The sequence below is a fragment of the Engystomops pustulosus genome, chromosome 2 (genome assembly GCF_040894005.1).
Source record: "Engystomops pustulosus chromosome 2, aEngPut4.maternal, whole genome shotgun sequence".
Lineage (NCBI taxonomy): Eukaryota > Metazoa > Chordata > Amphibia > Anura > Leptodactylidae > Engystomops > Engystomops pustulosus.
The window spans coordinates 20,723,688-20,795,776 of NC_092412.1; the positions used below are offsets into that span (position 1 = coordinate 20,723,688).

The following is a 72,089-nucleotide window of genomic DNA, read 5'->3' on the forward strand; positions in this document are numbered from 1 at the left end:
CTGGAGAGGGTTCAACTTAGAGCCACAAAAATGATAAGGGGAATGTAGGGTCTCAGTGAGAATAAATTAAAACAACTAGATTTATTTAGTCTGAAAAAGAGACGCCTACGAGGGGACATGATTCATTTATATAAATATATGAATGGACCATACAAAAAATATGGTGGTCAGTTGTTACTGGTTAAATCAAATCTAAAAACAAGGGGGCGCTTTCTGCATCTGAAGAAAACAAGGTTTAATCATCAGAGACGACAAGGCTTCTTTTTAATGTAAGAACTGTCAATGTGTGGAATAGCTGAGCTCAGGAGCAGAGGACAGCAGGGAGAGGAGAGAGCTCCAAGAAGAGTCTAGATTTCTTTTTACATCAAAATAACTTTGACAACTATGTGATAACATTTCCCTTACATCCCTTCCTCATCCAATCCCTTCCCTTTCTGGGTTGAACTTCATGGACAAATGTATTTTAATAACTGAACCAAACTCATACTTTATTCTTCCCCTTTCCTATCACCATCAGAGATGGATTGTGACCGCCATGGGCCCTGGGCTGTATGAATATTTTAGCCCCTACAAGTCTGGAATTACTTTCAACATATGGTACTGGGATCAAGCTTCATGGAGGATGAGTCACTTCTGTCTGCTTTCAATATGCGTTTTCAGGACCCTTGGAGGACCTTCAAAGGTCCTGAAATGGCTCTTGTGTTCATGTGTATTTAGACCAGGAACAGATGTACAAGGATTTCTTGGGTGAAGGTCTTTTTCAGTATCAAATGTTGGTGGTTTGAGTGGCACCGGCCCCCTATAAGGCTTGGACCCCGGGCTACCGTGCAAATCAACTATATTGTAATCCACTACTGTCACCAATTATAGGGGAGGGGAGTAGCGGTCCTTTTCTCACCATGAATGCAGTGACAGGTCAAGCATGGGTCCTGCTTCTTACACTAAGAGATACCAGAGTGTTGTGCTCAGCAAATTCCAACGCTGCCATAGTTTTTGGTGGACACACGCTCAACCTGCAGTTTCATCAATTAGTGAGAACAGGACCGTCGTCCTCCAGAACCGCTGCAGACCCCATTCCCATGAATGTCCCAGGAGTCAGACCCCAATGATCGGATGGTTATCCCCTATTCTGTTTATTACATTAATGTCTGATCGCTGAGACCCCTGGTGTTCAGTAGAAGGGGGACCCGTTCTGGAGAAAGATTCAATAGCCACAGGTTGTGATGGGAATGTATCAGTACACAGTGTTTTCAACTGAGGCTTGGAAGGCTGCCATTCTTTTTGCTTCGTACAGGTGGTCCCCAACTTACAGACAACCCCTAGTTACGAACGGACCTCTGGTAATTGGTAATTTACTATACTTCAGCCCTAGGCTATAATGATCAGCTGTAACAGTAATCAAATGTGTCTGCAATTAAGATTTATTGTTAATCCTGGTTCTTATCACAATCCAACATTTTTAAAGTCCAATAGTCACAGAGACCGAAAAAAATTTGGTTGGAGCTATAATGATAAAATATACAGTTCTGACTTACAAATTCAACTTAAGAACAAATCTACAGAACCTATCTTGTATGTAACCCGGGGACTGCCTGTATCCGAAACATTGCTCAGATGATGGAATAAAAGTCCAGCTGCACTTGGAGTTTTATTTGTGACCAGGCCTTGTCCAGCGTGTACCCACCAAACTGACAATATTTTGGGGTACTGTTCTGCTGCTCAAACTTTTTTTTTATCCATCTATCTATCTCACATCTATCTATCTCATATCTATCTATCTATCTCCTATCTATCTATCTATCTATCTCCTATCTATCTATCTATCTATCTATCTATATATCTCCTATCTATCTATCTATCTATCTATATATCTCCTATCTATCTATCTATCTATCTATCTATCTATCTATCTATCTCATATCTATCTATCTATCTATCTATCTCCTATCTATCTATCTCATATCTATCTATCTATCTATCTCCTATCTATCTATCTATCTCATATCTATCTATCTATCTATCTATCTATATATCTCCTATCTATCTATCTATATATCTATCTATCTATCTATCTATCTCATATCTATCTATCTATCTATCTCCTATCTATCTATCTATCTCCTATCTATCTATCTCCTATCTATCTATCTATCTCCTATCTATCTATCTCCTATCTATCTATCTATCTATCTATCTATCTCCTATCTATCTATCTATCTATCTATATATCTCCTATCTATCTATCTATCTATCTATCTATCTCCTATCTATCTATCTCCTATCTATCTATCTATCTATCTATCTATCTCCTATCTATCTATCTCCTATCTATCTATCTCCTATCTATCTATCTATCTATCTATCTATCTATCTCCTATCTATCTATCTATCTATCTATCTATCTATCTATCTATCTCATATCTATCTATCTCATATCTATCTATCTATCTATCTATCTCATATCTATCTATCTATCTATCTATCTATCTATCTATCTATCTCCTATCTATCTATCTATCTATCTATCTATCTATCTCATATCTATCTATCTATCTATCTCCTATCTATCTATCTATCTATCTATCTATCTCATATCTATCTATCTATCTCATATCTATCTCATATCTATCTCATATCTATCTATCTATCTCATATCTATCTATCTATCTCATATCTATCTCATATCTATATATCTGTCTATCTATCTGTCTATCTCATACCTCTCCCATTTATCAGTATAATTCTCTCATATCCATCTCATATCCATATCATATCTATCTCTCTGTCTAATTCTCACCCTTCTATTAGTGGGGTCAGCTTTTAGCATAGAAAACGTCCAGAGACCGTTTTGACAGCAGAAAATCGCTTTCCTTCCAGGTTTTTATTGGTTTTTATATAACAATACCCCCAGGGTCACATTTGTCATACCCGAGCACTAAGAGCGGCAGCGTACGATGGTGCCCGGCACCCGGCAGATGTATACAGAGGCTCCGGCCTCCATGAGCTGCGTTGTGGGGCACTTCTATGCCAAGTCAGACATAGCCTGCGCTTCAACGTCTGGAGGCTATAGGCAGCGCGCAAGCGGGGACAGGATTGTTCTGCACCAGAATTGCGACCAAATCACGCCAACCGGCGTACAGGCCGTGATAACCCCCCATAGTTCATACAGTGACTGATAATGCTCTTGGTTGGGTGCAGGTGTTGTAGTCTGTACGTTGCCGTCTCTCGCGCTGACATTGTCATATCCTGTAGGGTCGGGAAGATAATTGACAGCTGGTGCAGATGACATGGAGTTTGTTAACCCCTCCAGGGTAGGTTGGGAGTTCACACACCGCAGCAGAGGTATTGTGTCATTATAGGAATAGATGTGATGTCATTTCCCAGGAGGGCAGTCAACACATGTACATATTTCTCTTGTCCGAGATAAAGTTACTCTGTTTTGCCCTGTGCACAGTTACATCACGGCTCCTGACAGGTCATAACACAGCGCTAGGGCTGCCATTGGGGATTTCGGGTGCCTCTACTGTATTTAAGACTATGACGGGCCTGGACATTGTGTGTCCCCAGCGATCCAGAGTTTGTAGATGTTCTGACGTTTATTGGATGATAAGAGTAATATAACAAAATTTAATTTGTAGAAACTGTATCATAACTAAATAAATTACATGGAGACAGTACCAAAAGCAATCATATTACATAGATACAGCACAGGAACCAATCCTACCACATAGATACATTACAGAATCAAGATTACTACATAGATTTGCTATAAGAACTAAGCTTAATACAAGATTGGTTCAAGTTTAACAAACCGCTGCGGAACCAAGATTACTACACAGATAACAGAGTAGAACCAATATTACTACATAGATATGTTACCAAAATGAAGACTACTACATGGATACAGCACCAGAACAAAGCAAAAACTGTGTTAAAGGCGTTGTCCATTTTCAGCAAATAATTGATATTGTTTATGTAATGATACTTCCTGTATCAATTCCTCATGGTTCTCTAGATCTCTGCTTGCTGTCCTTCTATAGAAAGCTTTCATGTTTACTTCCACTGGATATAAATCTGTTAAAGGTCATGTGATGTCACACAGGTGCAGGAGTCATTAGTATCACACAGCTCTGACTTCTTTCTGTGATAATAACGGCTCCTGGACCTGCGTGTCAGTCACAGACCATGGAAGACCACCGGAAGTAAACGTAGAAGCTTTAAATAGAAGGACAGCAAGCAGAGCTCTAGAAAACCGCTAGGCGTGGATACAGAAAGTATAATGAAAAATTGTATAACTTTTCATTACACAAACATCAATTATTTTCTTAAATGGACAACCCCTTTAAATATTATGGAGCTACAGTATTCTAATTCTGGTTTGAATGCTGACTCAAGAGTTGATCAAACAACAACAGTGCTACAACGTGGTCCATGAGTGAATGTGATACTTATGTGATCTGAACCAGGGTCGGCTCCAGGTTTCAGTAGGCCACTGGGCGACAGAGCCTCAGTGGGCCCCTTTGCAGTAAACTCACATAGCGACATTAAAAATCCAAAATATTCCCTAGTTTATCATCCCAAACAGCCCCCTCATGTTTATTTTATATAAAGCCCCCCTCACCCTATGGATTCATTAGATACAGCCTCCCTCACCCCCATGGATTCCTTATGTACAGCCTTATTTGCCCCCCCCCCTCCCAGCAATTCTGGGCCTCGGCACTTGCCCAGTTATGCCCAGGGCTGGCACCGGCCCTTGTCTAAATGGTGAAAGGAAACATAAGGATGGCCGGAGTAACATATGGATGAAGATATAGGAAGAGCAACTGGAGAATATGAAACCCACTGAACTCGACCAGAACATAACCTCATGGACACGTGACTGATAAACTATGCAAGTATTTTGTATTCTCCAAACTGGATGATGGCAATAAATGTAACTTTTTATAAGAATTACCCGTAGTAATTTATTAAAGGACATGGAAAGGGATGATAATATTCTTTTTTTTTTTTTTTTTTTTTTTAAATTTTTATTATGAAAATAGCGATAAATTTACATAAATATCGTGGGTTACAAAGCATTATATATTGGAATTTTCATTTTACAGTCATAGAATAATGAAATAAAGAGCTTGCGACCCAATTGACCACCCCGAGATCCCCGCATCCATCCCCCCCACCCACCTACCCATCCCCCCTGCCGTGAGAAAAAAAGGAAGTGACATACTCTGATGTCCTTACACCTGAACTTTACTGTCTTACTGTCTTCCTCTAGTTCTCAGTCTCTATACACCAGATCTTTTTCCATTTCTCCAAACGTCCTCCCTTAACTGCCATCAATCTTTCGAATTTTTTGCACTTCTCCACTTCTCCTAAGAATTCTTCCAGGGACGGGGCAGTCGGACTCCCCCACTTTCGAGCAATAACCACTCTTGCCAACAGGAGAACCTTGTTAATTACCAACTTTTTCCCCCTTTCCCTATTACAAAGCTGGTGAAGGCTAAGCAGAGCAACCCGGACAGTGCGGGGTAATTTTACTTTAAACATTTCTTCTAGATACAAAAATACCCTAGACCAGTAGACATATACTTTATTACATAAAAAGGACACATGAACGAAATCCGCATTCTCCAGGTTGCACCGCAGACAGCACCCATTGTCTCTAAGTTTCATTCTTAATAAACTATACGGGGAATAATACAGTTGGTGTACGAAGTTAAATTGTATCATTCTATGATTCCAGGAGAGGGAGGACAACCCAATACTCCTATAGCATTTTTCCCAATCCGCCTCCGATAGAGCACCCACATGTACCTGCCACTTTCTTTTACAAGGATGAATAACTCCCTCTGCGAGTCCTTGAATCAAATATCTATACATATGTGCTACCACCTTATTCCCAGTGGAAGATCCCAATAAAAATTCTACCCCTGCATCTGTGCATACTTTAAACCTGTTTTTATCCTCAACCGAGTTATATGCGTGCTGTAGTTGAAAAAATCTTAAAAAACATATATCAACTCTTCTGTTTACTGTGCAAAAGTCTATTAAATTCCGTAAATTATCTAAATTCGTGCATTGTGTGAAAAATTTTACCCCCCTTATCATCCAATATCTGCTATCCGGAATGGACCTTAACTCTTCAAAATAATAATTCCCCCATATTGGTGTGAAATTAAATATCCCTCGAATACCTCTAAATTTCTTGTACGCAATCCAACTCTTATCCAACAATTTCCCCATATACGTGCCTCTATATCTATCGTGCCCAAGTTCCCCACTGTCCAAAAGACTAAAAATTGAATCCCTAGTAACCTCGCTTATTTGTAGTAATTTCGCAAAGGCGCTACACTCCCTCCTTGTAATCAAGAATGCAAGTTGAGCTGCGATAAAATACCCGAAAAAATATGGCACCCCCAGCCCCCCTTTTTCTGTTGGGCAATAGAGAGACGCCAACGCAATCCTGGGGCATTTTTTCCCCCAAATTAAATCCCTAATTAATCCTTCCATTAATCTGAAAAGTCTATTGGGTAACCAGACCGGGGAGACCGAGAGAAAGGGATGATAATATTCAACGACAATATTTAACAGTGAGACAGGCAGCCTTGTACTGCACCAGATTTATCACAGTGTCTGATGCAGCATCTGACGAAGTATGACGCTGTCTAGCCCAACTTTGCACCTCCTATTCGTTGTTTAAGTAACTGCTAGAAAATGTGCACAATTTTGTCACTCTTTTGACGCAACTAAGACAAACTCCCATTTGTCAGTAACAAAAGTGTCTAAAAATTATATTGCCAAAATCAGTACATAAATACAGCACCAGAACAAAGCTCAGTACATGAATACAGTACCAGAACAAAGCTAGTACATAAATACACTACCAGAACAAAGCTCAGTACATAAAATATAGTACCAGAACAAAGCTCATTACATAAATACAGTAGTAAAACAAAGCTCAGTACATAAATACAGTACCAGAACAAAGCTCAGTGCATAAATACAGCACCGGAACAAAGCTCATTACATAAATACAGTACCATAACAAAGCTCAGTACATAAATACAGTACCAGAACAAAGCTCAGTACATACATACAGCACCAGAACAAAGCTCATTACATAAAAACAGTACCATAACAAAGCTCAGTACATAAATACAGTACCAGAACAAAGCTCAGTACATACATACAGCATCAGAACAAAGCTCAGTGCATAAATTCAGCACCAGAACAAAGCTCATTACATAAAAACAGTGCCATAACAAAGCTCAGTACATAAATACAGTACCAGAACATACAAACAGCACCAGAACAAAGTAACGACACCCACTACAGTAACCAATATAGTCACAGTGTCCACAAAGTAGCCATTACTGTCCCTAGCTCCACATTAGCCAATATTATATCTGTTCCCCCACTGTAGTCAATATAGTCACAATGCCTCCAAAACAGCCAATAGTCACAGTGCCCTACAGTAGCCAATATACATAGTGTTACACAGTAGCCAATAGACATAGTGTTACACTGTAGCCAATACACATAGCGTTACACTGTAGCCAATATACATAGAGTTACACAGTAGCCAATAGACATAGTGCCCCACAACAACTGATTGTTAAAGTGGCCAAATAGTGGCCTATTTTCTGTAATTTGTCCTTTGTGGCAATAGATATCTGCGAAACATTACAGTATTACAAGGCCACGCATGACCTAACAGCAATAAAGGGCCAAGCATGACCCGATAGTACTCCAAAGACAATCATGACCCAATAGCACTAAAGGGGCAAGCATGACCCGATAGTTCTACAAGGACAAGCATTGCCCGATAGTTCTACAAGGCCAAGCATCACCGCATAGTTCTACAAGGCCAAGCATCACCCGATAGTTCTACAAGGCCAAGCATGACCCGATAGTTCTACAAGGCCAAGCATGACCCGATAGTTCTACAAGGACAAGCATGACCCGATAGTTCTACAAGGACAAGCATCACCCGATAGTTCTACAAGGCCAAGCATCACCCGATAGTTCTACAAGGCCAAGCATGACCCGATAGTTCTACAAGGACAAGCATCACCCGATAGTTCTACAAGGCCAAGCATCACCCGATAGTTCTACAAGGACAAGCATGACCCGATAGTTCTACAAGGACAAGCATCACCCGATAGTTCTACAAGGACAAGCATCACCCGATAGTTCTACAAGGACAAGCATGACCCGATAGTTCTACAAGGACAAGCATCACCCGATAGTTCTACAAGGACAAGCATCACCCGATAGTTCTACAAGGACAAGCATCACCCGATAGTTCTACAAGGACAAGCATGACCCGATAGTTCTACAAGGACAAGCATCACCCGATAGTTCTACAAGGACAAGCATCACCCGATAGTTCTACAAGGACAAGCATCACCCGATAGTTCTACAAGGACAAGCATCACCCGATAGTTCTACAAGGACAAGCATCACCCGATAGTTCTACAAGGACAAGCATCACCCGATAGTTCTACAAGGACAAGCATCACCCGATAGTGCTACCAGGCCAAGCATGACCCGATAGTTCTACAAGGCCAAGCATGACCCGATAGTTCTACAAGGCCAAGCATGACCCGATAGTTCTACAAGGCCAAGCATGACCCAATAGTTCTACAAGGACAAGCATGACCCGATAGTACTACAAGGACAAGCATGACCTGATAGTTCTACAAGGACAAGCATGACCCGATAGTTCTACAAGGCCAAGCATGACCCGATAGTACTACAAAGCCAAGCATCACCCAATAGTACTACAAGGACAAGCATGACCTAATAGTTCTACAAGGACAAGCATGACCCGATAGTTCTACAAGGCCAAGCATCACCCGATAGTTCTACAAGGCCAAGCATGACCCGATAGTTCTACAAGGCCAAGCATCACCCGATAGTTCTACAAGGCCAAGCATGAGAGCAAACATAAAGGAACAGTATAAAGGGGAAAGCAAATGGAACGTAGTGCAGGTGTAGGTATCTAAACCCCCACCTAAATGCCTAGTGGCACCCCTTAGGTATACGCATTTTTAAAGCGGTCAAAGCCTCGCAAACTTACTAAAGAACCAAAGATATTCCCCAAAGCGGGGAAAGAGAGGGAAGACACTAACAACAAATCATAAAAAAGTAGTAATTCTTTAATGAAAAAAATTAATATAAGACATACAAGAATGTGTGATGAGTGTAAAACATAAGATGCAGACAACTATACAGGATGATGAAACACAGACAGATTGCAATCGAAAAAAGCAGCATAGGGAACACAGTAGAAAATTCTACTAGGTATGGGTGTATACCAGGGCTGGATATGATGTGTAATCACAAGGATGTTAGTTAGAAGTACTAAGGTGCAGATAATTGCCAATTAGGCACATAGAGAAAATGATGAGACATCCAGGATAATGTAGATACCAGTCCTTACCAGTGGGTCAGGTATGGTGTTACCCGTGGCTGCGACGACTGCAACGCCCCGACGCGCGTTTCGGCTCCTGCTGAGCCTTCGTCTGGGGGTGAGGCCAAGCATGACCCGATAGTACTCCAAAGGCAATCATGACCCAATAGCACTAAAGGGGCAAGCATGACCCGATAGTTCTACAAGGCCAAGCATGACCCGATAGTTCTACAAGGACAAGCATGACCCGATTGTCTTGGTAGAACTATCATGACACAATAGTACTATAAGGACAAGCATGACCCGATAGTACTACAAGGCCAAGCATGACCCGATAGTACTACAAGGCCATGCATGACCCGATAGTACTACAAGGCCAAGCATGACCCGATAGTACTACAAGGCCAAGCATGACCCGATAGTACTACAAGGCCAAGCATGAACCCGATAGTACTACAAGGCCAAGCATGACCCGATAGTACTACAAGGACAAGCATGACCCGATTGTCTTGGTAGAACTATCATGACACAATAGTACTATAAGGACAAGCATGACCCGATAGTACTACAAGGCCAAGCATGACCCGATAGTACTACAAGGCCATGCATGACCCGATAGTACTACAAGGCCAAGCATAACCCGATAGTACTACAAGGACAAGCATGACCCGATAGTTCTACAAGGCCAAGCATGACCCGATAGTTCTACAAGGACAAGCATGACCCGATAGTTCTACAAGGACAAGCATGACCCGATAGTACTACAAGGCCAAGCATGACCCGATAGTTCTACAAGGACAAGCATGACCCGATAGTACTACAAGAACAAGCATGACCTGATAGTACTACAAGGCCAAGCATAACCCAATAGTACTACAAGAACAAGCATGACCCGATAGTACTACAAGGCCAAGCATAACCCAATAGTACTACAAGAACAAGCACGACCCGATAGTTCTACAAGGCCAAGCATGACCCGATAGTTCTACAAGGACAAGCATGACCCGATAGTACGACAAGGACAAGCATGACCCGATAGTATTGCATGACCTGATATAGAAAATATGCCCTCAGCCCTATTGTTTCATATGACTGTTTGTACTCTTTTTTTCACCTTTTATACTTGTATATATCCCCTATGATTTGTACAGAATATGATGGCGCCATATAAATATTATTATTATTATGCGGCCTAAACTCATTATTCGTTTCCTTTCAGTCCTCCAAAGCTGCAGTAGCACATAGGGGTCGCTGTAGCCGTTTCCTTGTATGTTCCTATCCGGCTTCCGTCAGCAGCCGATATCACGTCATACCCTCCTCCATCTGTCATACGCTCGCCTCATCTGTGAAACTATCCAATCAGATGAAGGGACTACAACTCCCGGCGTTCCTTGCGCATGCGCAATGTTACCGGCGCGCCATCTTGACAGCGGGAGCTGCAATCAAACCCAGTGGATCTGTGCTGGCAGAGCGCTCCGCGAGCCTCGTCTTGTTGCCGGGGGATATCCGCGGTGATAGGACTAGCCGGGGCCCTGTTGTGCGTGCCGGGGGTGTCCTGAGCGTGAGAGGGGCTGCAGGGAGTGATGCCTTCTAGTGTTCTCCCCATCAGGGCTGTGTGACTGCAGGCGGCAGGATGCCAGTGGTGTGGCCGACTCTCCTGGACTTCAGCCGAGATGAATGTAAACGGATCCTCCGGAAACTGGGTACATTTTCCTTCCGTTACTCCGTTATTCCGCTCCCATTGCCACTGCGCATGCGCCTCCTCCTGCTATTGTGTGTGAATAGACAGGGCACGCCCCCTCGGTGACGTCAACGCGCTGTCTGTCTGATTGTAAACAAATCACCAGCAGTGAGGGGGCGACACCGGCAGAGGGCGCTGGTGTACAGCCACAGAGGCGGATAAGCGGATCACTGAGATGCTGCTCCGCTACTGTGTAACAAGCTGAGGCGCTAGTGCTCTCTGGTGGCAGCCACGGCGTGTTACAAGGCGCTTTGCAGTAACCCGGAATATGACTGGAGTCCTGGCCATTGTGTTCTGTGTCAGAAAAGAGTCAAATTTACCTGAGATGAGTCAAGGTTCAAAGCTGCAGGGGTCGTGTCCCTTCAGATGTCATTATCTTCACTTTTATAGCACCTAGAAACACGGTGCTGGTGTCCTATTAAAGATATGAATCTCATCTTTCACACCGGAGATAGACAACTAAGGAAATGGCTAAAAAATGTGGTATAGATTCTCTTCCCGCCTGTTCCTGCAACTGTTATAGCTCTGGTTGTGTAGCTCAGATCTGAAAGATGAGATTCTTATCTTTAATATGACACAAGTATTATCTTTCTAGGTGCTGCAGGAGTGAAGAAAGTTGCGTCTGACGTGACGCTCCTCCTGCAGGCTCTAAACTTGACTCATCTCGGGTGAATATGACTCTTTTTTGTTTGTCACATGACTTTTAGAGGGGATTTCTGGCAGGGAGGTGGGGTAGAAGGGCCTAGGGGTTACTTAACATTCATTTACATAAAAGTAATTCTCTTTATGAGTAAGAGCTCCCTGTACACAAATATATTTCTGGGATCTACCGAGCAGTGTTAACAGTTAAAATACCACAAAGGAAGATGTAAATTTCCTCTAGATGTTGTAAAAAGACACTATGACCCTTTTTAGGTTTAGAAAAAAAAACACACATTGCGTTGCTTTGAGAACAGCGCCCCTCTTGTCTGTAGGTTGTGTGTGGTATTGCAGTAGCGACTGCTTTCTAGGACACCCATAGTGATGGTATAACTTGAGGATGAGATGAAAGTACTTTGATCGCCACTGTTCACACAGCGCCATGCATTGTATAGTGGCTGTGTATGGTATTACAGGACACATGACTGATAAATGTGTTAGTTCAGGCCTGGGGGGTGTAAGAGATGCCCCCGATTCAGGCAGCTAAATGGTCTTATCAGCCATGTCAGTCTGGGGAGAGAGCGGCTCTGTTAAAATGACTGCAGAAAGTGCGCCTCTAGTGGTGTAATTAACACATTACACTTCAGGACGGACCTGATGGATTAAGTGACCCCTGACCATTGTGTCTAATGACCTCATCATGATTCTGCTCATCACCGAGCTGCACTCACTGTTCTGCCGGCCTCAGCGCTGCCTTCTCTCCATGTCATTGATTCTCATAGTGGGCGGCGTCATCCTTACATCAGGTAATAACAGCTGGCAGAATTGTGAATGCAGCTCTGAAGCATTAGCCGGAGGAGATTTCTAGGGTCCAATATTTTGAGGGAACCATTGATTCTAGTGTGAGTGACTAAGCATGTAATGTACATTGGTTTTGGGAGGGGGAGTGTTGTGTCTGATGTCAAGGTATATAAGAGGGAGGGGCCCATAGGGAGGGGCCCATAGGGAGGGGCCCATAGGGAGGGGCCCATAGGGAGGGGCCCATAGGGAGGGGCCCGGGTCTGGAAGTATTTGAAATGATCAGACCTTCTTTATATGGTTGTGTTTGGTTCCATTCGGCACTGCAGGGGAGTCTGGGGGCCCCAGTTATTCTACACTGCTATGGAGGGGGGGGGGGGCGTGGATGGTTCCTCACGGCTCTGCAAGGGGGGGGGGGTCGCGGGTGGTTCCGCACGTGGGGGTGGGGTCGTCTCAAGTGATTCTGCATGGCTTTGCGGGAGGAGCATTGGCATGGGAGGTTCTGCGCGGCTCTGCTGAATGTAGACTTTACACAGCTCTGTGTGACGGTGGGGCACCCAGAGGCTGGGGTGGTGCGGTGCGGGTGGTTCCGTACGGCAAAAGCTGCTGTGGGTGTGTAACCAGCATTACTATGTAGTCGCAGTTGGACGTCCTGCGTTGCTGTATTCTCTGTGCTGCTGTTATCTGCTGTTCTTTTTGTACAGAGCTGGAAGCGTACGCGGGGGTCATCAGCGCCCTCCGTGCACAGGGCGACCTCAGTAAGGAGAAGAAGGACCTTCTCGGAGAGCTCTCTAAAGTCCTGAGGTAAGTGACTGTCTGAATGCCCTACAGCTTTTACTCAGAGCAAAGGCTGTGGCGCAGCTGCGTGCAGAGAGCTAAGGGCACAGCAGTGTGAATGCAGAGCCTATTCGTCTTGTGTTCACTTGCAGCATTTCCACGGAGCGACATCGCGCGGAGGTCCGCAGAGCGGTGAACGATGAGCGCCTTACTACTATTGCTCACAAGTGAGTGCACCAGAACTTACCTGTCAAGGTGTCTTCAGAGGGGGTGGTAATAGGCGAAGTGTTGTCCCTGATCTTCTGGGTGTCCGGCCCTTACATATTACCTCCACTAAACATAGAAACCCCTTTAAGGAAGTCCTCCAGAGCTGTACTCATAATTCTGCTTCTTCAACTGGAAAGTCAGCAGGTTCATCATCTCCGCTGCTGGCCGAAGCTCCGGTAATGCAGAATGTTCTGTCAGAACTATCGGGGAATGTCCTGGGAGTTCAACTCTGAAGTCTGTACAATTGTGAATGCAGCTCTGAAGGTTTATTGCAGACGAGACGTTTCTTCACATTCTCTTCCTATGACTCTTCCCTCAGTATGTCCGGTCCAAACAGCTCCTCGGAGTGGTCCATTGAAGGGCGGAGGCTGATCCCGCTTATGCCTCGCCTGGTTCCGCAGACGGCGTTCACTGCTGCAGCCAACGCCATCGCTAACTCGGCAGGACAGCACAATGCCTCGCTGCCGGACCCTGCCGAGACTGGGAACAAGGAAGGTGAGAACACAGACCGGGGGTCCCGGACCAGCACCATAGTCATCACTGACTTACATCCCCCTTATATCTTCTCTCCTAGTGGTGGTGTGTTACTCCTACACCAGTACAACATCCACACCCACATCCACACCCGTGCCCAGCGGGAGTGTAGCTACTGTCAAGTCACCTCGACCTGCCAGCCCTGCCTCCAACGTGGTGGTCCTACCCAGCGGCAGCACCGTGTATGTAAAAAGTAAGTAATCCTGTATTATACTCCAGAGCTGCACTCACTATTCTGCTGGTGGAGTCCTTGTGTACATCATAGATGAAATAATTCTTTCCCTCTCTCCCCTCAGGTGTGAACTGCTCAGATGATGATGAGAAGCCTCGGAAGCGGCGGCGCACTAATTCCAGCAGCTCCTCTCCAGTTGTCTTAAAGGATGTTCCCAAACCTTCTACTCCGGTCTCCAAGACTATTGCTGTGCCCGTCTCTGGCAGCCCGAAAAGCAACATGAGTAACATCATGCAGAGCATCGCTAACTCCTTGCCTCCGCACATGTCACCGGTCAAGATCACGTTTAGTAAGCCGACCACCCAGACCACCAACACCTCCACCCAGAAGGTCAGTGTCACCGCACTCTGGGGTTATGGGGGGACGGGGAAGGTAATTACTTGTATTTCCAGTCGGACTAGAGGGGAGCTTACAGATATTCATACAACTTTAAAATGAAGGGTTTTTCTAGAGTCATCATACTCTTAAAGGAAATCTACCATCAAAATCCATAAACCAGGGACATTACTCATAGATCCAGGCACCGTGACTGTGGTATCTTCTTATATGTGTTATTCATGGACTCCTTCCTTCTAAAATCAACTTTTAAAATTAGCCTGAAGGGCTTTAGGGGGTGTTACCAGAGGTCCTAGGTGCTGAAGCTTCTCAGTTTGTAACACTGTGTCCCGCTCCCTCTGCTTGCTGTATCTCACCCAGTGGGAGGAGATGTGCACCTGCACAGTGTAACAGCTTATGAAGCGACAGCACGGATTGGCTCTTGTATGATACTGGAGACCACATAGCAGCATAAAATTACTGATGCTGGAGACCCTCAGGAGCAGTACAGTACAGCTGCAAATTCTTACCACTTCTGGGTCCTCTCTGGGCGCTTCTCTCTGTCTTTACCCCAATGCATACAACTATTGTCAGTAGTCAGGACGTGGAGCGGCAGGAGAGGACCCGGTAACAGTGAGCACGTCTCGGCTGCACTCACCATTACCCGGCCTCCTGCACCGATGATCAGTTATGTTACATCATGGAAGTTCTCATTCCAACTCGTGGCTTGACGGGCTGCATGAAGTCTGTCAGTGCGGGTTTTGCACCCCGATCGCTGCATATTGTGTACATGCTCAGTGGGGAAGCTCCTCTGTTGTAGATTAGAGTTGGAGTCTGTTCTTTGGCTTCAAGACCTGACACATTGGTTGAGACGGCCGAGCTGCATCTGTGTGTGTGTGTGTATAATATACATATAGCACTAAACCTGGAGTCTGTGCATCTCTCGTTTCTACTCGCCTTTTAAAGGAGTTGTCCAGGATTGGTGTAGTGGCCTCGCTCCATCACTCAGCAGCTGTGGATAGTTGTGTCATTGAAGAAATCAACCGTGATACTTGTAACCCTGTGCAAACCCTTTTGTACACATGTAAACAGTGCACCTACGGGTGTGTACTACATCAGTGAGCCAGGAGAGGGCAGTAGTGAGCGCCTTAGACTGATAAAGCTCCAGACTGTCTGTAATTGTAACAACCCCTCAGCTGTGAGCAGTGCGCTTGTCGTGTTAACCATTTATTTACATCCTGACTTGTTTCTTTTCTTCTTCTTCACCCCCCTGACAGGTCATCATCGTCACCACCTCTCCCAGCTCCACCTTTGTCCCCAACATTTTATCCAAGTCCCACAACTACGCGGCGGTCACCAAACTGGTCCCCACATCGGTCATCACCTCCACCACCCAGAAGGCGCCAGCGGTGGCCACCTCTGCCCAGTCCTGCGCTGTCACTGCCAGCAGCACCAGTGCCACTCCGGTGTCCACAGGAAGCATCGCCGTCACCACCGTGGTGTCCTCCACCCCATCCCTGGTCATGTCCACAGTGGCACAAAGTAAGACATTGTACCAGCTCTGCAGCTCTCCATGTTATCACCCGTCACCACACAGATCAATCACAACTGTTTGTTGTCAGTGAGTGGAAATATCTATGGATACCTGTTGTGATAACGGTACAATTCCGTTACAATGTGTCAGCTGGACTTTCTGCTATGTCTCCAGAATATGATCAGAGCAGAATTTCGGTCCATGGATGATAACAGAAATGTTCCTGCTCGCTGACAGCAAGCAGAGCAGTGGACCTGGCGTGTACATTTCTCGCTAATACGTTTTTGTTTTTGGCTTAGGTGTCTCCACGTCAACAGTGAAAGCCTCTTCCAATAGACTCCCCTCGCCCAAGAGTCTGGTGGCTTCTCCCGGCCAAATCCTTGCGCAGTTTCCCAAGCAGTACCAACAATCGCCAAAGCACCAGATCCATCAGATCTCCCAGCAGGCGCCTCCTCTGGCACAATCAACCGCCTTGTCCCACACTGCCCCCACCCCACAGCAACAGATGCCCCCAGGGATCAAACCCACCATACAGATCAAGCAGGAGTCTGGTGAGTACACCAATCAAGTGGGTAAGGGGAGAGGAGGGGGATGCAGCTGAAGGTTTGTTATGTTTTAGTAAGTGTTCAGATTAGAGCACAAGCTCTGACTTCACACCAGTAAGAACACGCCCACTTGGCAATCAAAATCTATTTTATTCTTACTGTGTTACAGGTGTCAAAATAATCACACAGCAAGTACAGCCAAGTAAGATCCTCCCGAAACCGGTGTCTGCATCTCTGCCGAACAGCAGCAACTCCCCAATCATGGTGGTCAGCAGTAATGGGGCCATAATGACCACCAAACTGGTCACCACCCCCAGCGGTAAGTTTTATAATGTAAGACGTCACTCATCACAGGATAAGTAATGTCATGTATGTACACAGTGACTGCACCAGCAGCAGAATAGTGAGTGCAGCTCTGGGGTATAATACAGGATGTAACTCAGGATCAGTACAGGATAAGTAATGTCATGTATGTACACAGTGACTGCAACAGCAGCAGAATAGTGAGTGCAGCTCTGGGGTATAATACAGGATGTAACTCAGGATCAGTACAGGATAAGCAGAGGTCGCATTAACGCCTCACCAAGCGTCATAGACGCATGCTGAGGCGCCATTACCCCCCAAAATAATTGCCATGCGTCAAAGTACGCATGGCAATTATTTTCTGTAGCGCTCTGGCTGAGTGGTTCTGCGCTGCAAAGGAGGGAAATATCGATAGCAGGATCGCAGCGAGCGCCGGGCCGCTCCGCAGGACACGTGACGCAGTGATCTGTGTCAGCGGCACGTTGGAGAGACCCGGAGCGACAGCGCAGTCCTCGGGGGAGACATGCGGGCTGCTGCTCCAGCTCCCCCTGCAGGCTCGTGTGTCAGTGTTTATGTGATTCTATCGGGACCGGAGAGCAGGGCCAAGTGAGTGCAAACCCCGACCACACTGTACTCACTGCACTCTGTGTACTGTGTATAGTGTGTAGTGGGTATGCTGTGTGTAGTGAGAGTGTGCCCTATGTGTAGTGGGTATGCTGTGTGTAGTATGTGTGTGCCCTATGTGTAGTGGGTATGCTGTGTGTAGTATGTGTGTGTGCCCTATGTGTAGTGGGTATGCTGTGTGTAGTATGTGTGTGCCCTATGTGTACTGGGTATGCTGTGTGCCCTATGTGTACTGGGTATGCTGTGTGTAGTGAGTGTGCCAGGTGCTGCGCTGTGTGTGTGTGTGCGCGCTGCGTGTAGTGAGTGTGCCCTATGTGTACTGGGTATGCTGTGTGTAGCGAGTGTGCCAGGTGCTGCGCTGTGTGTGTGTTGCGTGTAGTGAGTGTGCCCTATGTGTAGTGGGTATGCTGTGTGCGTGCGTGTGCTGCGCTGTGTGTGGTACTATGTATAGTTAGTGAGTGTGCCGGGTGCTGCGCTGAGTGTGTGTGTGTGCTATGTGTAGTGAGTGTGCCCTATGTGTAGTGTGTGTTCCACTCTGCAGGTCTCTGTATATTTATCACTGATAACAGTGTAAAAAATTTGTAATTAAAAAAAAGAAAAAAACGTTAAGTAAAAAATAAGCAAACAGTGTTAAAAGAAAAAGCGTAACGCCCTCAAACCCCCAAAAATAAATGTAGAAGTGTCAGCCCCGGCCTGTTCTGTTGGGGGGGTCTCCAGCCGGCCCCAGCCCACTCTATAAGGGGGGGGTGTCTTCGGGGGCTGGTGTCAACCCTCCTCTGTAGGTTAAGACAATGGAAAAGTTGTGCACCACTTGTGGCAAAAAAAAAAACCTTGGGCGTTAATGATTTTCTTGTATTAATAAATGTTTATTAGATCGTTAATAGACATTAATAGATATATATACGACTAGGAGTTATATATTTGTATTACTGAATATTTCATACTCCTCCTCGGCTAAAAATACTCCTCAAAAATGGTGAGAGGAGTATTATTACCCTTCCAGAAAAATGTCAGTGCGACCTCTGAGGATAAGTAATGTCATGTATGTACACAGTGACTGCACCAGCAGCAGAATAGTGAGTGCAGCTCTGGGGTATAATACAGGATGTAACTCAGGATCAGTACTGGATAAGTAATGTCATGTATGTACACAGTGACTGCACCAGCAGCAGAATAGTGAGTGCAGCTCTGGGGTATAATACAGGAGGTAACTCAGGATCAGTACAGGATAAGTAATGTCATGTATGTACACAGCGACTGCACCAGCAGCAGAATAGTGAGTGCAGCTCTGGAGTATAATACAGGATGTAACTCAGGATCAGTACAGGATAAGTAATGTCATGTATGTACACAGCGACTGCACCAGCAGCAGAATAGTGAGTGCAGCTCTGGGGTATAATACAGGATGTAACTCAGGATCAGTACAGGATATGTAATGTCATGTATGTACACAGTGACTGCACCAGCAGCAGAATAGTGAGTGCAGCTCTGGGGTATAATACAGGATGTAAATCAGGATCAGTACAGGAGAAGTAATGTCATGTATATACACAGTGACTGCACCAGCAGCAGAATAGTGAGTGCAGCTCTGGTGTATAATACAGGATGTAACTCAGGATCAGTACAGGATAAGTAATGTCATGTATGTACACAGTGACTGCACCAGCAGCAGAATAGTGAGTGCAGCTCTGGGGTATAATACAGGATGTAACTCAGGATCAGTACTGGATAAGTAATGTCATGTATGTACACAGCGACTGCACCAGCAGCAGAATAGTGAGTGCAGCTCTGTAGTATAATACAGGATGTAACTCAGGATCAGTACAGGATAAGTAATGTCATGTATGTACACAGTGACTGCACCAGCAGCAGAATAGTGAGTGCAGCTCTGGAGTATAATACAGGATGTAACTCAGGATCAGTACAGGATAAGTAATGTCATGTATGTACACAGTGACTGCACCAGCAGCAGAATAGTGAGTGCAGCTCTGGTGTATAATACAGGATGTAACTCAGGATCAGTACAGGATAAGTAATGTCATGTATGTACACAGCGACTGCACCAGCAGCAGAATAGTGAGTGCAGCTCTGGGGTATAATACAGGATGTAACTCAGGATCAGTACAGGATATGTAATGTCATGTATGTACACAGTGACTGCACCAGCAGCAGAATAGTGAGTGCAGCTCTGGGGTATAATACAGGATGTAAATCAGGATCAGTACAGGAGAAGTAATGTCATGTATGTACACAGTGACTGCACCAGCAGCAGAATAGTGAGTGCAGCTCTGGTGTATAATACAGGATGTAACTCAGGATCAGTACAGGATATGTAATGTCATGTATGTACACAGTGACTGCACCAGCAGCAGAATAGTGAGTGCAGCTCTGGGGTATAATACAGGATGTAAATCAGGATCAGTACAGGAGAAGTAATGTCATGTATGTACACAGTGACTGCACCAGCAGCAGAATAGTGAGTGCAGCTCTGGTGTATAATACAGGATGTAACTCAGGATCAGTACAGGATAAGTAATGTCATGTATGTACACAGTGACTGCACCAGCAGCAGAATAGTGAGTGCAGCTCTGGAGCATAATACAGGATGTAACTCAGGATCAGTACAGGATAAGTAATGTCGTGTATGTACACAGTGACTGCACCAGCAGAATAGTGAGTGCAGCTCTGGGGTATAATACAGGATGTAACTCAGGATCAGTACAGGATAAGTAATGTCATGTATGTACACAGTGACTGCACCAGCAGCAGAATAGTGAGTGCAGCTCTGGAGTATAATACAGGATGTAACTCAGGATCAGTACAGGATAAGTAATGTCATGTATGTACACAGTGACTGCACCAGCAGCAGAATAGTGAGTGCAGCTCTGGGGTATACTACAGGATGTAGCTCAGGATCAGTACAGGATAAGTAATGTCATGTATGTACACAGTGACTGCACCAGCAGCAGAATAGTGAGTACAGCTCTGGAGTATAATACAGGATGTAACTCAGGATCAGTACAGGATAAGTAATGTCATGTATGCACACAGTGACTGCACCAGCAGCAGAATAGTGGCTGCAGCTCTGGAGTATAAAACAGGATGTAACTCAGGATCAGTACAGGATAAGTAATGTCATGTATGTACACAGTGACTGCACCAGCAGCAGAATAGTGAGTGCAGCTCTGGAGTATAATACAGGATGTAACTCAGGATCAGTACAGGATAAGTAATGTCATGTATGTACACAGTGACTGCACCAGCAGCAGAATAGTGAGTGCAGCTCTGGTGTATAATACAGGGTGTAACTCAGGATCAGTACAGGATAAGTAATGTCATGTATGTACACAGTGACTGCACCAGCAGCAGAATAGTGAGTGCAGCTCTGGGGTATAATACAGGGTGTAACTCAGGATCAGTACAGGATAAGTAATGTCATGTATGTACACAGTGACTGCACCAGCAGCAGAATAGTGAGTGCAGCTCTGGGGTATAATACAGAATGTAACTCAGGATCAGTACAGGATAAGTAATGTCATGTATGTACACAGTGACTGCACCAGCAGCAGAATAGTGAGTGCAGCTCTGGGATATTATACAGGGTGTAACTCAGGATCAGTACAGGATAAGTAATGTCATGTATGTACACAGTGACTGCACCAGCAGCAGAATAGTGAGTGCAGTATAATACGGGAGTGGTTTGGGGAGACGATTGTTATCACTCAGGACATTGTTGGTTATTGAGAAGTTTTCTCAGTCTGTTACTTTTTCTTTCTTTCTTTTCCTTCAGGGACCCAAGCGTCTTACACGCGTCCGGCTGTCAGCTCAGCACTTGGGGCCCGCATGGCGGCTACTCCAGGGGCCACGTATGTGAAGACCACCAGTGGAAGTATTATCACTGTTGTGCCAAAGTCTCTGGCTACACTGGGAGGCAAGATCATCAGTAGTAACATTGTGTCCGGTAAGCAGAATAATGGGCAGCTCCTGCTCACAGCTGAGGGTTTGTTGCAGTTGGATAAATTGGGGTGACTCCCGGGGAGATTTGCTCTGGGGGTGACTCCGGTTCTTCCTCTTTATCACAGTGTATAGTTAACAGAAGATGAGGGATTTTCCGTATTTTTCTGTGGGATTACCTCTGGCGGGGATCGTCTGTCTTACAAGGTGTCGGAGGAGCCGCTGGCTCCAGACGGTTTTGCAGGACACATTACGGGGGCCCAGTAAACGCTGCGCAGCTCTTTATAGGGTGTGAGTGACGTGTCCTGCACAGGATCAGGCCCAGGCTGTGTGACAGGTTGTAGTAATACAATACACAGTGCCGGGTGCTGCATACCTGCCATGTGCCCGGCCCTCCGTGCCCAGCCGAGCCTTGTATAAAGTATCCTGGCTTGTAGACAGGAGGGGGGGCTCCTGCCTGGCAGTGCCTTGTAGATGGGGGGGGGGGGGGATATCCTGGTTGGTAGCGCCTTGTACTAAGGGAGGGGGGCATCCTGGCTGGCAGCGCATTGTAGATGGAGAGGGGGGGTTGTCCTGGTTGGTAGCACCTTGTAGTACGGGAGGGGGGCTCCTGCCTGGCAGTGCCTTGTAGATGGGGGGGGGGGGGGGATATCCTGGTTGGTAGCGCCTTGTAGTAAGGGAGGGGGGCATCCTGGCTGGCAGCGCATTGTAGATGGAGAGGGGGGTTGTCCTGGTTGGTAGCACCTTGTAGATGGGCAGGGTGCACATCCTGCCCTGCAGCGCCATGTAGATAGGGAGGGGTGGGGGGACATCCTGCCTGGCAGTATAACACATCACTCCATTTACTGTGTTTGTTAATGCAATCTATTGTTCCCTTTTATCAGCCAGACTGGAGTGATGCTTACTATTTTTTTTGTGAGTGGTCGCAGTATACAAACCTCACTTCCCCGGTGATGACCACTTTATATGTCCAGCGCTGAGACTCTTGTGCCTCGCTGTTATCAGCCACTCCTCCTATAATGCTCTTGTACTATAATACGATGTGATGGATATTGACCACTAAAACTCTCCATCTTATAGGACATTTGTGGGTGCAGCACCCCAGTAACTTGTCTCTTTACCTTTTTATAGGTACAACCACAAAGATCACCACCATTCCCATGACTTCTAAGCCCAACGTCATTGTGGTGCAGAAAACAACGGGCAAAGGTACAACCATCCAGGGGATCCCAGGGAAGAACGTGGTCACCACCCTGCTGAACGCCGGGGTAAGTGCAGCGGGGGCAGGATAGAGGCAAGGCCTAAGCATTGGGGCAATTGTACTCGTGTCATGTCTCTAATATGGGATTTATTCCAGGGTGATAAAGCTCTGCAAGCCATGCCAGCCGGCACCAAGCCCGCCATCATCACCGCCACCCGGCCCATCACCAAGATGATCGTCACCCAGCCCAAGGGCATAGGGTCAGCAGTGCAGCCAGCAACCAAGATCATACCCACCAAAATAGTGTATGGGCAGCAGGGGAAAACCCAGGTATGTGTGCTGTGCTGTGCTGCTGGTTACATATCTTGTACTGATCCTGAGTTACATCCTGTATTATACGCCAGAGCTGCACTCACTATTCTGCTGCTGGTGCAGTCACTGTGTACATACATGACATTACTTATCCTGTACTGATCCTGAGTTACATCCTGTATTATACTCCAGAGCTGCACTTACTATTCTGCTGCTGGTGCAGTCACTGTGTACATACATGACATTACTTATCCTGTACTGATCCTGAGTTACATCCTGTATTATACTCCAGAGCTGCACTCACTATTCTGCTGCTGGTGCAGTCACTGTGTACATACATGACATTACTTATCCTGTACTGATCCTGAGTTACATCCTGTATTATATCCCAGAGCTGCCCTCACTATTCTGCTGCTGGTGCAGTCACTGTGTACATACATGACATTACTTATCCTGTACTGATCCTGAGTTACATCCTGTATTATACCCCAGAGCTGCACTCACTATTCTGCTGCTGGTGCAGTCACTGTGTACATACATGACATTACTTATCCTGTACTGATCCTGAGTTACATCCTGTATTATACTCCAGAGCTGCACTCACTATTCTGCTGCTGGTGCAGTCACTGTGTACATACATGACATTACTTATCCTGTACTGATCCTCTTTTGTTTTCTCCTCTATCAGGTCCTCATAAAACCTAAGCCGGTTACATTCCAGGCGACGGTCATGAGTGAGCAGACTCGGCAGCTGGTTACTGAGACATTACAGCAGGCCTCTCGGGTGGTGGAAACCACCAGCGCCACCATTCAAGAAGTTAAAGAGGACACAGAGAGCAGCTCATCATCTACCGAGTCCTCCCAGAGCTCCCAAGGTGCCAATGTCTACATGTCAAGTTAAGCAAAGAAACAAACTACACGTGTTCTCCCCTTCTATGGTCTCAGTCCAGTGACCTGAGTTATCTGAGACAAATTTTTTGTTAGGTTGAGCCAGAAAAAGTATCCATAACCCCCTCCCACTCTCAATTTTATATTCAACCCTGCCCAATGATCCGCTGATCGCTTCTGATCCCGGCGATCGGCTCGGCACTAGCTGCAGCTTTTCCCTATAGCGGCCACTACAGGAGAAATCTTGTATTACATGCTATCTATGCTTTTTCAGTATGATACTTGAAGGGGACATGGGGATTGTAATTTGGCTAGTTTCCCCTGCCCTAGGGCGCCATCTTGTATGTCCTACTCCCCTTTGTAAGTAGGATCAGTGAATAGGTCGTCAATGTTGCTCTTTAACAAATATTACAATTTCTTGCAACCTTTCAGATTCTCAGCCGGTGGTCCACGTCATTGCATCCCGTGGTCAAGACTGGTCGGAGCATGAAATAGCCATGGACACCACCCCCACCATCATCTACCAGGACATCGCCGGAGAGTCCCAGTCTGCAACGTCCACCATCAAAGCCCTGATGGAGCTGCAGCAAACCAGTGGTGAGTCCAGAGATGTGGTGGGAAGATGCAAGTCCTCATCGAACCGAAATCTTGTACTGATCTGACACACTTGATTCACTTTATTCCTTGTGCTCTAGTTACATCGAGAGCTGCATCAAAAAATTCAGCTGACTTCTTCATTTTGGCTAATTTCCTTCTTTATTGATCCAGTTCTTCTTCTCTACTTGTTCTGCTGCTTTTGCATTCAGGGACTTGCAGTCTTTATACTGAGCACTTTGTCATTGTTGGTGCCCGCGCTACGATAGTCATTTTGGATTTCTTACTACATGCCTGTAAAAATAATTCTTATTACTGGAGTGGTCATCTATGCCCTCCACCTGCAAGCACTAAAGGGTCTTATCTGCAGCTAGGACCCCAACCAGTCACATGATAGAGAGTTAAGACACCCTAAAAGTTGCAAAAAGTGACCTCAACAGTGATACCATAGCAAGCGAGGGTTCTGATCTCCTCTGTATTAGGGTAAGTATCTGATTTGGGCCTAACTGTTGTGACCCCTTCACCCGCATGGGGGTCCTGTTTGTACCCTATGAACAGAGCAGCAGTCACATGTTCATATTACACCTCCTTTCGCCTCTAGTGGTTTGACCCCTGTTAAAAGGTTTGTACCAATAGGGGATAACAAGATGATTGGTGAGAGTCTGACTGCTGGGACCCCCATTCATCACAAATACAAGACCCCCATCAATCCAAAGAACCGAGGTCTGATGCTCCCGTACTCTTGAGAGGAGCAGCAGGACACCTGTTCCATCTATTCGTGACCCCCATTCTGCAGCAATGAAACCTTCGCCTAAACGCTTTTTATCCACAGTATAAGTTGATAGAACCCCTTTAAAGGAAACCTACCATTTAGAATGGCAGGGGTAAGCTGTAAGTACCGGGCACCAGCTCAGGGTGAGCTGGTGCTGGTGCTTACTTTCGTTAGTGTTATAAACCGCAGTATCGCGGTTTTAACACTTTTTAAAGCAGAAGAGGCTTCGGCGCTGCGTGCGCACGATCGTGCGCACGCCTACATAGGAAATAGCGGAGATGTTGTGCGCACACGGTCACGCGCAGCGCCGAAGCCCCTTCTGCTCTAAAGTTTAAAAAGTGTTAAAACCGCGATACCGCAGTTTATAACACTAACGAAAGTAAGTACCGGCACCAGCTCACCCTGAGCTCACCCTGAGCTGGTGCTCGGTACTTACAGCTTACCCCTACCATTCTAACTGGTAGGTTTCCTTTAAGCAATGCGAGAGAGGCTACATTCAAACCCCTAATATTGTGATCGGTAGGGGGCTAACTGTGAGGACCCCCACTGTTTGCACAATTATCTGCTCTCTAGTGCAGCAACTGCTTTAACTCTGATACCTTCTCTCTTACAAAATATGGACATTTAAGGGGTTACGGAGGGGAAACTGGTCTGACTACTTCATCTCCTCACAGGTTGAGTGGGTTTGGACCAGCACACGTCCAGATTGGTAGGAACCTATAGCAATTCTTACGCTGGAGCAAGCTGTGTCTTTTGCAGTTCTATGCAGCTTTGGATCTGACTAGAGACTAATATATATATATATATATATCCCTGTACATGGTATATTGGAAGTGCTTGTTACTTCAGCGTATCTCCATCCTATTGATTGGACGTTGCTGATGTGACCCATGGACATGGCATCACAAACTGAATGGTGGGTGTCCAGCAGCCAGCACCCCTGTTAATCGGATTCTTAGAGTAGGTGATCCATGGGGGGCGGTAGGACCTTGTTCAGCTTCTTTGACAATATCCTTCTGGGGCGGTAGAACTGGGATCAGCTTCATATAGTATCCTTTTGGGTGGCGGCGGTAGGACCAGGATTCCTTTCCTAGATCATTTCCATTTTGGAGGGGATTGGACCAGGATCGGCTTCTTTGTGGTATCCCTCTGGGGGTAGGATCTGGATGGTCTTGTTAGGCAGTATATCCCCCGCGGAGGGTGTAACAAGGATTGGTTTCCCAGGAAGTCCTCCCCCTCATGGAGGGTATACCCGGGGTCCCTCATTACATGACATTCATAATTGCCCTTTTATTCTTCAGCGAAGGAGAAGGCGGACTGTAAGCCCCGCCAGCCGACTATTGACCTCAGTCAGATGGCTGTTCCAATCCAGATGGCCCCTGATAAACATCAGGCTGAAAGCTCATCCATTGCTGTGGTGGAGTCAGAATTGCTTGCAGAATACATATCTACAGGTAGGGGGCGTAGTCATTGATTGTAAGATCCTATAATGAGGTGACCCGTCCCGTGACCACTGCTGTGATTGTCAGGTACAAGCGCTAAAAACCCGCCTCTAGGAAGTAGTTGTGATGTTTTGGCTGCATAGAAGACAACTACTCCTATCATGCCATACCACTGGACATGACTAGAAAAAAATCCTATTATATTCTATACATAGATGATTACGACCCCCATCATAAGCGACCACTGGATGTGTCCATAATACAATAATACACAGAATACTGCTACCTGAACACTGGACATGACCCAACATTATTCTATTATGCTCTACACATAGGGGACTACAACCCCCATCGTGACTGACCACTGGACGTGACCATAATACATTCTGTTATACTCTACACATGGAGCATTACAACCCCCATTATGACCTAAACAGACATGGATGTATCCTGTCCATAGTATATAGGAGCCATCGTTGCCAAGTCTGTTTTCATCATTACACACTACGACGCGTCCATGTGTCTGTGTCATCCACTTTAACATTTCTGTAACTCCAAGTTTTCTGAGGGATCAGAGGAAGACAAAAATTTGAACCTCTTAACAATAGAGACCCATCATATACCAGCAGGAGTCCTGGTTATACCAATCATAAGCAGGTCCTGATGTGGAGAACCCAGTGATTATCCCTGATCTGGAAGGAAGTGTCTGTACACAGTGCACCACAAGCAGAATAGTGAGAATAATAATAATCTGGGGAATAATACAGGATGTAACTCAGGATCAGTACAGGATAAGTAATGTCATGTATGTACACAGTGACTGAACCAGCAGCAGAATAGTGAGTGCAGCTCTGGTGTATAATACAGGATGTAACTCAGGATCAGTGCAGGATAAGTAATGTCATGTATGTACACAGTGACTGCACCAGCAGCAGAATAGTGAGTGCAGCTCTGGGGTATAATACAGGATGTAACTCAGGATCAGTACAGGATAAGTAATGTCATGTATGTACACAGTGACTGCACCAGCAGCAGAATAGTGAGTGCAGCTCTGGAGTATAATACAGGATAGGTTCTGTAGGTGGATGAGAGCACTCGGCAGTGTAGGTGCTTGTATATTTTGTACATATGTTGGTGCAGGGATGTGTGTGGATTAGGTCAGAGTCTTTATATAAACCACAAAAAGTTCTCCTGTGATTGATCCCCAGGGACAATCTATAATGAAGTTATAACCTCTGTTTTGCTATGTACATATGTGGTGATGACGTCTTCTCCTAGATCCGTCCTCTTCCAGTAATCCTGTGGTTGTGTGACCCTGGGCCCATTCCTGTGGTCGCCCCTCCCCAGGTGCATGTACATCCTCATACCATATTATTCCCATGTAACGGGTTACCAGGAAATGTGTGTGTTACATATGGGAATAGATTGAGGTTCCTGTGTTACAGGAAGAAGTCCTTAAAGGGGTAAACCATATTCTCCTAAGTTAGTCAACTAAGTTAGTCAACTCTGAGATAGTGGAGGTTAGGAGCTTCGTCTGCATTGATGTCAGTGGTACAGACCGCTCTCTACATTGTAGACCCTGTACACCCCTTGTTTTCTGTGGTACAGGCCAGTCTATACATTGTAGACCCTATTCAACCCCTGTAGTATGTAGTGGTACAGGCCGCTCTCTACATTGTAGACCATCTTCACCCCCTGTACTAGGTGGTACAGGCCAATCCATACTTTGTATACCCCATGCACCCCCTGTAGTCAGTGGTACAGGCCTCTCTCTAAACCCCCTGTAGTCAGTGGTACAGGCCAGTCTATACATTGTAAGCCCTGTACACCAAGTGGTCCTCAACCTTTTTGTATCCAGGGACCCGCTGAACCTGCAAATAGTCCTTATCTAACCACATCCCATATAATGCCCCTTTTCCTGCAGCCCCTTCTTTTTTTTCTGTTGTCTGTCTTTATAATAAGGGAACCACATGAAGGAACATTGTAATACCTCTTTTTATATAGCCCCCGCACATGCTTATATTATCTTTGGCCTTTCCACTGTGAGGAAAACAATAGCTATTGATTGGAATATAAGACTAGGGTAGTAAATGCAGCTGCTACTCAATAATGAAATGTCTGGCAGCCTCCCCCTTCACTGACGGGATGTCCCCGCCTCAGCCTCCCCCCTCACTGACGGGATGTCCCCGCCGCAGCCTCCCCCTTCACTGACGGGATGTCCGCATGGCATTATAGTGTCTGCGTGGACAGAACATATAGATGTCCTTCTGCCGCCTTACAGTCAGGTACCGCCTCAAAGAGGAGACGAGAAGAAGATTCCTTCTGCCTCTGGGGAGCGGGGAAAGGTGAGTATTGGAATTATTTCTTTTGTTTTACATAGTTCTTTGGCCCAGGACCGGCTGCTCCACGGACTGGTTTAAGGCAGTAATCCGGCATTTGTGGCCCTTTTCTCTACACCCCCTGCAATAAGAGTTGTTGAAATTCAGAGAAATTTTAACATTTTAAACCTACTTTTTCCCGTCTCATCCCTACAGGTAAAACGCGGCCTGTGGCTTCTACCACCACAGTCAGTTCTGGAGATGTCCCCCTCACGTCTCTCCTGCAGGTCAGCCACCCGTCCCAGCACCACCAGCTGCAGACATCGCAGTCTTCCCGCACTCTGCTGCAGCACGTCTCGCAGTCCCAGAGCGCGGCACAGACATCCGTGGTGGTAAAGTCGCTCCCCACCTCCTCTAGCGGAGCCATCACACACATCATGCATCAGGTATGTTCAGCAGATTTCTGCTCCTCTCTGGTGCAGCGTGGCAGGTGGGGCGGCGGGGGCCTGTGGCAGGTGGGGCGGCGGGGGCCTGTGGCAGGTGGGGCGGCGGGGGCCTGTGGCAGGTGGGGCGGCGGGGGCCTGTGGCAGGTGGGGCGGCGGGGGCCTGTGGCAGGTGGGGCGGCGGGGGCCTGTGGCAGGTGGGGCGGCGGGGGCCTGTGGCAGGTGGGGCGGCGGGGCCTGTGGCAGGTGGGGCGGCGGGGCCTGTGGCAGGTGGGGCGGCGGGGCGTGGGGCGGCGGGGCCTGTGGCAGGTGGGGCGGCGGGGCAGGTGGAGCGGCAGGGCCCCGGGCAATTTATAGAAATAAAACTAAACTAAAAGCTAAATTATAAAAAAATTCTTTTATTTTGTTCCCACGATCCCGCATAACCTACTGCAGGCGCTGAGCAGCCACACTGCGTTCAAGAGGACCGAAGAGACTGTGACTGAGGAGGGGGAGGTGGAGGAGATGGACACGCTGGACCCTCAGACCGGTCTCTTCTACAGATCTGCCCTGGCTCAAAGGCAGCAAAAGCAGATCCACCTGCACCAGGAGGGGGCGCACCTCCAAGTGAAGACTGTGCAGTCCCTGCAGACCAAGCAGAAGCAGATCATCCAGCTTCAGCCGGAGCAGATCCAGCACAAGATCCAGCAGACTGCACAGCTGTCCATCAGGCAGCAGAAGATCACCCCGCTGCAGCAGGAGCACATCCAGCAGCACACGCAGCGCCACATGCTGGTGAAGGAGAGGCACATCCCGTCCCTAGTGTCTCAGCCACAACAGACTGTAGTGCAGGTTCTGGCTGTGAAAACCACCCAGCAGCTGCCGAAACTACAGCAGGTTCCTGGTGGCCAGAAGATCTACATGCAGTCCCAGCTCTCCCAGACCCCAATGCAGATTCCAGTGTCATCAGAAAAGGTGACTGTCAGTCAGGTAACCATACTGCAGGGTTATATTATCATACTATGTAGATTCCTTATAGATTCATCAGCAGAATAGTAATAATACAGGATGTAACTCGGTACAGGATAAGTAATGTCATGTATATAGACAGTGACTGCACCGGCAGCAGAATAGTGAGTGCAGCTCTGGAGTATAATACAGGATGTAACTCGGTACAGGATAAGTAATGTCATGTATATAGACAGTGACTGCACCGGCAGCAGAATAGTGAGTGCAGCTCTGGGGTATAATACAGGATGTAACTCAGTACAGGATAAGTAATGTCATGTATGTACACAGTGACTGCACCAGCAGCAGAATAGTGAGTGCAGCTCTGGAGTATAATACAGGATGTAACTCAGGATCAGTGCAGGATAAGTAATGTCATGTATATAGACAGTGACTGCACCGGCAGCAGAATAGTGAGTGCAGCTCTGGAGTATAATACAGGATGTAACTCAGTACAGGATAAGTAATGTCATGTATGTACACAATGACTGCACCAGCAGAATAGTGAGTGCAGCTCTGGAGTATAATACAGGATGTAACTCAGGATCAGTACAGGATAAGTAATGTCATGTATGTACACAGTGAGTGCAGCTCTGGAGTATAATACAGGATGTAACTCAGGATCAGTACAGGGTACATTTTTATGTAGGGTTTTTGTGGGTTTATTGTCTTCTTTTTATTTCATACATGATGCATGATCTTTTTAATATATATTTTTTTTGGCCTTTGCATACAGCCAATTGTATCACAGGGTTCTGCGGTGACCAAGATCACTTTTGAGGGACACCAGCCCCCCACGGTTTCTAAAGCATCACTTAGTGAATGTCTGCCGAAACTCACCCCTGCCGTGGCCAGTATCCTCCCCAGTGTGTCAATGGCGGACAAAGCCTCCGTTGCGGATATTCTGAAGATGTCCATGATGGAAGCTGAAATAGACCCAAATGTGGAGCCTATGATTGTGGATCCTCCTTGTAAAGTTACTCCTATTATTAAACCTATGCCAGTGTTGACAGAAGCGGCCATACCTCCACAAGTACAGAGGTTATCTTCACAAAGTGCAGTGACCACCAGCGTACCACCTCCTCCCAAATGCTTCCCAGCTCCCATCATTACTGCAACCTCCTCCACAGCGCTGCCAGTACCACTGCCACCTCCGCCTCCACTTACCAGGAAAGTAGATGTCCCTGTCGCCAGTCAGATTATTCAGATCCAGAATGTTTCGCAGATTCCAAAGAGGACGGAGGAAATGCCTTCTGAAATTATTATACAGGTAACACTCTGATCAGGCTGCAATGTAAGATATCTATTTTCCTGGGTATCATGTCATCAGGAGCTGATATATATAGTTTTTATATAGCATAGTAACTTGAAGGTAAAAATTTTTTATTTTTATAACAAGTTTCACATTGCTGTTAATGCTATACTATTAGCATTTCCCCTATGTACGAATGTAACAAATACTTCCCCATATATACAAGAATATAACTACTATAATACTGCCCCCTATGTACAAGAATATAACTACTATAATACTGCCCTGTATGTACAAGAATATAACTACTATAATACTGCCCCCTATGTACAACAATATAACTACTATAATACTGCCCCTATGTACAAGAATTTAACTACTATAATACTGCCCCCTATGTACAAGAATATAACTACTATAATACTGCCCCCTATGTACAAGAATATAACTACTATAATACTGCCCACTGTGTACAGGAATATAACTGCTATAATACTGCACCCTATGTCCAGGAATGTAACTGCTATAATACTGCCCCCTATGTAATATTAGATTTGCGGTACTCAAAGACATGTATGTTAGGATTTGTCCACAGTCTATGGCACTACTGTCCCTTCTTTTCTTTTCAGACGATCCCTCAGTATCCCATCCCCTGTCACTCCAGCTCCAATGTGGTGGTAGAGCCCAGCGGATTACTAGAGATGAATAACTTCACCAGTCAGCGGCTCGGTGACGACGACACGGTGATCATCCATGATGGAGACATAAACACAGATGAAAGGACACAGTGTAAATCCATTAATATAGATCACGCATAGCAGCCGTGGAACATGCGCCCGGACTGACCTCCGTGGAGGACGCTACAGACGGAGAGCCTGCACCACACAGTGTAATTGCGCTGCCTACACTAACAACTCCCCAATGAGCACAGTATTTTTTTTTGTTTTTTTAGATTAGGATTATGGCCGACAAATCATGGATCTGCACATTTCAGAGGAATCCAGTTACATTTTTTTTTTTAAATAATATATTTATATATATATGTATGTAAACTAGAACAAAAAACACAAAATGGTTGCACCCGCTCTTCGCAGTTGTTGCACCCTATAGATGTGGCGTGAATGACAAAGGACCGCACATGTTACGTTCTGTGCTGACTTCTATGTCCTACCAAAATATGAAGGTAAAATTCCTTTAATTCGGCATTTTTGTCCTCGTGGGCTTTACTGATTATCTACGGATTTTACCGTAATGTAAATTTTCTATTCTTCTAATGTGATTTCTAACAAGACTGAACAGGTGGTGTTCATTAACCCCTTTTGAGTCAGATTTAAGACCTTCTGATAATCCAGATTATTTAATAATCCAGAGTTGTTCCCATCCCATGGAGGTTAAAGGAATTTCCCAATTTTTCTATGTATAGGAAGAGGCATATATGTATTATATGATTGGTGAAATTCTTTTAACTCGGGTGATGGAGTACCTAATGTCCTGACAAGATTTTTGAGGAAAACTGCAAATTTTGTTTAAAAATGGGTCTGTTCACACATCCCATTATACTATTCCATGTCTTAACAGTTCGGTGTTGAGTATCAGTGTTGTCTGGATGACTGGATGCCAGATTTAAGGAATTTTACCCTAAATATTAGATCTAAACATGTAGCAGAGTGTATTTTGTCCTAAAACCCTGTGATATATATATATTTTTTTTTTAAGCAGGGCATTGGTGAATCCTCCACTGATATGTGACTACAACACTCAGCATGCTCTGACATTAGATGCAGGGAGTTGTAATTCCACAACAACTATAGATGGTTGAACACTGTATTATATAAATGTTATTTCAATTCCAAATCATATATTTATACAGGAAAACAAAATGGCTGCCCTTCCTATGTTAAAAAAAAAAAAAAAAACCTGCTTGGGCCTGATATGTGACTACTCTCAGCGTGTCTTATTAGATGCAGGGAGTTGTAGTTACACAACAGTTATAGAGCAAAGGATTGCTGAACATCGCAACATTGATCTATTCATAGAAACTGAGGTATTTTATAGTTTTATTCCACTCATATATTTGTGTGTGAAACCAAAATGCTTGCCCCCATATCTAAACCAAGCAGCTTTGGGCCTAATGGTACCAGAATTTCTTTATAGCTACAGCCTTTTAATGAACCAATCATAGCTCAGCTTTCATCCTTCCACTGCTGCTTTTTACATGAAAGCTGTGTTCTGATTTGTTGCTATGGACAACAAGGCTTCAGATTCCTACTTGAGGCCTAGTTGATGGCTTTAAGACCGAGAAAATACCATAAACTGGCAAAAATTTCAGAACACGTCATGTGATTGTGGTTTTCCAATACTAGGAGTTAGTTTTACTAGCAATAATAACCTGTCCCATGCCCAAAAAAATACCACTATCGATTTAAAGGGGTTTTCCCACAAACAAAAGTTAAGTGGGCGTTTCAGTGCTGAGAACCCCACCGATCACGAAAATGAGGGGTCCGATGGGGTCCTACATACCTCCGTCAGACCGATCGTTGCTCCTTCAGAGTAATGGAGCAGACGGCCGCTCATGACTGTTCTGCTCCATTAATCCCTATGGAACTCCACACTCGGCAATCTCTGTCTGCTCCATTAATCTGGCGGAGCGACGAGGGGTCCGAAAGTCCTCGTTTTCGTGATCCCTGGGGGTCTCGGCACTGAGCCCCCCACTGATCTGCAAGTTAGGCCCTATCTCTATGTTAAGAGCCAATATGTTCTTAAAATGTCCGTCAAATGTACTACAAGTCACAGTAACACCTTAAAAGTGAAACCGATAAAGTTTTATTGAAAGCGACTTGGAACGTGCTCAGACTTTGTTAATACGTTGCATGTCTATGTTTGTAGGCGGAGCCATTAGCGCGGCCATGTTTGTTTACATGGAGAATGCGCCTGAACTTATTGTCAATGTCGCAACGTTGGCAGTTTTACGGCTTGTGGCACAAATATCGCGAGAGCGTCCATTGATCGTTTCAATTAACTTTATTGTCAAACTTTAAATCCGTTCAGCCATTTATTAAAATTCTGAAGTAGTCTAGAAACAGCGCCACATTAGGTTTTTCTGGGTATTGCAGCTGTGTTAGTGTAAAAGGTGCTAAGCTGCAATATCACACACAACTCTTAGGACAATTTTTTTTTTTTTTCCTCCATTCAATTCCAGACTTTATATAAGATTGACCAATGCAGATTTACCAACTTTTTTGCTAAAATTACAATCAATAACTTTTTTTTTTTTCCCCCAAACCCCCTCCCCACACCGTTTGATTACTTTTGGTTCTGTGTTCCTTCAGCAGTTACTTTTGATTGCTGGTGATTCCTTGTGGTCCAATTTACGGTGTTATGCAGGAATTGAAACACATGGCTGTTTTCATTGTGCAACAGCTCCACCGATGGTTGCAGGTTGTGTCTGGTACTGCATCTTGATGCTATTTTTTTCTTTTTTTAAAGGTATAGTAGTTGCTAAACCAGACTGACCCTGAATATGCCTATGCTTTCTCTGAAGACCAACACCATGTATTGTTTTTAAAATTCTGTAGAACACCAAAGATCCTGAGGTTTTTCCAAAATAGATTGTGTAATCCCTAGTCACCCAGCTTTCTGACAGCCTAAAAGAATACCCTTCATTTAATGAGTCACAAGGCATTTCAACACTTTCTCTTAGCTTCATTGTGATCTAGAAAAAGGCAGACTTTGAGTACAATAGGTACTGGTACTCATCAGCTCGGACCCAACTTTCCTAGGTGTCAAAGCGACATTCTTGCTAATAGTAGTCACCCAGCTCTTTACTGACTTGAACTGTCTCCCTCCTTTGTGATGGGGTCTACAAGCAATGCAGCTTTTTACAGTTTTGGAAAAGCTGAGTGACTTACCTGATTGTATAAGGACGTTGGACAGCTTTCCCCTTCCGGTCACTAAGAAAGCTGGATGACTACGAAAACAAATCGTTTACCCCATAGTGGTAGCATTGAAGACTGATGTGTCCTTCAGGGCTCTAACAGAGTAAATGGTTTTAAAAACCAATAGATTGCTCTGTGGCTGTCACCCAGCTTTCCTGAAAGTGTCAGGATATTGGACAGCTTTGCGTAGGAAATAAAAATGGGATAAAATCAGATCTGTCATTCAGGGATCTAGGAAAGCTGGGTGCTAACAGTAAGCTGCAGGACAGCTTTGTGTTTTATGTCCCTAAGAAAGCTGGGTGACTAAGAAATTAAAATGACCCAATGGCCATTACCCAGCCTTACTAAAAGTAGTGAATAGGAAGAGTTATCTGCCAGTCAGGGGTCTTGGAAAGCTATGTGATTATAATAACAAGCAGCTAACTCAAGGATGCTGTCTTAAATTACAAATCTAATCTTCCTACTGTTTAGAAACCTATGGGTAGCTTAATGGTTGTTACCCAGCTTTCCTCATAGTTATTGGAAGGAAAACAGATCTGCCCTTCAGGGCACAAGGTAAGATGAGTGAGAAAACAAATGTGTAACTCAATGGTTGTCATTCAGCTTTTCTGGTTTCATGGAGGAAATGTGGTATTATTATTGACTGAAATCAGGACTAAATAATGATTTGCCATTCAGGAGCTTAGGAAAGCTTGGTGATCAGTCTTGTTAGCTGTATTGGAGTAACTAGATAAAAATATACACTCTGATAATTAGACATATGATGAACTGGGGTTAGAGGAAACTCTTGCTAATCTGACTTGGCTGGATTTGGTTGCGTCTATAGTCGGCATCGTGTCGTTACAATGTATCAGTACAGAACCCTGCAGCGAGGAGGCACATGGATCCAATTGTTCACAAGGTCATTCAGTTCAAGGCAACAGTCACACAGTTCAAGGACTTGGAGAAGTTTCTTATTGGCTGCAGAAAATTCTCTGAACTTTGAGACATTTTAAAAGCAAGCGAAGAAAATAAAACGAAATAGGAGGAAGAAGGCGCAACTATTTAAGTGGGTTTTTAGCGTGCGCGTGTGTATATAATATATATATATAGAAGGACTGCGGTTTTTGCAGCTGGTTTTGTACAGAAATTATAAATAACCAATTCCTGACTACTTGGCTTTGTATTTATTTGTTCAGATGTTGGGCCCCGCCCCCTGACCTTTGCTTCTCCCTTATACAAAGTGGGAATAAACTAGTCCCACCCCTGAGGATCAGCGGAATATAAAGTCATGGTAAGATTTTCCTGTAGAGATGGAAATTATATCCTGGACATGGACCTGAAGCTGCATCTGGTGTGGAACTGACAGATTATTAAAGAATTTGTATGAAAAGGCAATTTTTTAAAATATGTATTATGAAAGGAATCAATTTCAAGATCTCTGCTTGCTTACATTGTAAAGGAATGACAAAACTGGATACGTTTTTAGCAGCTGTGGAATGTAATATATTATAATGGGTTTTAACTATCCACAGGGTACGGGATAACTTAGTGTTTGAACCTCCACCAATCACCAAGACTTTAAGTGGTCATAATAAGACTCCAGTTTTCATCTTAAAGGGAGCCCGACAACTAAACAAACCCACACTAACTAAACATATTTTTGAAAATATTTATCATAGAGCAGTACAACTATCCCTATATTGTTCCTCCACATCCTTGTAAAGTTCCAAACCCGTTAACTCCCCGTCTATGCATATTAGAGCACGCCTCCAACTTCCTGATTGACAAGACAACTCCTCCTTCAGCTGAGTGAAGTTGGCTCTACTACATGGATTCACCCCTCCCCCAGGAATGAGAGAAAAAGTGGCTGTGTGAGTGACTGATTCGCTTAAGATAAATTAAGCTTCCTCGTTCACTCCTCCCACAGGAATTCTCTTCAGTGAGCTACACATTCAATGTCTTCCTCATTCCTGAGGGAGGGGGGAAAATGAGCAGGAAGGACATGAATATGCTAGACTCGGCTCAAAAGACAATGATCGGAGCCACATGTGTCAACTGTATGAATGAACTGTGGAACTTTTCAAGCATGGGGAATAACAATATAGGGATAGTTGTACTGTCGTATAATAGCAGTTTACAGAGATCTGTTAAGTCAGTAAAGGTTATTTTATCTGACAGATTTCCTTTAATTCATTAACTATTAGACTGTCTATAAGGTTCAAGGCTGTCCCATACACAGTGAACACTGTCTGTCACTCCATTCATTGAGAAGAACTGTATCTCCATAGAGAAGATCATTCAGGTTTTCAAGTGGAATTATGACAAGTTTAAAACTCGAGCCTACCCCTTGAGGTTTTTTCGATTTAGGGAACAATGCCTATGTGTTACAGCAGCTGTCTTGACAACTTTGAGTAACTGAAAATTTACTTCTTTTAGAATGGAAAGGGGGAGATTATACTAGTCCCGCCCCTGAGGATCAGCAGAATCAAAAAGGATTGAGAAAGGTTACAATATGATGCAGCAATTGTCCAAGTATTCTGGTTCATGAGACTCCATTAGTTAAAAGGTTTAGATTTCCTTCTCCATTACAACTTGCATACATTTTATGCCTCTATGGCAACAGACTACAAACAAACCCTGTGTAGTCTGATCGTGTATCCACACTCTGGTTTATACAGAATATCCTCATCTTTGATTTATGTTAAACTGAAACGTTTAGCATTTTTCGGGTGCTCAAGTTTAACTGGTTAACGACATAGGACAATGTAGATCGTCCTAATTAGCTGGACATTGGCGCATTAGGACAATCTATATCGTCCTGCTGATCACACTGTTAGTGTTTCAGCGTGATCTGCAGCAGGAGAGTGGCTGTTACATACAGTGTGGTCCCTGCTGCGTCTGTCCAGCAGGGAGATCTCTCCTTGCTGGGCGAATTAACCCCCACCAGGGGTGATAACATGTTTCGGATGCTGAAAATTGAGACTCCCTATTCCAGATCATCTAATGCATCATATTTAGAGCTTTGTGTCTCCATAGTAACAGACTGCAAATAAACTCTTGTAGTCATACCTGTTCCCACTGCAGATCGGGGAGGGGGATGGGGTTCACCATTATGTATAGCCCCTTCCCTATGGCTCCCCATGTAATATAATGACTACACACAAGGAATGCTTTGCTGCTATTTATTACTGCCGCTGCTCATCCACAACCAGAAGTCCCATGTAAAGATCAGGAATCCATCATGTCCGGCTCCTCATTGGCTGGCTCAGGTCCTGACTGGTTGCCTGCAGCGGTTTCAGAGCGTCTACCCCAGGACTCTATAATAATAATAAAAACGCTGGCGTCTCGCTGCAACCAATAAGAGAAGGACATGTGATAGATGTAGCAGAGTTGGATTTGTCATTTACCAGTAAATTACCCTATAGAAAGTTTAGAGCAGTCCTATGTAAAAGTGTCCGATGCAATGTGGGGGAGTAGTGGGTGTAATATGTCTATCCATAGGGTCAGGGGTCATGTAATAATATAATAATAATCTTTATTAAAATAGCGCCATCATATTACAAATCATGTATGTGACACATATGACCCCAGCATAGGTTACACACCAGCCATGAGACCAACAACCATCTATAGTCACCTCCAGACACTGACATATGGCGGCACCTATAGGAATAGCCCCAAAAGTGACAAACACTACTGAAGACTCCCTATAGAAGGGGACGGTGGGGGTTGTAGTAGATAAATCACAGTACAGTCTGCTAATACAGTTTGGGTTATTGGAGCTTCTATGGATCTTGCAGATGATCTCTGATCTTAGACTATAATATCAGGAAATAAGCGGCTAAATGAAGTTACCTCTAGGGGGCGCTCTGTGTCCCCTTCTCCGCCTTCTGGTTATTGGTCTCCTCCTGGGGGTACGACGTCTATCTCTGCGAGCCATTGTATTGATGAGCCTGAAAAACTTGGGGGGCAGCGGTGACAAGTGATTGGTGGGGTCCCAGTCCAGACTAATAGACTCCTATGTGTCTGTGATGTCACTGTATGACATCATCCGTGTTCTACATTCCGTCATCTCTCATGTACTGATACAAAACCAATAGAAACCACCAATCATTAGTCACTGCCGCCCCCAGTATGGCTCACAGAGCAACACGTCGTGCCCCCAAAAGGAGACCCCCAGCTGGAGGAGGTGTAGAGCGCCCCCCCAGAAGTAACTACATTTAGCTGCTTATCTCCTGATATTTTGGAGAATCTACAAGATCCATGGAGACTCAAATATCCTGAACTGTGGGAATGGATTGTAGTGTCATCCATCTACTACAACCCGCATCATCCCCTTCTACAGGAATCCTATAGGAGTATACCCTACGTTTATAAGGGTGACCATACATGACCCCTGACCCTGTAGACTGGCATGTGACGTCCATTACTCCGCACATTGCATCAGACACTTGGGGTAGTCCGTTTTACATAGGACTGCACTAAACCTTCTATAGGGTAATACAATGGTAAATCCAGCTCTGCTACATCTATCACATGACCTTTTCTTACTGTTTGCAGTGAGACTCCAACATTTCTACATTTTGTACAGAGGTTAGCGATAGACGCTTTGAACCCACTGCCAGCAACCACTGGCTACCAGTCAGGACCTGAGCCAGCCAATGAGGAGCTGGACACAATGCGTTCCTGATCTTTACATGGGACTTCTGGAAGTGGATATATAATAAATAGCAGCAGAGCCTTCCCTGTGTGTAATCATTGTATTACATGTGAGATATGATGGATCACACAATTTGCTATTTCTTCCATGTCCTGTCTGTGTGGGGTCCCTGATGACTCGTCTCTTCCCCTGGTGTGTCAGGTGCGCGGCTCAGTTACTGGAAGCATGACCTCAGCGGCGCCCCCCAGTGACATCATAACCGGTCAGCAGTGATTTCCTTCAAAGACAGGAATCAACTCGTGAACTCAATTAAAGATTTCTATCTTGTGCGGCCAAAGAATTGTTATGCGCTCCCCTGGTGCGCTCTGAATTTTTCTGATCGTGTGAGAATGTGAAACCCTAAATAGTACAAAATTAGAGAGAAAAAATATTTGAGGGTGGATGTAGCCTGCAGTGTAAAGGATGGAGGACAGACCGCTGTCACATAGCCTGTACTAGGGGGGAGATAGCGTGAGAGCTTAGTACAGCCTTGCAAAAGTATTCACCTCCCTTGAACTTTTCTACCTTTTGCCACATTTCAGACTTCAAACATAAAGATTAGAGATGAGCGAACACTAAAATGCTCGGGTACTCGTTATTCGAGACGAACTTTTCCCGATGCTCGAGTGCTCGTCTCGAATAACGAACCCCATTGAAGTCAATGGGAGACTCGAGCATTTTTCAAGGGGACCAAGGCTCTGCACAGGGAAGCTTGGCCAAACACCTGGGAACCTCAGAAAAGGATGGAAACACCACGGAAATGGACAGGAAACAGCAGGGGCAGCATGCATGGATGCCTCTGAGGCTGCTTAAACCATTATGCCAAAATTATGGGCAACAGCATGGCCATGACAGAGTGACAGAATGAAGCTAGATAGTATCTAAAACATGCAATAATTGACCCTGACACTATAGGGGACGGCATGCAGAGGCAGCGGCAGCAGGCTAGAGAGTGTCATGGCGACATACCCTAAATGGACTCAGGCTTCAAACCAATGGGTGGCAGAGAGGAACCAAAGGAGGTGAGCAAGAAGTGCTCAAATAATATCGGTACATGATAAAAGTTTGCCAGTATATTTTGTGGATTACACAGCAGGGTGGCGACAAAGTTAACATGGAAGCCATGAAAACAACCCAAAATTCTGCCTGACACAGCTCGTTTGATAAGGGGACCATGTATGGAGGCAGTGAACTAGTAGTAGATTAAAGGTGCTGCAGTTAAAACTATGTTAGTTGGATCTTGGCATGGAGCTGGCGCTCCGCTGCCAGACGAGCTTTCGCCAATCCAAGCCCCTGTCTCTAGGCTACTCCCCAAACAGCACTTTTGTATAAGATCAAGTGTAGTAGCGTTCTTATAAGTTTAGGATATGCCGGGTGAGGGGAATGTAAATAGATGCGCAAGAAGCGCATGATGCGCATGGAGCTGGCGCTCCGCTGCCAGGCGAGCTTTCGCAAATCCAAGCCCCTGTCTCTAGGCTACTCCCCAAACAGCACTTTTGTATAAGATCAAGTGTAGTAGCGTTCTTATAAGTTTAGGATATGGCGGGTGAGGGGAATGTAAACAGATGCGCAAGAAGCGCTGAAATAATATCCCTAAATGGTAAAAGTTTGCCAGTATATTTTGTGGATTACACAGCAGGGTGGCGACAAAGTTAACAACTTTGATGTGGAATGCCCTGTAATAGCTCTTGGGCGGTGTGCCTTTTATCGCCTAGGCTCAGCAGTTTCAGCACCGCCTGCTGTCGCTTAGCGACGGCACTGCTGCTGTGCCTAGAGCTACCGACTGATGGCGCCATGCCCACGGATGGTAATTCGGAGGAGGAGGAGGTGGAGGAGGGGTGGGAGGAGGTATAGTAGGCCTTTGAGACCTGGACCGAGGTAGGCCCCGCAATTCTCTGCGTCGGCAGTATATGACCAGCCCCAGGGTCAGACTCGGTCCCAGCCTGCACCAAGTTAAGTGTAGTAGCGTTCTTATAAGTTTGGGATATGGCGGGTGAGGGGAATGTAAACAGATGCGCAAGAAGCGCATGATGCGCATGGAGCTGGCGCTCCGCTGCCAGGCGAGCTTTCGCCAATCCAAGCCCCTGTCTCTAGGCTACTCCCCAAACAGCACTTCTAAGAACCTTTTGTATAAGATCAAGTGTAGTAGCGTTCTTATAAGTTTAGGATATGCCGGGTGAGGGGAATGTAAACAGATGCGCAAGAAGCGCTGAAATAATATCCCTAAATGGTAAAAGTTTGCCAGTATATTTTGTGGATAACACAGCAGGGTGGCGACAAAGTTAACAACTTTGATGTGGAATCCATGAAAACAACCCAAATTTCTGCCTGACACACCTCGTTTGATAAAGGGACGATGTATGGAGGCAGCTATATGGACGACTTTTGGAGGTAGCAATGGAGACAACGTGTGGAGGCTGCTATGGAGACAATTTAATTTGGATAGTGCCTGTATGTGGCAGTCCCAAACATTTTTCAAACCAGAGGAGCAGGTAGGTGGCCCTCCAGTAAAATGGAATAGATTGAGTGCCTGTATGTGGCAGTCCCAAAAATTCTTCAAACCAGAGGAGCAGGTAGGTGGCCCTCCAGTAAAATGGAATAGATTGAGTGCCTGTATGTGGCAGTCCCAAAAATTCTTCAAACCAGAGGAGCAGGTAGGTGGCCCTCCAGTAAAATGGAATAGATTGAGTGCCTGTATGTGGCAGTCCCAAAAATTGTTCAAACCAGAGGAGCAGGTAGGTGGCCCTCCAGTAAAATGGAATAGATTGAGTGCCTGTATGTGGCAGTCCCAAAAATTGTTCAAACCAGAGGAGCAGGTAGGTGGCCCTCCAGTAAAATGGAATAGATTGAGTGCCTGTATGTGGCAGTCCCAAAAATTCTTCAAACCAGAGGAGCAGGTAGGTGGCCCTCCAGTAAAATGGAATAGATTGAGTGCCTGTATGTGGCAGTCCCAAAAATTGTTCAAACCAGAGGAGCAGGTAGGTGGCCCTCCAGTAAAATGGAATAGATTGAGTGCCTGTATGTGGCAGTCCCAAAAATTGTTCAAACCAGAGGAGCAGGTAGGTGGCCCTCCAGTAAAATGGAATAGATTGAGTGCCTGTATGTGGCAGTCCCAAAAATTGTTCAAACCAGAGGAGCAGGTAGGTGGCCCTCCAGTAAAATGGAATAGATTGAGTGCCTGTATGTGGCAGTCCCAAAAATTGTTCAAACCAGAGGACCGGGTAGGTGGCCCTCCAGAAAAATGGAATAGATTGAGTGCCTGTATGTGGCACTCACAAAAATTGTTTCAAACAGAGGACCGGGTAGGTGGCCCTCCAGAAAAATTAAATGCATGAACTATAGCTAGAGCCAGTGGGCCCTGTCAAAAAATAGCCATTTTCCTCTGCTTTACTGTACAAAGAGGAGGAGAAGGAGGAAAATGAGGAGGAGGAGGAGGAGTGGATCAATTATTCAGGTTGAGCTTCCTTCACCTGGTGGAGATTGGAAATTCTGAGAAATCCAGCCTTTATTCATTTTAATAAGCGTCAGCCTGTCAGTCGACAGGCATGTACGCTTATCGGTGATGATGCCACCAGCTGCACTGAAAACCCGCTCGGACAAGACGCTAGCGGCAGGGCAGGCAAGAACCTCCAAGGCGTACAGCGCCAGTTCGTGCCACATGTCCAGCTTTGAAACCCAGTAGTTGTAGGGAGCTGTGTGATCATTTAGGACGATGGTATGGTCAGCTACGTACTCCCTCACCATCTTTCTGTAAAGATCAGCCCTACTCTGCCGAGACTGGGGACAGGTGACAGTGTCTTGCTGGGGTGACATAAAGCTGGCAAAAGCCTTGTAAAGCGTACCCTTGCCAGTGCTGGACAAGCTGCCTGCTCGCCTACTCTCCCTCGCTACTTGTCCCGCAGAACTACGCACTCTGCCGCTAGCGCTGTCAGAAGGGAAATACTGTTTCAGCTTGTGCACCAGGGCCTGCTGGTATTCATGCATTCTCACACTCCTTTCCTCTGCAGGGATGAGAGTGGCAAGATTTTGCTTGTACCGTGGGTCCAGGAGAGTGAACACCCAGTAATCGGTGCTGGAATAAATTCTTTGAACGCGAGGGTCACGGGATAGGCAGCCTAGCATGAAATCTGCCATATGCGCCAGAGTACCAACGCGTAAGAATTCACTCCCCTCACTGGCCTGACTGTCCATTTCCTCCTCCTCCAACTCCTCCAACTCCTCTTCTTCTGCCCATACACGCTGAACAGTGAAGGACTCAACAATGGTCCCCTCTTGTGTCTCGCCAACATTCTCCTCCTCTTCCTCCTCATCCTCCTCCACCTCCACCTCCTCCGATATGCGCTGAGAAACAGACCTCAGGGTGCTTTGGCTATCAACAAGGGAATATTCTTCCCCCGTCTCTTGTGACGAGCGCAAAGCTTCCGACTTCATGCTGACCAGAGAGTTTTTCAACAGGCCAAGCAGCGGGATGGTGAGGCTGATGATGGCGGCATCGCCACTGACCATCTGTGTTGACTCCTCAAAGTTACTCAGCACCTGACAGATATCAGACATCCACGTCCACTCCTCATTGTAGACTTGAGGAAGCTGACTGACCTGACTACCAGTTCTGGTGGAAGTTGACATCTGGCAGTCTACAATCGCTCTGCGCTGCTGGTAAACTCTGGATAACATGGTCAGTGTTGAATTCCACCTCGTGGGCACGTCGCACAACAGTCGGTGAGCGGGCAGTTGGAGGCGGCGCTGCGCTGCCCTGAGAGTGGCAGCATCTGGGCTGGACTTCCTGAAATGCGCACAGATGCGGCGCACCTTCGTGAGCAAATCAGACAGATTGGGGTATGTCTTGAGGAAACGCTGCACTATCAGATTTAACACATGGGCCAGGCATGGCACATGTGTCAGTCTGCCGAGTTGCAGAGCCGCCACCAGGTTACGGCCGTTGTCACACACAACCATTCCCGGCTTGAGGTTCAGCGGTGCCAGCCACAGATCAGTCTGCGCCGTGATGCCCTGTAATAGCTCTTGGGCGGTGTGCCTTTTGTCGCCTAGGCTCAGCAGTTTGAGCACCGCCTGCTGTCGCTTAGCGACGGCACTGCTGCTGTGCCTAGAGCTACCGACTGATGGCGCCGTGCCCACGGATGGTAGTTCGGAGGAGGAGGTGGAGGAGGGGTGGGAGGAGGAGGAGGCATAGTAGGCCTGAAACACCTGGACCGAGGTAGGCCCCGCAATCCTCGGCGTCGGCAGTATATGAGCAGCCCCAGGGTCAGTCTCGGTCCCAGCCTCCACCAAGTTAACCCAATGTGCCGTCAGCGATATATAGTGGCCCTGCCCGGCAGCACTCGTCCACGTGTCCGTGGTCAGGTGGACCTTGTCAGAAACGGCGTAGGTCAGGGCACGGATGATGTTGTCTGACACGTGCTGGTGCAGGGCTGGGACGGCACATCGGGAAAAGTAGTGGCGGCTGGGGACCGAATACCGAGGGGCGGCCGCCGCCATGAGGTTGCGAAAGGCCTCGGTCTCTACTAGCCTATAGGGCAGCATCTCCAGGCTAAGCAATCTGGAGATGTGCACATTAAGGGCTTGGGCGTGCGGGTGGGTTGCACTATATTTGCGTTTCCGCTCCAGCGTCTGGGGTATGGAGAGCTGAACGCTGGTGGATGCTGTGGAGGATCGTGGAGGCGACGATGGGGTTTTTGTGGCAGGGTCCTGGGCAGGGGGCTGACTAGCAGCTGACACAGGGGAAGGAGCAGTGGTGTGCACGGCCGGAGGTGAACGGGCTTGTTGCCACTGAGTGGGGTGCTTAGCATTCATATGCCTGCGCATACTGGTGGTAGTTAAGCTAGTAGTGGTGGAACCCCTGCTGAGCCTGGTTTGGCAAATGTTGCACACCACAGTCCGTCGGTCATCCGGTGTTTCCTTAAAGAACCTCCACACTTCTGAAGATCTAGCCCTCGCCGCAAGAGCCCTCACCACGGGAGCTTCACTAGTTGACAGTGGCGCTGATGCACCAGCTCTGGCCCTGCCTCTCCGTCTGGCCCCACCACTGCCTCTTCCAACCTGTTCAGGTCGAGGACTCTCCTCCGTCTCAGAAGCACTGTGTTCACCCGGCCTCTCAACCCAGCTTGGGTCTGTCACCTCATCATCCTCCGATCCCTCAGTCTGCTCCCCCCTCGGACTTCCTGCCCTGACAACAACTTCCCCACTGTCTGACAACCGTGTCTCCTCATCGTCGGACACCTCTTTACACACTTCCACTACGTCAAGAAGGTCATCATCACCCACAGACTGTGACTGGTGGAAAACCTGGGCATCGGAAAATTGCTCAGCAGCAACCGGACAAGTGGTTTGTGACTGTGGGAAGGGTCCAGAAAACAGTTCCTCAGAGTATGCCGGTTCAAATGGCAAATTTTCCTGGGAGGGGGCAGACTGGGGGGGAGGAGGCTGAGGTGCAGGAGCTGGAGGAGTGGGGATTTCGGTGACATGGGTGGACTGCGTGGAAGACTGACTGGTGGTGGACAAATTGCTCGAAGCATTGTCAGCAATCCACGACATCACCTGTTCGCACTGTTCTGGCCTCAACAGTGCTCTACCACGAGTCCCAGTAACTTCAGACATGAACCTAGGGAGTGTAGCTCTGCGGCGTTCCCCTGCTCCCTCATCAGCAGGTGGTGTCTCACCCCGCCCAGGACCACGGCCTCTGACCCCTGCAGTAGTTGGACGCCCACGTCCCCGCCCTCGTCCTCTACCCCTAGCCCTGGGGTTAAACATTTTTAAAATGAGAGTTATAACTTTTTTTTTTTTTTTTACTTTTTTTTTTTTTTTTTGTGTGTTTTTTTGTGTTTTTTGTTTTTTTTTGTGTTTTTTGTTTTTTTTTGAGTTTTTAGAACCAAACAATCCTATCCTATTGCTATGGCTATTTTCTAGCCAAGTATCAAAGGAAGCACACTACTATGCCAGATGAGATGACACTGAGTTAGTGCCTAATAGAAATCCAACCCCTACTGAATTTTGCCACTTCAGCCTTTGCTATGGATATGTGCGCCACTAAGCGCAGAACACAGCGGTCGCAAGTCTCACTACAAATTGCTCAGAATTGGCAAGTACATGCACTGCAGAAACTACAGCCACCAGCAGATCAACCAGAAATCAAATATATAGAACGCTACTGTAGGCTTCAAGAAGCTATTTGTATTCTCCTATGGCTATTTTCTAGCCAAGTATCAAAGGAAGCACACTACTATGCCAGATGAGATGACACTGAGTTAGTGCCTAATAGAAATCCAACCCCTACTGAATTTTCCCACTTCAGCCTTTGCTATGGATATGTGCGCCACTAAGCGCAGAACACAGCGGTCGCAAGTCTCACTACAAATTGCTCAGAATTGGCAAGTACATGCACTGCAGAAACTAAAGCCACCAGCAGATCAACCAGAAATCAAATATATAGAACGCTACTGTAGGCTTCAAGAAGCTGTTTGTATTCTCCTATGGCTATTTTCTAGCCAAGTATCAAAGGAAGCACACTACTATGCCAGATGAGATGACACTGAGTTATTGCCTAATAGAAATCCAACCCCTACTGAATTTTCCCACTTCGGTCTTTGCTATGGATATGTGCGCCACTAAGCGCAGAACACAGCGGTCGCAAGTCTCACTACAAATTGCTCAGAATTGGCAAGTACATGCACTGCAGAAACTACAGCCACCAGCAGATCAACCAGAAATCAAATATATAGAACGCTACTGTAGGCTTCAAGAAGCTGTTTGTATTCTCCTATGGCTATTTTCTAGCCAAGTATCAAAGGAAGCACACTACTATGCCAGATGAGATGACACTGAGTTATTGCCTAATAGAAATCCAACCCCTACTGAATTTTCCCACTTCGGTCTTTGCTATGGATATGTGTGCCACTAAGAGCTAAACACAACGGTAGCAAGTCCCCCTGCTAATTCCTCACAAAATGGTAAAAGATGCAAATTAAAATAAAAAAAGTAGAACGTTATTGTAGCCCTAAGAAGGGCTGTTGGGTTCTTTGAGAATCACTCCTGCCTAACAGTAAGCTAATAGAACAGCCTAACGCTTTCCCTGACCAGCAGCAGCTCTCTCCCTAGCGGCATCCAGAGACAGAATGATCCGAGCAGCGCGGCCAGCGGCTAGTCTATCCCAGGGTCACCTGATCTGGCCAGCCAACCACTGCTATCGACGTGTAAGGGTACCACGTCATGCTGGGTGGAGTGCAGAGTCTCCTGGCTTGTGATTGGCTCTGTTTCTGGCCGCCAAAAAGCAAAACGGCGGGAGCTGCCATTTTCTCGAGCGGGCGAAGTATTCGTCCGAGTAACGAGCAGTTTCGAGTACCCTAATGCTCGACCGAGCATCAAGCTCGGACGAGCATGTTCGCTCATCTCTAATAAAGATATAAAATTTTTTAATTTTTTTGGTGAAGAAGTGGGACAAAATTTATTGGATATTTTAAACTTTTTGTAAAAAATAATGAACTGAAAAGTGGGGTGAACAATATTATTTGGCCACTTTACTTTCAGTGCAGCAAATTAACTCCAGAAGTTCAGTCTCTGATCTCTGAGGCCACGGTCACACGTTCCGCTAGCGTCGCGTTATGACTGAGACGGTAGCGGAACGTGTGACCGTGGCCTCAGGGGGGCAACAGGGGGACAGGGGCAACAGGGGGAGGGCCGGGGCCCGAATGCATATGTGTTTCCACCATCCCCGCTGTCACACATGATGTTGGCACCATCCCCGCTGTCACACATGGTGGCGGCACCATCCCCGCTGTCACACGTGGTGGCACCATCCCCACTGTCACACATGGAGGGGGCACCATCCCCACTGTCACACATGGTGGCGGCCCCATCCCCACTGTCACACATGGTGGCGGCACCATCCCCACTGTCACACATGGTGGGGGCCCCATCCCCACTGTCACACATGGTGGGGGCACCATCCCCACTGTCACACATGGTGGGGGCACCATCCGCACTGTCACACATGGTGGGGGCACCATCCCCACTGTCACACATGGTGGGGGCACCATCCCCACTGTCACACATGGTGGGGGCACCATCCCCACTGTCACACATGGTGGGGGCACCATCCCCACTGTCACACATGGTGGTGGCACCATCCCCAATGTCACACATGGTGGCGGCACCATCCCCACTGTCACACATGGTGGTGGCACCATCCCCACTGTCACACATGGTGGCGGCACCATTCCCACTGTCACACATGGTAGTGGCACCATCCCCACTGTCACACATGGTGGCACCATCCCCGCTGTCACACGTGGTGGCACCATCCCCACTGTCACACATGGTGGCGGCACCATCCCCACTGTCACACATGGTGGCAGCACCATCCCCACTGTCGCACATGGTGGTGGCACCATCCCCACTGTCACACATGGTGGTGGCACCATCTCCACTGTCACACATGGTGGCGGCACCATCCCCACTGTCACACATGGTGGCGACACCATCCCCACTGTCACACATGATGTTGGCACCATCCCCGCTGTCACACATGGTGGCGGCCCCATCCCCACTGTCACACATGGTGGCGGCACCATCCCCACTGTCACACATGGTGGCGGCACCATCCCCACTGTCACACATGGTGGCACCATCCCCACTGTCACACATGGTGGCACCATCCCCACTGTCACACATGGTGGCACCATCCCCACTGTCACACATGGTGGGGGCACCATCCCCACTGTCACACATGGTGGCACCATCCCCACTGTCACACATGGTGGCGGCACCATCCCCACTGTCACACATGGTGGCGGCACCATCCCCGCTGTCACACATGGTGGCACCATCCCCACTGTCACACATGGTAGTGGCACCATCCCCATGGTTTGGGCTTTTGTTCAGGAGAAAAGATGGGTAAAATTGAAGGGAGATGGATGGAGCCAAATCCAGGACCATTCTGAAAGAAAATCTGTTGGACTCTGCAAAAGACCTGAGACTGGGACAGAGATTTATCTTCCAACAAGACAATGATCCGAAACATAAAGCAAAATCTACAATGGAAGGTGTTAGAACGGCCAAGTCACAGTCCAGACCCGAATCCAATAGAGAATCTGTGGAAAGAGCTGAAAACTGCTGCTCACAAACGCTTCATCCAACCTCCCTGAGCTCCGGATGTTCTCCAAGGAAGAACGGGAAGAATCTCAGTCTCTCCATGTGCAAAACTGATAGGGACCTGATACCCCAAGTGACTGCAGCTGTAATCACAGCCAAAGGAGGCGCTACAAAGTATTCTCACAAGGGGCCAAATAATATTACATGCCAGACTTTTCAGTTTATTATTTTATTTTACATAAGTTTAAAATATCCAAAAAATTTAGTTCCACTTCACAATTGTGTCCCACTTGTTGTTTCTTCACCCAAAAAATTATCATGTTATATCTTTGTGCTTAAAGCCTGAAATGTGGCAAAAAGTAGAAAAGTTCAAGTGGACCAAATACTTTCACAACGCACTGTATATGTTATTTGTAGCAGCTGGACTGTCATATATAGATTTATATTACAGTATTATAGCTTCTCCAAGTGCACTGGGATTGTCCTTGCACTGCTGTGCTCTGTGCTCTTTGCAGCCAAAGAAAGATATTGTTCCTGGAGAGATGTGTAATCATAGCTTTGTGTATATTATTAGTAGCAGCAGGACTGTGACATATGGATTTATATTCCAGGATTGTACTGGTTGCATGTCCTCACACTGCTGTGTTCTCATCTCTCTACAGCCAATCGTATGTATTATCCCTAGAGAGATGTGTAATCATAGCACTGTGTATGTTATTAGTAGCAGCAGGACTGTGACATATGGATTTATATTCCAGGATTGTACTGGTTGCATGTCCTCACACTGCTGTGTTCTCATCTCTCTACAGCCAATCTTATGTATTATCCCTAGAGAGATGTGTAATCCTATCTTTGTGTATGTTGTTAGCAACAGCAGGACTGTGACATATGGATTTATATTCCAGGATTGTACTGGTTGCATGTCCTCACACTGCTGTGCTCTTTGTGTATATTATTAGTAGCAGCAGGACTGTGATATATGGATTTATATTCCAGGATTGTACTGGTTGCATGTCCTCACACTGCTGTGCTCTTTGTGTATATTATTAGTAGCAGCAGGACTGTGACATATGGATTTATATTCCAGGATTCTACTTGTTACATGTCCTCACACTACTGTGTTCCCAGCTCTCTACAGCCAATCTTATGTATTGTCCGTATAGAGATGTGTAATATTATCTTTGTGTATGTTGTTAGTAGCAGCAGGACTGTGACATATCAATTGTACTGGTTGTATGTCCTCACACTGCTGTGCTCTGTGACATGTTGAGATGCTATGGAATCTATATAAATGATCGACTAGAGTGTCTATATCACACTGGTCCTGTTATGATGAAATAGTTAATTATATTACAGGCCCCGTGCAGTTTCATGTGGGAAATCGTTGCTCATCCTCGAAGACGTCCACGTTTATGGTGACATGAGTGTCCCAGGACACAGGTCATGGACGTTCCCACAATTTCTGCTGACATGAGAGACCTAAAGATTTCTATATATTTCCCTATACTTCTAACTAGGGATCAGGCAATGCTGCTGTGCAGATACTTAGCCACTTGGGGGCGCTGTAGTGCATGCTATGGGCATGAATAGGGGAAGAGCAGCAGCTTTGGCTGGGAGGAAGAGGCTGCACCCAATTAGGGTGACTGCGGTGACCCATTGGACATCGACCATGTATATGGACATCAGTATTATAAGTGGTACATGGCGTCCCCAGAATATAACATATCATAAAATAGTGAACTGACAACTCCAAGATCTTGTGGCTTTACCTCCTCTTTGCTGCCACCTGTCACTGTGTATCTAAACTCAACCTACAATACAACTGCTAATGGTCTATGGAGTATACAGAGCGGTATGTTTATATGAGGCGGTATTTGTATAGCTGGATTATTTGCATCTGTGATGGGGGTGCACATACTTATAGCGTGTGTATTATCTACAACATGTGTGCACAGACCGTGTTATCTCAACACATCTGTATACACTGCAATCTGTCAGGGCTGAAAGCAAAACTATAACTGGCAGAATATAATGAGCATCAGAAATCGTATGGTGGGAAAATATGTGCAGGATTTCATCTAAGTCTGGGAAAACAGATGGGACTGTGCTGGATGTAGTGTCTGGTAACATGCAAAGGGGCATCACACCACAACATGTAATAACAACCATAACAACATTACTGGCTCTGCTGCATTCATAGGAAGAGATCAGGCTTAAGGATGACTAATTATACAACCGGGATCTAAAGGGTGTCATTACGTGATGAATATAATATTACTATCATATAATACTAGTAGTAATACTACTATAATATAACTACTATAATACTGCCCCCTATGTACAAGAATATAACTACTATAATACTGCCCCCTATGTACAAGAATATAACTACTATAATACTGCCCCCTATGTACAAGAATATAACTACTATAATACTGCCCCCTATGTACAAGAATATAACTACTATAGTACTGCCCCCTATGTACAAGAATATAACTACTATAATACTGCCCCCTATGTACAAGAATATAACTACTATAATACTGCCCCCTATGTACAAGAATATAACTACTATAATACTGCCCCCTATGTACAAGAATATAACTACTATAATACTGCCCCCTATGTACAAGAATATAACTACTATAATACTGCCTCCTATGTACAAGAATATAACTACTATAATACTGCCCCCTATGTACAAGAATATAACTACTATAATACTGCCTCCTATGTACAAGAATATAACTACTATAATACTGCCCCCTATGTACAAGAATATAACTACTATAATACTGTCCCCTATGTACAAGAATATAACTACTATAATAGTGCCCTCTATGTACAAGAATATAACTACTATAATACTGCCCCCTATGTACAAGTATATAACTACTATAATACTGCCCCCTATGTACAAGAATATAACTACTATAATACTGCCCCCTATGTTCAAGAATATAACTACTAAAATACTGTCCCTATGTACAAGGATATAACTACTATAATACTTCTAAAATAAATTGTTTGAATTATTTTTCTTATTTTTTTAATGTTTATTTTAATTGTTTATGTCATTGTCTTTATTCTTAATAATTTAAAAGCGTTAAACATCAAAATACTGCAAACGTTTTGCTAACCACTTGCACTTTCCTCTGCAGCCACTAGATGGGGCGCTATGATTGATCTCTCGGTCTCAGGTGACTGTTGCGCCCATTATAACTGGTCTTGTTCTTCAGTGCAGGTCAGATACAGGAGAGCTGAGTGTGTCATGAGGTTTGATGATGTGACCCTGGATTTCCTATGCAGCTGATACATATGGATCTAATTTCTAAGAATTTTTTAGCTCTGCTACATCATTGTTTGATTTCTTGTTTTCCTACTGCCCACAAGGATATCAGAACAAGCAGAGCGGCAGTGTAAAGCATGGAGGTGTTGGTATAACATGGAAAATACATTAGGAAATCTCATTAATTTTATTCCTGTTATCATAAATGCAGTAGCAAGGCTAGAAGGTGGTTAACAAGGTCCAGCCACCACCCATAGAGGGCAGTATACTGGATCATCAATACATTTTAGCAGAGTCAGCCCACATATAAATATATATTCATTGCAAGAAATCATCTGGGGGTGTCCTCTGTTATCTGGTCATCACTAGGGGGCGCCCTCTGTTATCTGGTCATCACTAGGGGGCGCCCTCTATTATCTGGTCATCACTAGGGGGTGTCCTCTGTTATCTGGTCATCACTAGGGGGCGCCCTCTGTTATCTGTTCATCACTAGGGGGCGCCCTCTATTATCTGGTCATCACTAGGGGGTGTCCTCTGTTATCTGGTCATCACTAGGGGGCGCCCTCTGTTATCTGGTCATCACTAGGGGGAGTCCTCTGTTATCTGGTCATCACTAAGGGGCGCCCTCTATTATCTGGTCATCACTAGGGGGTGTCCTCTGTTATCTGGTCATCACTAGGGGGTGTCCTCTGTTATCTGTTCATCACTATGGGGTGTCCTCTGTTATCTGGTCATCACTAGGGGGTGTCCTCTGTTATCTGGTCATCACTAGGGGGTGTCCTCTGTTATCTGGTCATCACTAGGGGGTGTCCTCTGTTATCTGGTCATCACTAGGAGGTGCCCTCTGTTATCTGGTCATCACTAGGGGCGCCCTCTGTTATGTGGTTATCACTAAGGGGCGCCCTCTGTTATCTGGTCATCACTATGGGGCGCCCTCTGTTATGTGGTTATCACTAGGGGGTGCCCTCTGTTATCTGGTCATCACTAGGGGGCGCCCTCTATTATCTGGTCATCACTAGGGGGTGTCCTCTGTTATCTGGTCATCACTAGGGGGCGCCCTCTGTTATCTGGTCATCACTAGGGGGAGTCCTCTGTTATCTGGTCATCACTAGGGGGTGTCCTCTGTTATCTGGTCATCACTAGGAGGTGTCCTCTGTTATCTGGTCATCACTAGGGGGCGCCCTCTGTTATCTGGTAATCACTAGGAGGTGCCCTCTGTTATCTGGTAATCACTAGGAGGTGCCCTCTGTTATCTGGTAATCACTAGGGGGTGCCCTCTGTTATCTGGTCATCACTAGGGGGAGTCCTCTGTTATCTGGTCATCACTAGGGGGTGTCCTCTGTTATCTGGTCATCACTAGGAGGTGTCCTCTGTTATCTGGTCATCACTAGGGGGCGCCCTCTGTTATCTGGTAATCACTAGGAGGTGCCCTCTGTTATCTGGTAATCACTAGGAGGTGCCCTCTGTTATCTGGTAATCACTAGGGGGTGCCCTCTGTTATCTGGTCATCACTAGGGGGCGCCCTCTGTTATCAAGTAATCACTAGGAGGTGTCCTCTGTTATCTGGTCATCACTAGGGGGTGTCCTCTGTTATCTGGTCATCACTAGGAGGTGTCCTCTGTTATCTGGTCATCACTAGGGGGCGCCCTCTGTTATCTGGTCATCACTAGGGGTGTCCTCTGTTATCTGGTCATCACTAGGGGGCGTCCTCTGTTATCTGGTCATCACTAGGGGGTGTCCTCTGTTATCTGGTCATCACTAGGGGGCGTCCTCTGTTATCTGGTCATCACTAGGAGGTGTCCTCTGTTATCTGGTCATCACTAGGGGGTGTCCTCTGTTATCTGGTCATCACTAGGGGGTGCCCTCTGTTATCTGGTAATCTTTAGGAGGTGCCCTCTGTTATCTGGTCATCACTAGGAGGTGTCCTCTGTTATCTGGTCATCACTAGGAGGTGTCCTCTGTTACCTGGTCATCACTAGGAGGTGTCCTCTGTTATCTGGTCATCACTAGGGGGCGCCCTCTGTTATCTGGTCATCACTAGGGGGTGTCCTCTGTTATCTGGTCATCACCAGGGGGCGTCCTCTGTTATCTGGTCATCACTAGGGGGCGCCCTCTGTTATCTGGTCATCACTAGGGGGTGTCCTCTGTTAACTGGTCATCACTAGGGGGCGCCCTCTGTTATCTGGTCATCACTAGGGGGCGCCCTCTGTTACCTGGTCATCACTAGGAGGTGTCCTCTGTTATCTGGTCATCACTAGGAGGTGTCCTCTGTTATCTGGTCATCACTAGGAGGTGTCCTCTGTTACCTGGTCATCACTAGGAGGTGTCCTCTGTTATCTGGTCATCACTAGGAGGTGCCCTCTGTTATCTGGTCATCACTAGGGGGTGTCCTCTGTTATCTGGTCATCACTAGGAGGTGCCCTCTGTTATCTGGTAATCACTAGGGGGTGCCCTCTGTTATCTGGTCATCACTAGGGGGCGCCCTCTGTTATCTTGTCATCACTAGGGGGCGTCGTCTGTTACCTGGTCATCACTAGGAGGTGTCCTCTGTTATCTGGTCATCACTAGGGGGCACCCTCTGTTATGTGGTCATCACTAGGAGGTGTCCTCTGTTATCTGGTCATCACTAGGGGGCGCCCTCTGTTATCTGGTCATCACTAGGGGGTGTCCTCTGTTATCTGGTCATCACTAGGGGGTGTCCTCTGTTATCTGGTCATCACTAGGAGGTGTCCTCTGTTACCTGGTCATCACTAGGAGGTGCCCTCTGTTATCTGGTAATCACTAGGAGGTGTCCTCTGTTATCTGGTAATCACTAGGGGGTGTCCTCTGTTATCTGGTCATCACTAGGGGGCGCCCTCTTTTATCTGGTCATCACTAGGAGGTGCCCTCTGTTATCTGGTCATCACTAGGAGGTGCCCTCTGTTATCTGGTAATCACTAGGAGGTGTCCTCTGTTATCTGGTCATCACTAGGGGGCGCCCTCTGTTATCTGTTTATCACTAGGGGGCGCCCTCTGTTATCTGGTCATCACTAGGGGGCGCCCTCTGTTATCTGGTCATCACTAGGGGGCGCCCTCTGTTATCTGGTCATCACTAGGAGGTGTCCTCTGTTATCTGGTCATCACTAGGGGGCGCCCTCTGTTATCTGGTCATCACTAGGGGGCGCCCTCTGTTATCTGGTCATCACTAGGAGGTGTCCTCTGTTATCTGGTAATCACTAGGGGGTGTCCTCTGTTATCTGGTCATCACTAGGGGGTGTCCTCTGTTATCTGGTCATCACTAGGAGGTGTCCTCTGTTATCTGGTAATCACTAGGAGGTGTCCTCTGTTATCTGGTCATCACTAGGAGGTGCCCTCTGTTATCTGGTCATCACTAGGGGGCGCCCTCTGTTATCTGGTCATCACTAGGAGGTGTCCTCTGTTATCTGGTAATCACTAGGGGGTGTCCTCTGTTATCTGGTCATCACTAGGGGGCGCCCTCTGTTATCTGGTCATCACTAGGAGGTGTCCTCTGTTATCTGGTCATCACTAGGAGGTGTCCTCTGTTATCTGGTCATCACTAGGAGGTGTCCTCTGTTATCTGGTCATCACTAGGAGGTGCCCTCTGTTATCTGGTCATCACTAGGGGGCGCCCTCTGTTATCTGGTAATCACTAGGGGGTGTCCTCTATTATCTGGTCATCACTAGGGGGTGTCCTCTGTTATCTGCTCATCACTAGGGGGCGCCCTCTGTTATCTGGTCATCACTAGGGGGCGCCCTCTGTTATCTGGTCATCACTAGGGGGTGTCCTCTATTATCTGGTCATCACTAGGGGGTGTCCTCTGTTATCTGGTCATCACTAGGGGGCGTCCTCTGTTATCTGGTCATCACTAGGAGGTGTCCTCTGTTATCTGGTCATCACTAGGGGGTGTCCTCTGTTATCTGGTCATCACTAGGGGGTGCCCTCTGTTATCTGGTAATCTTTAGGAGGTGCCCTCTGTTATCTGGTCATCACTAGGAGGTGTCCTCTGTTATCTGGTCATCACTAGGAGGTGTCCTCTGTTACCTGGTCATCACTAGGAGGTGTCCTCTGTTATCTGGTCATCACTAGGGGGCGCCCTCTGTTATCTGGTCATCACTAGGGGGTGTCCTCTGTTATCTGGTCATCACCAGGGGGCGTCCTCTGTTATCTGGTCATCACTAGGGGGCGCCCTCTGTTATCTGGTCATCACTAGGGGGTGTCCTCTGTTAACTGGTCATCACTAGGAGGTGTCCTCTGTTATCTGGTCATCACTAGGAGGTGCCCTCTGTTATCTGGTCATCACTAGGGGGTGTCCTCTGTTATCTGGTCATCACTAGGAGGTGCCCTCTGTTATCTGGTAATCACTAGGGGGTGCCCTCTGTTATCTGGTCATCACTAGGGGGCGCCCTCTGTTATCTTGTCATCACTAGGGGGCGTCGTCTGTTACCTGGTCATCACTAGGAGGTGTCCTCTGTTATCTGGTCATCACTAGGGGGCACCCTCTGTTATGTGGTCATCACTAGGAGGTGTCCTCTGTTATCTGGTCATCACTAGGGGGCGCCCTCTGTTATCTGGTCATCACTAGGGGGTGTCCTCTGTTATCTGGTCATCACTAGGGGGTGTCCTCTGTTATCTGGTCATCACTAGGAGGTGTCCTCTGTTACCTGGTCATCACTAGGAGGTGCCCTCTGTTATCTGGTAATCACTAGGAGGTGTCCTCTGTTATCTGGTAATCACTAGGGGGTGTCCTCTGTTATCTGGTCATCACTAGGGGGCGCCCTCTTTTATCTGGTCATCACTAGGAGGTGCCCTCTGTTATCTGGTCATCACTAGGAGGTGCCCTCTGTTATCTGGTAATCACTAGGAGGTGTCCTCTGTTATCTGGTCATCACTAGGGGGCGCCCTCTGTTATCTGGTCATCACTAGGGGGCGCCCTCTGTTATCTGGTCATCACTAGGGGGCGCCCTCTGTTATCTGGTCATCACTAGGGGGCGCCCTCTGTTATCTGGTCATCACTAGGAGGTGTCCTCTGTTATCTGGTCATCACTAGGGGGCGCCCTCTGTTATCTGGTCATCACTAGGAGGTGTCCTCTGTTATCTGGTAATCACTAGGGGGTGTCCTCTGTTATCTGGTCATCACTAGGGGGCGCCCTCTGTTATCTGGTCATCACTAGGAGGTGTCCTCTGTTATCTGGTCATCACTAGGAGGTGTCCTCTGTTATCTGGTCATCACTAGGAGGTGTCCTCTGTTATCTGGTCATCACTAGGAGGTGCCCTCTGTTATCTGGTCATCACTAGGGGGCGCCCTCTGTTATCTAGTAATCACTAGGGGGTGTCCTCTATTATCTGGTCATCACTAGGGGGTGTCCTCTGTTATCTGCTCATCACTAGGGGGCGCCCTCTGTTATCTGGTCATCACTAGGGGGCGCCCTCTGTTATCTGGTCATCACTAGGGGGTGTCCTCTATTATCTGGTCATCACTAGGGGGTGTCCTCTGTTATCTGGTCATCACTAGGGGGTGCCCTCTGTTATCTGGTAATCACTAGGAGGTGTCCTCTGTTATCTGGTCATCACTAGGGGGCGCCCTCTGTTATCTGGTCATCACTAGGAGGTGTCCTCTGTTATCTGGTCATCACTAGGGGGTGCCCTCTGTTATCTGGTCATCACTAGGGGGTGTCCTCTGTTATCTGGTCATCACTAGGGGGTGCCCTCTGTTATCTGGTTATCACTAGGGGGTGTCCTCTGTTATCTGGTCATCACTAGGGGGTGCCCTCTGTTATCTGGTCATCACTAGGGGGCGCCCTCTATTATCTGGTCAGCACTAGGGGGTGTCCTCTGTTATCTGGTCATCACTAGGGGGCGCCCTCTGTTATCTGGTCATCACTAGGGGGCGCCCTCTGTTATCTGGTCATCACTATTGGGGTGTCCTCTGTTATCTGGTCATCACTATTGGGGTGTCCTCTGTTATCTGGTCATCACTAGGGGGCGCCCTCTATTATCTGGTCATCACTAGGGGGCGCCCTCTATTATCTGGTCATCACTAGGGGGCGCCCTCTGTTATCTGGTCATCACTAGGGGGTGCCCTCTGTTATCTGGTCATCACTAGGGGGCGCCCTCTATTATCTGGTCATCACTAGGGGGCGCCCTCTATTATCTGGTCATCACTAGGGGGTGCCCTCTGTTATCTGGTCATCACTAGGGGGCGCCCTCTATTATCTGGTCAGCACTAGGGGGTGTCCTCTGTTATCTGGTCATCACTAGGGGGCGCCCTCTGTTATCTGGTCATCACTAGGGGGCGCCCTCTGTTATCTGGTCATCACTATTGGGGTGTCCTCTGTTATCTGGTCATCACTATTGGGGTGTCCTCTGTTATCTGGTCATCACTAGGGGGTGTCCTCTGTTATCTGGTCATCACTAGGGGGCGCCCTCTGTTATCTGGTCATCACTAGGGGGCGCCCTCTGTTATCTGGTCATCACTATTGGGGTGTCCTCTGTTATCTGGTCATCACTATTGGGGCGCCCTCTGTTATCTGGTCATCACTAGGGGGTGCCCTCTGTTATCTGGTCATCACTAGGGGGCGCCCTCTATTATCTGGTCATCACTAGGGGGCGCCCTCTATTATCTGGTCATCACTAGGGGGTGCCCTCTGTTATCTGGTCATCACTAGGGGGCGCCCTCTATTATCTGGTCAGCACTAGGGGGTGTCCTCTGTTATCTGGTCATCACTAGGGGGCGCCCTCTGTTACCTGGTCATCACTAGGGGGCGCCCTCTGTTATCTGGTCATCACTATTGGGGTGTCCTCTGTTATCTGGTCATCACTATTGGGGTGTCCTCTGTTATCTGGTCATCACTAGGGGGCGCCCTCTATTATCTGGTCATCACTAGGGGGCGCCCTCTATTATCTGGTCATCACTAGGGGGCGCCCTCTATTATCTGGTCATCACTAGGGGGCGCCCTCTGTTATCTGGTCATCACTAGGGGGTGCCCTCTGTTATCTGGTCATCACTAGGGGGCGCCCTCTATTATCTGGTCATCACTAGGGGGCGCCCTCTATTATCTGGTCATCACTAGGGGGCGCCCTCTGAGTGGAGGACCCCAGACCATGGACTGAAGACACCACAGATTCTGATAAATCCCACAGCAGGTTTGACCATATAGACTGCAGCCAGTGTTATGTATTGTTCCTGGAGAGATGTGTTATCAAATCTCTGTGTATGTTGTTAGTAGCAGCAGGACTGTGAAATATGGATATATATTCCAATATTGTAACTTCTCCAAGTGCATTGGAAGTGTCTCCTCACACTGCTGTGCTCTGTGTTCTCTGCAGCAAGTGTCCGGTATTGTCCCTGGAGAGATGTGTTATCAGACCTTTGTGTATGTTGTTGGTAGCATCAGCAGGACTGTGAAATATGGATTCTACTGTATAATTGTAACTTCTTGGGTGTGTCCTCACACTGCTTTACTCTGGGTTCTCTGCAGCCAGTGTTACATATTGTTACATGGAATTATATTCTAGGATTGTTACCTTTGGGGCCATTTCCTCACACTGCTGTGCTCTGTGCTCTGTGCTCCAAGGGTTGAATAATAAATTCATGCAGCTTCATACACATATGAATGATTACCCATCTCTCCAGCAACAGAGAGAGAGCACAGAGCACAGCAGTGTGAGGACACTTGTAGAATCTACAATCCCGGAATATAAATCCATATATCACAGTCCTGCTGCTACTAACAACATCATACACAAAGGTCTGATTACACATGTCTCCAGGGACAATACATAACACTGGCCGCAGTCTGTATGGTCACACCTGCTATCCCTTGAAGTGGGGTGGGGACTATACTGGTCGTCACCCAGCTTTCCCAGTACTTATGGTGGGAGATACTTTGTATCATGTGTGTCTGGTCACTTGTAGGTGGATGTCATCTATAGTCTATAGGTCATGGGGATATGTTCTGTGACCCCGGCGCCCCCTTCTGGTCGTCCGCCCTCCCCTACATCCCATCATATGGAAGCAGTTAGTGTCCTGTATGAGGGTCCTGGCGATGAATCTGCTTCCTGCAATGATTCACTTTCTCTTATTGCAGAATTGGACGTTTTCCCCTTTAATTGTTCACATTCTTTATAAGTCAGGTTAGGCTGTCAGCGCTGCGGCATGTGGACCCCCCTGCTGCGGGACCCCTGAGGATATATGTCATCCTCCCCACTGCAACACATCTCCATAAATCTGGTTTCTTATTCCTCTTCTGTAATTAACATGATGGATAACATAGATGATTCTGGGTCACAGCAGCGCAGAGTATTTCAGGTGAAGTGTGATGGTCTTATGGGGACATGGCCTGACCACAGGTGATGATGGGGCTCTATGTGACAGGTAGAGGAGGTGGAGGTAGACAAGTGGGAGGTTACACTCTCCACAGCAGCGCAGAGTATTTCAGGTGAAGTGTGATGGTCTTATGGGGGCGTGGCCTGACCATAGGTGAAGATGGGGCTCTATGTGACTGGGCAGGATCACAATATTAGGAGGTAGAGGTAGACAAGTGGGAGGTTACACTCTCCACAGCAGCACAGAGTATTTCAGATGAGGTGTGATGGTCTTATGGGGACATGGTGTGACCACTGGGCTCTATGTGAAGGGGCAGGATCACAATATGAGGAGGTAGTTGGAAACAAGTAAGAGGATATACAGGCAGTCTCCGGGTTACATACAAGATAGGGTCTGTAGGTTTGTTCTTAAGTTGAATTTGTATGTAAGTCGGAACTGTATATTTTATTATTGTAATCCCAGCCAGAACTTTTTTGGTCTCTGTGACAATTGGATTTTAAAAGTGTTGGGTTGTCATAAGAACCAGGATTAATAATAAATCTTCAGTACAGACACCTGTGATTACTGTTACAGCTGATTATTGTAGCCAGGGGCTAAAGTACAGTAAATTACCAACATCCAGAGGTCCGTTTGTAACTAGGGGTCGTATGTAAGTCGGGTGTTCTTAAGTAGGGGACTGCCTGTACTGTGATCCACAGCAGCACAGAGCATTTAAGGAGACAAGAATGTCTCTGTTGAGACAGTAACATATCCACTTGTGTAATGTTCCTAAAGGCAGGGAATGGGAAGAAGTAATTAATGGAATATAAGGCATGTCCTCCCAGCAGCACAGATGATTTCAGCAAATAACTGTGCTGAACATCTAAGGAGGTTACGAAATAAAAATTATTCAGTAAAACAGTAAGGTCTTCAGCAGCACAGAGTGTTTCAGCAGAGCGCTGTGCTGATGTTGTGGAAGGTCACCATAGGGCCCCCTGCAGCACAGAGTGTTTCAGCAGAGCGCTGTGCTGATGTTGTGGAAGGTCACCATAGGGCCCCCTGCAGCACAGAGTGTTTCAGCAGTTCATACTTGTGGACAGGTCTCAGATTAAGGGTGCGTTCACACGTGGCAGTAACGCGTGCGTTTTCAAACGCATCTTGACAGCTGAGAAGAGATTTGCCCAATTACATTGCTGTCAACATTGCGTTAACAAAACGCTCACAAATCTCACACATTGCTCACGTCACACATCACCGAAAACTTACGACATTGTCTACCCGGGTCTAGTTCTACAAAATCCCCAACGCTGGGGATTTTGATCCATGCTGCGTTTTTTTTTATAAAAAATTATTTTAAGCAGATTATTTTTCACCGTGAGAAATGACCGAGAAAAGAAGAAAGTTGTTTACACTTGAAGTCTGATTCATGGGGTGTAATGGAAAGCGGCGGTGTGTGGGGGTCTGCCCTCATCCCCCGGGTCAGGGGTGGGGGTGGGATTAGGGGATTTGCCCATAAAAAGTGTCTCCCGTGTGGAATGATGAGGAGTTTCTGAGATGGAACAGTGGAATGACACATCTCTAGTGTTTTTTTTTTTCCCTGGAGGTCAGTGAGATGTTCTATAGGATCCATCACAGTTGCATCCAAAGTTCTGGGGTCTCTAGATGGAGCAATCCCCGGCAGAGCCGTCCAGCACACCCTGCAGCTTCCATGTTACCCCTGTTACCCACTTTACACACATTATAACAAACTACCTACTGCTTGTGGGGGGGCTAAATAATTCAGGTCTAAGCCATTGGTGTTCCATCTATATAAAGGGGTTGGCCCAAGTTTTAGGTTAACCCTTAATAATAATTATAATAATTATCTTTATTTATATAGCGCCATCAAATTCCGTAGCGCTTTACAAATCACCTTCAAATCACCAAATTACCTTCTGGATTGGTGATAAAATGGCGATTCTCCATACTGCCCCCTCCAACCGTGGGCTCCAAAACTCACAGGGGTATAAGCAAGTTTCCTCCTACCCACCGGAGAGAGTAGGGGGGTCCATCTCCTGGAGAGTCATAAATAGCACAGCAGGGGAAGTGTGATGGAGCAGCTACGGACCCCCATTCTTGTGATAAGTGGGACCCCCATGAGAAGAATGGATAGGGTTTAGTTTACTAGAATATCCCTTTAACATTTCCTGCTTCTTGTTCCATACAGATCAGTGGGGGAGGGTTTGGACAGCTGCCAGTAGCCAAAGGGTGAAGACACACGTGGCGTTTTTAGGCCGTTTTTGGGCCGCTTTTGGGCCGTTTTTAGCATTAAAAAACGCATGCGTTTTTGACAGGTTTGACCAATTATCTTAATTCAAACTGGTCAAAAACTCATGCGTTTTTAACGATGTGAAAACACACTAACTAAAAACGGCCCAAAAACGGACTAAAAACACCACGTGTGTTTTGGTCTGTTTTTAAGCATGCGTTTCTTACCGTTTGGCTGCTTTGAACCTGTTTATCTATTAAGATAAATAGGTTCAAAACAGCCAAACGCATGGTAAATGGTAAAAAACGGATGCATTTAAAAAAACGCATGCTTAAAATCGGACCAAAAACGCCACCTGTGGCATCAGCCTTACAGTCAGGATTGTGTAGTGAGCCCAGTTGACCAATCCTTAAAGGGGTGTTCCCATTACTGCAGATTAAGATTATTGTTTGTATTATAAAAAAATTATGCAATTTTCCAATATACTTTTTGTATCAATTCCTCATGGTTTACTAGATCTCTGCTTGCTGTCCTTCTATAGAAACCTTCTATGTTTACCACCAGTGGATAGAAATCTGACCATGGTCACACAGGTGCACGGCTCGTTATATCCCACAGCTCTGATTGCTCTCTGTGATACTAACGAGTTGTGCACCTGTGTGACCATGGTCAGATCTCTGTCCACTGGTGGTAAACATAGAAGGTTTCTATGTAATCACTGCAAGCAGAGATCTAGAAAACCGTTGTTAGCACTACAGCCTTGCAGTGCTGGGGACCTGGGTTCAAATCCCAGGGTCAACATCTTCCAAACGTTTGTTCTCTCCGTGTTTACATGGGTTTCCTCCGTATCCTCCGGTTTCCTCCCACACTCCAACACATACGGGTAGGTTGATTAAATTGTGTTGCCCCATTGGGGACAGGGACCGATTTGGCAAACTCTGTGCAGCACTGCGGAATCTGTGTGCGCTATATAAATAAAGAACTATTAATTATTATTTATACAGAAAGTATATTGAAAAATTGTATAACTTTTTATCATAAAAAACATTAACATTAATTTGCAGAAATGGGAATAGCCCTTTAAAGGGGGGTTCACTATCATGTGGATAGGAATCACCCTTTGGATTGTGAGGGTCTGACCACTTGGACCACCCACCATTCATAAGACTTGGGGTCTTGATCCCCTTCAATGAATTTGGGGGAAGTCTATGGCACTGACAGACAGTGGATTAGTCGGAGGTCACCTGCTGGTCAATGCAGTTGTGGACCCCCATTATCGTGCACAGTGGGTGGTCTATCAGTCTGACAACCAAAAATAGTAGAGATCACTAAATCTTGGGACAACCCCTTTAAGGGGCTCATCTTGGCCGCTTCACAATCTTGGTTGCTACAAGACCAAGTCCTCCCCCAACTATGGGTGTGGTTTGTAGACATGGGTGCCGCCTACTCCAGTTCTCCTTCAGCAGTGGAGAACTGTATCTAATAAAAGGTCAAATATGTAAATTTTAGCCCCAAAAAGTAATTTGTCTGCAATCAGTTTTATTATAGTAATTCTGGACCTGGACGAGACCTGAACCAGCATGACCCCCCCCCCCCCCCCCCTGAGCTTCTTGTTTGACTTTAAAGAATATAACAGGGATTTCTTACTTGATCCAACTTTGACTTCAGTCTTATTACTGTTACTGAAATATTTACTGATAACAGATTATATTATATCCTGCCAAATACAGAAAATCCCCAACACAGCCATAAATAATCCAACATTCCCAGAATCCAAACTGAAATGTTATATTCTACAGGAAATCATTTATATTATAGTAATTATATTCCTGTACATAGGGGGCAGTATTATAGTAGTTATATTCTTGTACATAGGGGGCAGTATTATAGTAGTTATATTCTTGTACATAGGGGCAGTATTATAGTAGTTATATTCTTGTACATAGGGGGCAGTATTATAGTGGTTATATTCTTGTACATAGGGGGCAGTATTATAGTAGTTATATTCTTGTACATAGGGGGCAGTATTATAGTAGTTATATTCCTGTACATAGGGAGCAGTATTATAGTAGTTATATTCCTGTACATAGGGGGGAGTATTATAGTAGTTATATTCCTGTACATAGGGGGCAGTATTATAGTAGTTATATTCTTGTACATAGGGGGCAGTATTATAGTAGTTATATTCCTGTACATAGGGGGCAGTATTATAGTAGTTATATTCTTGTACATAGGGGGCAGTATTATAGTAGTTATATTCTTGTACATAGGGGCAGTATTATAGTAGTTATATTCTTGTACATAGGGGGCAGTATTATAGTAGTTATATTCCTGTACATAGGAGGCAGTATTATAGTAGTTATATTCCTGTACATAGGGGGCAGTATTATAGTAGTTATATTCTTGTACATAGGGGGCAGTATTATAGTAGTTATATTCTTGTACATAGGGGGCAGTATTATAGTAGTTATATTCTTGTACATAGGGGGCAGTATTATAGTAGTTATATTCCTGTACATAGGAGGCAGTATTATAGTAGTTATATTCTTGTACATAGGGGCAGTATTATAGTAGTTATATTCTTGTACATAGGGGGCAGTATTATAGTAGTTATATTCTTGTACACAGGGGACAGTATTATAGTAGTTATATTCTTGTACATAGGAGCAGTATTATAGTAGTTATATTCTTGTACACAGGGGACAGTATTATAGTAGTTATATTCTTGTACATAGGGGCAGTATTATAGTAGTTATATTCTTGTACACAGGGGACAGTATTATAGTAGTTATATTCTTGTACATAGGGGGCAGTATTATAGTAGTTATATTCTTGTACATAGGGGGGAGTATTATAGTAGTTATATTCCTGTACATAGGGGGCAATATTATAGTAGTTATATTCCTGTACATAGGGGGCAGTATTATAGTAGTTATATTCTTGTACATAGGGGCAGTATTATAGTAGTTATATTCTTGTACATAGGGGGCAGTATTATAGTAGTTATATTCTTGTACATAGGGGGCAGTATTATAGTAGTTATATTCTTGTACATAGGGGCAGTATTATAGTAGTTATATACTTGTACATAGGGGGCAGTATTATAGTAGTTATATTCTTGTACATAGGGGCAGTATTATAGTAGTTATATACTTGTACATAGGGGGCAGTATTATAGTAGTTATATTCTTGTACACAGGGGCAGTATTATAGTAGTTATATTCTTGTAGATAGGGGGCAGTATTATAGTAGTTATATTCTTGTACATAGGGGGCAGTATTATAGTAGTTATATTCTTGTACATAGGGGCAGTATTATAGTAGTTATATTCTTGTACACAGGGGACAGTATTATAGTAGTTATATTCTTGTACATAGGGGGCAGTATTATAGTAGTTATATTCTTGTACATAGGGGGGCAGTATTATAGTAGTTATATTCTTGTACATAGGGGGCAGTATTATAGTAGTTATATTCTTGTACATAGGGGGCAGTATTATAGTAGTTATATTCTTGTACATAGGGGGCAGTATTATAGTAGTTATATTCTTGTACATAGGGGGCAGTATTATAGTAGTTATATTCTTGTACATAGGGGGCAGTATTATAGTAGTTATATTCTTGTACATGGAGGGCAGTATTATAGTAGTTATATTCCTGTACATAGGGGGCAATATTATAGTAGTTATATTCCTGTACATAGGGGGCAGTATTATAGTAGTTATATTCCTGTACATAGGGGGCAGTATTATAGTAGTTATATTCCTGTACATAGGGAGCAGTATTATAGTAGTTATATTCTTGTACATAGGGAGCAGTATTATAGTACTTATATTCTTGTACATAGGGAGCAGTATTATAGTAGTTATATTCTTGTACATAGGGAGCAGTATTATAGTAGTTATATTCTTGTACATAGGGGGCAGTATTATAGTAGTTATATTCTTGTACATAGGGGGCAGTAATATAGTAGTTATAGTCTTGTATATAGGGAGCAGTATTATAGTAGTTATATTCTTGTACATAGGGGGCAGTATTATAGTAGTTATATTCTTGTACATAGGGGGCAGTATTATAGTAGTTATATTCTTGTACATAGGGAGCAGTATTATAGTAGTTATATTCTTGTACATAGGGAGCAGTATTATAGTAGTTATATTCTTGTACATAGGGGGCAGTATTATAGTAGTTATATTCTTGTACATAGGGGGCAGTAATATAGTACTTATATTCTTGTACATAGGGGGCAGTATTATAGTAGTTATATTCTTGTACATAGGGGGCAGTATTATAGTAGTTATATTCTTGTACATAGGGGGCAGTATTATAGTAGTTATATTCCTGTACATAGGGAGCAGTATTATAGTAGTTATATTCTTGTACATGGAGGGCAGTATTATAGTAGTTATATTCCTGTACATAGGGGGCAATATTATAGTAGTTATATTCCTGTACATAGGGGGCAGTATTATAGTAGTTATATTCCTGTACATAGGGGGCAGTATTATAGTAGTTATATTCCTGTACATAGGGAGCAGTATTATAGTAGTTATATTCTTGTACATAGGGAGCAGTATTATAGTACTTATATTCTTGTACATAGGGAGCAGTATTATAGTAGTTATATTCTTGTACATAGGGAGCAGTATTATAGTAGTTATATTCTTGTACATAGGGGGCAGTATTATAGTAGTTATATTCTTGTACATAGGGGGCAGTAATATAGTAGTTATAGTCTTGTATATAGGGAGCAGTATTATAGTAGTTATATTCTTGTACATAGGGGGCAGTATTATAGTAGTTATATTCTTGTACATAGGGGGCAGTATTATAGTAGTTATATTCTTGTACATAGGGAGCAGTATTATAGTAGTTATATTCTTGTACATAGGGAGCAGTATTATAGTAGTTATATTCTTGTACATAGGGGGCAGTATTATAGTAGTTATATTCTTGTACATAGGGGGCAGTAATATAGTACTTATATTCTTGTACATAGGGGGCAGTATTATAGTAGTTATATTCTTGTACATAGGGGGCAGTATTATAGTAGTTATATTCTTGTACATAGGGGGCAGTATTATAGTAGTTATATTCTTGTACATAGGGGGCAGTATTATAGTAGTTATATTCTTGTACATAGGGGGCAGTATTGTATGGAGAGTTTCTACATTCTTCCTCTTTCTTTAGGTCTGATGTTCTGTGGTATAGGAAATCTTTTGATGAGGAGGATGATGGATCTCGCAGTATATAGAAGCACCTGGTAACAAGCTGATATCTTACTCTTTAGTTCTCCTATAGCTCCAGTAGTAGTTGGGTTTCGAGACATCTGGAAGTGGACTCTTCCCTTTGTAGTTGGTGGCTGGTTGTGTTTATCAGACCCTCCAGTGCTGACACCTTGATTGCTGTTATATTTAGCATCTTGTGATCCGATCGGTCCTATTGTCTTTAAAGTAGATATCCTTCTGTGATATAATAAAGTCATCATCTATAACTATCACTCATTGGCTATTGTAATCTTTCACTCTATAATTTCAGGATATAGGAGAGTTGAACATCCAATCTTTGAGACCCCCAGAGGTGCAGAGCAAGGGGCCCTTTAATGTCACTCTTAGCTTTAGAGCATTTTACCCCCTCGTTGACCCCAAACTTTACAACGTCCATGACACTGAGGTCAGCAGGTGCAATGACGCCATCTACTCTCACCCCATGGGACCAGGACTGGCCTTCAGAATCCAGGATGGTGGAAATGTATAGAGGCTTGGACATACTCCATGTTGTAGGATGTTGTTGCTGCCTGTCCTGTTCCAATCAGAATTACATCCGTCTCTGAGGGAGTCCAAAAACTGAATCAAGGACTGAAAGTGTCTCGCCCTGTGGGACTTCTGGATTCCAAAGGTTTCATATCATTAAAGGGGTATTCTCGTCTGCGCATTCACATTCAGTTTCACTAATCTTCCATATTTAAACATTTCTTCAATTGGATGTTATTAAAAAAAATGTTCCTGTGGGAAGATAATTTCTCATAAATGTGGTCATTCTGTCCCTTAGAAACGAGATGGCTTCCTCGGATACGACCACGTCACACTCTAGCAGAGGTGGCCAGACTTGCGCTATAGAGTCCTGCCTGACCACCTGGATCAAGCAATCATTACCACAGGACGGCTGTGGGACCTACAGTAACTCCAGGACACTTCATATACAAAACCTTTTTGTTTATTTGTGCAATCTCTCAGGCAGAGGTGGCCGTATCCGAGGAAGCAATCTCGTTTCTAAGGGACAAAATTACTACATCTAATTTAAGAAATGTTTATATATGGCAGATTTATCAAACTGAATGTGAGTGCCCAGACGAGAATACCCCTTTGAGTGGAGTGTGAAGGTAGATGGACTTCCAGGTTGTCCTTCTTTGTATGTGCAAGGTCGGGGGACTTGAGTTGTCCATTCTCTGGATCTTGGGTGGGTCTCATCGGCCGGATAGGGGAGAAATGTCAAACTTGGTACAAAACTTGGTACAATCCCTTTAAATCCACACTGGGGGCACTTGATTCTACTGATGTTTTCCCATCTCAGGCTTCTATTCCGCAGCATTTGGGATCGGTCAGCAGAGATGATCCCATATGTAGGAGTTCTGTGTCTGATTACATAATTTTACCAGTAACAAGACAATTTTCTGGCCAGTGGAAGCGGGAGATTTATGTATTATCTCATCTTCAAAGATCCAGTGCTAGAAGCCGCCCTGAGCTCCGTCCTTCCAGACATTGCTCTCTGCTCCAAGACCCCCCATCCCTCATCCTAATGAATGGTGAGAATTCCTCACATACTGAGGGTCCTCGCTGCCTCTTCTGATGAGTTTTAGGGATTTGTAGGTAATTGCACATTAATAGATAGGACTCCCACCACATTCCTAATATATCAGACAGATGAGCTGTGAGCTATGCGCACTGTGCCTTTCATCGTGAGCAAATCAGAATGTTTTACAAGCAACTTCCTTATAATCTGTTACATTGTTACAAAATAAAGCAACATTGTAAATAGTCTTGTTTACATATTTTCTGCTTAGTGTTTCCATGGTCACAGACTACAAATAGTTCTTGTGTAGTCAGATTCTGATGTATTGTTACTCTCTTCCACTTCTCCACTCTTCTATTTTCTTTACAATGTCAGGAAAATGGCTTATGCATCATATATTTTAGATTTAGATATTTCATAGAGACTTTTTTAGTGGTGACACATCTGTCTGCATAGGTGACTATAGTGAATATATAGTTATGTGTGTTTGCAATTGCTTTTACTTAACTTTTATTTCAATGGGCAAAGAGTTTGTATGTTCTCTCCATGTTTGCTTGGATTTCCTCTGGGTCCTCCGGTTTCCTCCCACACTCCAAAACATACTGGCAGGTTGAGTAGATTGTGAGCCCCATTGGGGACAGGGACTGATTTGGGAAACTCTGTGCAGCGCTGCGTAATCTGTGTGCGCCATATAAATAAAGGAATTATTATTGTTATTATGGGTCATAAAACTTTTATCTATGTATCCCTTTAATGGATTGTAGACTAAGCATGGATAGATCCTGACCTTTGGAGTCCACAGATCTTTATTCAGTTGACTGTACTTACAGTGTACGTTTTTCAGGACCCCT

The 72,089-nt window shown here is 45.6% G+C and overlaps 1 protein-coding gene and 1 long non-coding RNA gene across 6 annotated transcripts; one reads left to right on the top strand and one right to left on the bottom strand.

Annotated features, from left to right (window-relative positions):
• Positions 1 to 10,793: 10,793 nt before the first annotated feature.
• EMSY (EMSY transcriptional repressor, BRCA2 interacting) lies at positions 10,794 to 37,203 on the top strand. 5 transcript variants are annotated; one of them, XM_072133922.1, is made up of 19 exons: positions 10,794 to 11,115; positions 13,295 to 13,394; positions 13,520 to 13,594; positions 13,954 to 14,129; positions 14,209 to 14,361; positions 14,465 to 14,730; positions 15,993 to 16,257; positions 16,549 to 16,800; positions 16,964 to 17,113; positions 21,512 to 21,682; positions 22,807 to 22,943; positions 23,033 to 23,206; positions 23,877 to 24,084; positions 24,509 to 24,673; positions 26,744 to 26,896; positions 29,419 to 29,648; positions 30,081 to 30,614; positions 31,369 to 31,902; positions 32,514 to 37,202. In XM_072133922.1, exons 1-19 carry the CDS (start codon positions 11,046 to 11,048, stop codon positions 32,700 to 32,702), a joined length of 4,002 nt encoding a protein of 1,333 aa, XP_071990023.1. In that variant the 5' UTR covers positions 10,794 to 11,045; the 3' UTR covers positions 32,703 to 37,202. The 5 variants fall into 5 exon arrangements, with proteins under 5 accessions (XP_071990023.1, XP_071990025.1, XP_071990024.1 ...); XM_072133924.1 differs by having other exon boundaries at positions 23,877 to 24,063; XM_072133923.1 differs by having other exon boundaries at positions 30,081 to 30,599; positions 32,514 to 37,158.
• Positions 37,204 to 38,969: 1,766 nt separating this feature from the next.
• Positions 38,970 to 39,885, bottom strand: LOC140116433 (uncharacterized). The gene is made up of 2 exons (XR_011852749.1): positions 39,657 to 39,885; positions 38,970 to 39,149 (listed from the first exon to the last, which is right to left on the bottom strand). It is a non-coding gene; the product is annotated as an uncharacterized lncRNA (long non-coding RNA).
• Positions 39,886 to 72,089: the final 32,204 nt, after the last annotated feature.

Excerpts from the sequence above, each read along its gene's own strand:
- EMSY (XM_072133922.1), top strand. The coding sequence starts at position 11,046 with ATGCCAGTGGTGTGGCCGACTCTCCTGGACTTCAGCCGAGATGAATGT. Across the intron at positions 11,116-13,294 it reads ACGGATCCTCCGGAAACTGG|AGCTGGAAGCGTACGCGGGG; the intron begins GTACATTTTCCT and ends CTTTTTGTACAG. Across the intron at positions 13,395-13,519 it reads GAGCTCTCTAAAGTCCTGAG|CATTTCCACGGAGCGACATC; the intron begins GTAAGTGACTGT and ends GTTCACTTGCAG.